A 72,089-nucleotide genomic window follows, 5' to 3' on the forward strand; every position below is an offset into this window, starting at 1 on the left:
AAACTAGCCTTTTTCCCTGAAAGCTGTCTTCGCAGTTCCTCTCGACTACGTTCAGCTTTGCTTCTTGAAGAGGGAAGAGCTCATGGGAGCACTAGGACATAGCAGCTGGCATTTGCTGGGTACCCAGGAATTCAGAGTTTTTGCTTATTCCTATCCAGACAGAAATCATCAAGCAGGTCACAAAACTGGGAACTTCGTGTCATGTCAGTGTTTCCTACCCCACCGAAAGTGTCTGCTAAATCGCCAGCTCCTGTTGTAGGGCCTGTCATAGAAGCTGATCTCCAGCTAGAGGTATGCCATGAAGACACAGCACTAGTATTTAGCGATTTCAGTGCTATCTCTAATGTCCCCTGGCAGGCACGTGCAGCCTGTGGTGTCCCAGGGCAGAGCCTACAGATGTCTTCTCACAGTAGGTATCAGATAAACAAAATGTGACTGATTATGAGTCCTTACTGCCGGTGGGATCCACCAGTAAAAGTTGTTTGCAAGGTAGTAGCTAGTATTATAGCTACCAAATTTATTATATAAATTTATATATATAATTTTGCTCTGTATTTGTTTGTGATGATAGGAAATAGGTGTGCAAGGCTGTCACCGTCATCTCTCAAACTCTGAGCACAGCCAGGGAAATGTAAAGACAGAGTGGTTTGATGATAAAATCGATCATAATGCTTTTCACTTTAATTGCAATTAGTGCATCAGACTCACTACACCACATCATCCCACGGGCTCTTCTAGGCCAGGATCTAGACCACCACCTGTTAAAATGTGTGGCTCTAACTGTGCGGTGCTGTAGCGTGTTATTGCAACAGCAAATGTGTTTGGCACTAAAGTTTTCACACTACAAAACTCTGTTGGCTGCATTAGGACAAAAGGGAGATAAAGCCTCCCTTTCAGGATGGAAGCAGAGCTGGAAACAGAAGACAGCTGTGCTGGCGTCCTGACCAGCGATACCCCTGGCAGATTGTCCCCTCTTCCAGACAGCATGGTCCTGGAGGAAGCATTCCTCTCCCCCAGAGAACAGCTTGCCCTGGTATATCTTGAAAACCATTACAAAGCTTTGTAAAATCACACGAGCGCAGAAGGCAGCCAGCAAGAAACACAGGAGCCTGCAGAGCTTTTCCCTGGATACTCTTGTTGCACAGTTTGAATCTTCCAAGTTTCCTTTCTGTTGCATGGATTCTGCTTTTCCAAGGTAGGATGAGAAATAACGTCTTGTCCTAGCGCTGGGTTTGCATTCAGGGCAAGCATCGCATTTTATCAGCTCACAGCAAGGCCAAACACGCTGCATTGCTGGAAACCGGAGTCACAGCCGGAGGGACCGAAGCAGGCTGCAGGGCTGCCCTCTCCCCTCCTAGCCACGCCACGTCTTCGAACCCTCGCAGCCTGAGTGGGAATGGGCAGATGCCGACAACACCACATGTGCTGGGATGATTGGGAAGCAGAAAGTCGGAATGAGTTTCCAGGAACACATGGACGCTCCCTTCCAGCACTCTGCTTTTCACAGGTGCCTCTGGAAGTGGCCCCATCCGTCACCCAGCAGAAGCAGTGGGACTTGTGCCAGTCAGGCCGTGCCGTAAATAAAGGGGAAAAGACAAAAATCTGAGATATGCTACTTTGTGCCATTCGCTGAGGAGGCTCAGACAGTTTTTTTAAAACAGTGAGTGCAGTTTGTTGTCTAGAAGTGAGTATTTTAAGAGCGAGAGCTAACTGCATTTGAAAGGGGAGCCCTCCTGTTCATCTCACGTTGCTGTTCAGGGTATGTCATGTCCAGAAGCACTTGGATTTTAATTCAGACTGTGGCAATTTTGCTCTCAGCAGTGCAATTGTGCAGCTGAACTGAATGCCTGGAAGGGACAGGCTGGCCTATTTTCCAGCCTGTGCTACAGCATACCCTTTAAAAACATGCACCGGGTCTGCCCTGCTCATAGAACATTTACACAGCAAGTCTGCCGGGAGGGCTCCTGGCCAGGGTGTCCCCCGGGCAGCCCCACCACTGGCCTCAGCTCCCCTCTGCCCTTTCCCCGGCGGAAAGCAGCAGGCGAGGGCTGAAAAGTCACCGTAGCCGTTCTTCTGAGCTCCCCGACCGGCGCCTGGGACACCAGGACATGAAGAGGTTTGCACCGGTCGGATGGGCTGGTGCTAAGCCCGTGAGTAGACGCTTGGGCAAAAATCCACAGAGAATTTGGACCTGAAACACCCTTGTGGCTCTGGCTCCTTTTTCTCTGTATTCCCCAGCAAACAGTTATTTTCTCTCTCCAGCTCACTGCGTTGCCTCTTAACTTAGGAGGCCATCTAGGGCTGGCCCTGGGCTTAGCAACGAGCTTTTCCCGCCCTCATCCCTGACTGCGCCATGAGCACAGCCCAGTGAGGACCCTGGCTGGTTTGCCACTCTCCGTGCCGGGGCTATTTCGCTTTGCTGGCAATGTGAATGCTGTCGTAGCTCAGGGATCACATCGGAGTTTATATCGCATTGCTCCAGTTCACCCTGCCGGGGTGAGAAATTACCGGCAGAAGTGGTTTGTGTTCAGTAGTCCAGTTTGTGTCTGAGACGAAGTAGTACCCAGCCACATCTCCCGCTCACCAGGATCGGGGGGGTCTGGAGAGCTGGCTGCTGGCTTAGCCTCCCTCCGGTAACGTCCCTGGCCATCCCCTGCTATTTAAAATCAGCCGCTCTGTAGCTGATGCCAGAGGGATGAGTAACGCACAGGAACGCTGCAGGGTGGGGTGACGGGTGTGAAATGTGGGTGATGCCGAGCCTTACTTCCCCTTGGTGAGAGGGTTTTTTTTCTGGAAGGCTTTCCTGTTTTTCATTAGGCAGCTGTATGACGGTCTCTGGGCAAGGAGTCCCAGTCCCTTACACCGCCAAGAAAAATACTGCAAGTTCTTGGCCTCTGAATGCCCATGTTGTGAGTAAACTGGCAGGGATTAGATGTCCAGCGCTGCCTGTGCATGCACGGATGGGAACGGAGGGGAAGGGGTATAGTCCAACCCGGTAAATGGTTTAAGGGAAAGAATAAACCTAACGGAAAAATGTTGGAGAGCTCGAGGTCATCTTGGCACAGCTGCTTCCCCAGCGCAAATCAAAGAGCGGGGAGAAAGCGGGACGTTTCAGAGTCGCGATGCTAATAGGCTTCACGCCTTTGCGCTTCCTTCCCCGCTGCCCCCAGCCTCTTCTGAACATGACCTGCCAGAGCAGCATACACGAAGCAGCTCCTCACTTCCACATGGACTGGCTGTAGTCAGGTAACAAGGCACTCTTTAAGATGCCTTCATCAAAATCTGTACCATCATCCTCATAAAAACCTGCTTTCTTTTGATCTAATTTTATTTAATAGGGGCTTGGACTTTCTCCAGGGTAAGAACAGTTGTTGTGGCTTAAATATTTTATAAACTAGCATTTTTCCATCTACTCACAAACTCTTGGAAGTCAATGATGAGGAGCCATCATGCACCAACACCTTCATTTGTGATTTTTTGAGCACAACATGTCTCCGGGTATTACCCTCACTTTGTTTCACTGGGGTCATTTTTACCTTCTCCCTGCCAGTGTGATTACCTTTCCCTTTAGGTAATGTAACAGGGGTCGTTTTCAGAATATCTTTGAGATACATAACTAAATTCAGGGGCTAAATTAACAGTTAGACAGACTGTTTTCTAAGTTAGACTTAGAAAAGACTATCTATCCCAGAGAAGTTGTCGATGCCCCCTCCCTGGAAGTGTTCAATGCCAGGTTGGATGGGGCTTTGAGCAACCTGGTCTAGTGGAAGATGTCCCTGCCCATGGCAGGGGGGTTAGACTAGATGATCTTTGAAGGTTCCTTCCAACCCAAACCATTCTGTGTTTCTATGATGATTCTATGATAATTCTATGATTTCTTGTTTCACCTAAGCCGTAGGATTTCACCCCGTTGTTCAACCAGCATTTATGGACAGTTACACTTTTCTTCTGGAAAGACATTGTGTTGTTTAAAGGTTTTGGGACAGGAGATGCTGTCACTCCCATCTCTAAGCCCTTGCAGCGGGGACGGCAGGGCGAGCGGTGCAGGCAGCAGGAACCCCCCCTCTGCTGCGGGGTGCTCGGTGGGGCTGCTGCCAACGCTTGTAACCTGCCAGCAGCTCCGGCAAAGTACGGTGCTAGTGGATACCATGTTATTTCTGCCCGTGATGGTGGTATCTCAGTGAGGAGGACCCAGAAACACTCAAAAGTGGAGTGTAGCTCAGCAGTGCTGCCTGCAGCAAGGTTCACCTTTAGGACCACCCACCTTACAGTCTTTACACTCCCCAAGCTGATTTGGGAGGGTATAAATAAAATAAATCAGGGACATTTTCAGGAAACAATTTCCATTACAATTTGCCAATATGGTTGGAATAAATATCGCGTCTGTCAACTTTGATAAAGTCCTACCAGACACCAGGTGAGCTTCTGCCTGGAAACGTGCTCACCGACGGGGCACTCCTGCCTGAGCAGCACTGTTAGCTGCACTGCAGACGTCTTTTTAATTTGGGCTGTGGGAAAAGCGGCGGGAGGAGAGCATGTCTTGGGCCTACAGCTGGGCAAGCTGTAGAAACTTGCATTTTCTTCTCCCGTTGCTTTACAGAGTGAATCCTCCTACCTGGGAGGGAATGGACAGAGAGCCCCGAAGCCTGCAAAGCCTTCCTGACTTCAGCTTTCTAGGAGAATCTTATAAGAAGGAGATTCTCCTTTCTAGGATTCTCCTTTCTAGGAGAATCTTATTCCAGAGAACAGTTATTATATCTGGTGTTCCCACTTTAAATACTGGCTTCAAATGTCTTTTTACAAGGCTCTGCGGAGTGCTGCTTGCTACAAAACTGCGGGTTGGGGGGTCACTGGCTTCCACAGAAGTTTATTAGAGCTCTACTGGCATACCTGCTGCTGTTCTTCTCAAGCTCAGAAGGACCCCAGGGATAAACACTAAATATAGTGGCAACCTTAAAGAAACCCAGAAATCGCCTCTGGGACGAGAGGAGGTAAGTTCACTAAGGCACAGCAGTGCAAACATTGTATTGCATGCAAATATATGTAGCAGAAAAGGAGGAAATTTGCATTAGCTTCAGTAGATTTTCTAATAAATAATATGAACAAATTGCAGATTTCTAAATTAAACATATTTTTCCTGTGCACTTTCAATGTTTGTTTATTAGGGAAACCATGTGGGAAGCCAGCTCTCTGGAGCTGGCTGGGAAACGTTGCTAACTGCATATGGAAAAGCTGGGCTGTGCTGCCACCAAATCATAGTGGTATCTGGAAAAGGAGGAGGGTTTGTAAAGTACAGGGAGCAGCGTCTCAGCTGTGGCTGGTGACACCGCGGCCCTGAGAGAATCACAGCCAAAATGATGCATGGGCAGCTGCAGAAGGAGCCCACGGCGGTGCTCAGCCTGACCCTCTCTGCACAAACAGACCTGGGCTGGGACCAGGGCCTTGGGGCGTTGCAGCTTGATGACAACCATCACAAGTCACATTAAACTTCCAGACTCTGAGGAAGAGCACAGTAGAGCAGAGCTCCGTGGGTTTTAGCAGCAGCGGCAGGGAGAGCTACAAGCTCTGCTGCTGCCATCTCCAGGGCTTTGCTCAACGGCCGCAGGAACCGCTGCCGAGAGGCACCAAGGGCGAGCACCCGCCCGCCGAAACCCAGGGAGGTCTTGATACCTGCCCGCAGCAGTCAGCAAAAGTAACGCTGTGGCAATCACAAGGATTTGACATTCACTTGTTTTATCCAGGGCACACAGGAATTGTTGTGGCCTTCAAAAGAAAATACAGTTAACACTTCAAATTTTTCCTAAATGAAGTGATGGAAAAAAGCAATGGAAATTCCCTTTGCAGTTATAGCTACATACGTGGAGCACTGCACAGAGAGGGAGAAAAGGCTGGATCAAAACCAGAGCAGTCCTTAGGTCAGGTGCTCTTCTTGGAGACAAGTGCTCTAAATTTGCCATCCACAGCCCTGGAGCTCCAGCTCTGCCTAGGCTTTAAGCAGCCCTGGGTCTCCTTGCGGCCCTCCGAAGCTGGTCCCATCCAGCGCCAAATCCTTGCACCACCTCTGCCAGTGTCAGCCCGTGGTTCCAGTACGTTTCCGGAAAGGACAAGATTTTCAGGAGGGTTCGCAGAGGGATTTTCACTTCTTTGGTACTGTGTAACCTTAAACGAGCCGTTTTATTTCCCTTTGTTTCATTGCCCCTTCCTCCTTCCTGACTTCTTCTGTAGAATTCCGAAAGCACTTTGCTATCTCATGGTGCTGTGGGGTGTTTCACTTATTTGGTGTCAGTACAATATTTTGATTATACGATGTTTTACATAAGAAAAGGCTAAGTGCCACGTTCCCCTCACCTGAGGAGCGGGGGATGCGGGAGGCGGCCATCCCGGGGGACTACACCCAGGGCTGCCAGCACCCGCGCCCACCTGATCTTCTGTATGCCGACGACACCGCGATTCAACTCTGGATTTGCAGCTCACTGAATCCTGATAGAGAAAATGTTAAGCACACATAGTCAGAGGGGGGAAACCCAATACCCCATCTTCTTGCTCACTGTGACGCTGTGCAGGCTGCAGGAGGGCAGAGGAGAGAACTGCTGCTGGCTGGGGCGGCCTTCCCTTTCCTCGCAGCAGCCTGCGCGGTCCTGTGCTTCCAACTTGTGGCTAAAATAGCGTCAATAACCCACCGGGGCTGGGGCTGTTGCTGGCAGGGCTTGCACGGTGTCGAGGCCATCGCTGTTTCCCACTCTGTCCCCCAGCGAGGAGGCTGGGGCGGGCAAGAGGTCGGGAGGGGACACAGCTGGGACAGCTGACCCCAGCTGGCCCAAGGGATGCCCCATACCATATGGCGTTGTGCTCTTGCTATAAAACTGGGGTAGCAGAAGAAGGGGTTTTGTCTTCCAGGGTGGCTGTTGCTCAGAGATGGGCTGGGCATCGGGCTGCTTGTGGGTGGCGAGTGGCTGCCTTTGCATCGCTTGTTCTTTTCCTCTTTCCTTCCCTTATTAAAGTGTCCTTATCCCAACCCACGCGTTTTCTTGCTTCTGCTCTTCCTACTCGCCCCTGTCCTGCTGGGAGGGAGCAAGCGAGCGGGTGCTGTGGGTGCTCAGCTGCTGGCTGGGGTCAACCCGCCACACAGAGGAAGAGAGGAATCCAACCTAGTTTATTAATCCCTTCACATCTTTCTTTTTTTTTGGCAAGGACTTGAAACAGGGCCCTTGACTCCTTTCGGTGTTAGTGGTTCAGAGTTACAGGTAAGAGACATTGCGGATCAGCTCTCCTTTAATTTAAACTAGATCTCATTCCTGTAAAACACTCTCGACTGCATGCACTCTGGTGCCCTTCGGTTCAGGGGCACAACAAAGAGGTTACAGCAAGGCTGACAATGCTGCGTGGACAGGTTTGGTTCAGCTCAGACGATGAGAACCACAAAACTTGCTACTCTGCTACTTGCCCACCTCAGGAGCCACACTGTCCCCCTCCTCCATCAGGGTACGAGTACGCTCATCGCAAAGGTCACCGTTTACAAGGGTCGTTTCTGTTTCTCCCTAAAGTGGCTTCAAGAATATTCCAATGAAGCATCAGGCCTTTCAGACCTTGAGAGACCCAGGGTTTCTGCTATAATGCTTAAATTGCATTCTTGCTTCTATTCTCTTGTCAATTACAGGTTCTTGCACCGCTCAGCATTACAGCCAACGGCCATCTTCTGATACGCACTGCAGCAACGGGAACTATTGCATTTCTCTCCCCTCATCTGCTCTCCTGGAGTAGAGAACATCCTTACTAGTGTATTTTTGCATGCATGTGTTGCTGTTTATCCTTAAGAGGCAGTTAGAAGGAAGGGCCTGGCTCTTGGGAAGGGATTGCAGCAATCCTTTCCTGCCGAAACCCAGCTCACACCATCCAGACAGCTGCTGGAATAACCTCAGCTGTCACCACTCCTGTGACCAGCTTCCCATGTAGCAGGAGGTCTCTCAAATTTGCTGCAAAATTGTATCAGCACACCAAATATAATCCACTTAAAAACATTAAACAAAATGACTGCAAACAAAAGATGAGGTCTTTTTTCAAGAAACCTCAGTGCAGCTCCGACAAGCTGCACAATGCTTGTTTCACAGAGGTCAGGTTGCTTTTACAGGACCAGTGTCATACAAAGCTCTTGATGCACCACTCCCAGAAAGGCAAACTGCTTGCAAAGCTCTGTGCACGCACAAAAGAAGCCACATTTTGAAGATTTAGGCCACATTAAAAACATAGCTTAAATAATCCAGAAATAAAGACACTTGTACTCAGGCAGTTTGACTCTCAAGACAAAACTGGGCATCAGAGTATTGTTTATAGCATCGAGACCTCTGGAAATCACAACAGGATCTTCTAGCTGAAAACTGAGTGGAAGGCATTGAAGCAAATTACTGGGGTTGAACTGGGGCCAACACATCAGCGATCACGGGAAGCACCATGACTGATGCACTACTACGCTCTTTGGGCAAGGAATCAATCCCATTTCACCTCCGGTGCTTGGTGCTTCTTCCCCTCCCTTTGCTCAGGTGGCTGTTGGAACAGTTGTTATTTCCATGAAAGCACTTAGTGACCGCAGGACCAAAAATCCTGAATTCATAGCCCAAGGGAGCTTCTCATGCTCTCTGCAAAAGGTCAGCCAGAGCTTCAGGCTTGGCCCGGGGCTTGCTTCTCCACCTCAGAGTGGGTGCAGATACCACACAGCCACCTCTGAGGTGTATTCAAACCTAGTGGCAAAGCTTGCCCCTCCCTGTAGCAACTCTGGCTTACCCTGTGAGAGCCTTCACCATGCCACACCATCAAGAACAGGCTGGAGCACATACCTGAACTCCTCATCTAGGGAACGTAAGCTGCTTAGACACCATAACCTTGGACAGCTCAACAAACAAGCAGCAGCTTTGCCTTTGGTCTTTCTCATTCTTTCTGAAAACATGCATACAAGAACTCATGAGGGAAACTTCCAGCCACAGCTTTTAGGCATTGTGACAAAATTTGCTTCTCTTACAGGACAGCAGCTACCTGCTAGGCCAGAAGAGTGATTTAATGTCAGCTGAAAGGGAAAAAGGACACCTGTTGATGCAGTACCAGCAGGAAAGCATTCTAACTTTTTTGGGGGTCTTCCAAGCGTAGCACCTGATGCTGCGCGATCAGACAGATGCCACCACAACTATGGCAAGGACTTCTCTGTCGCAGGGGTGGTACACCATTTGCCATTAGTCCTGAGAAGTTTCACTGCAAACAAAGTGAGTCTGGACAAGATGAGCTGTACGTGCCAGGTATGCAACTCCTTTTTTGAATCTGAAAACGTGGGTTCAAGTCATGCAAGTGACCAACATGTACTGCAAATTTTATTTTTATTTCCTTATTACAGAAACTAAATTAGCATATGCCTACATCTTGATTAAAACAAGTTCACCACCACAGAAAAAAAGCATTCTTTTTATTCTCTAAAGCACACCTGTGAACACAGAACAAAGTCTAATGTCAGTACAGAAAAGCTGCTTCTTAGTGCACCTCTTCATTGCAGTTTCTCCATTAGTTCTTTTTAAAAAAATCATTACACCTTAGGTATTTATATATGCTTGCATTAAGCTTTGCATAATCTACCCATAACGCAATTCACTTCTAGAAGTCAGTTAAGAAGCTAAATCAAAAAGGCCCCTTAAGTTTGCTTTATTTACAGTTGCAATGGCTAAACTTTAAATACTTTACAGTCACTCCCAGCACTAGCTCCCAGCTCAAAGGATTAGTGCATTCCACGATTTCTTTGTAACTATTTTCTGGAAGGAATTAAGTTGTCCATACCTACAGCTATGTAGGTACCTCAGCTATCTACATAAAGTACCTTATAGGAAATAAACATGCTGACAAAAATATGTCTAATAGTGAATGACAAATGAGAAACTCAACTTTTAGGAAGGATAGACAGGTGTTTGGTTTTGTGCTGCAGTCATTGTCGACTGCGGGAACAGCAGCAATGTGGGAGAAAGAGCAGTCAAGGAGTGCTGAAGTCCAGAGCAGGTCTCTCTGGTTCCTTTGTAAAGACAGCTTTATGTTCAGCTCTCATTTCCTCCTCTCTTTCACCACGTCCACCCCGTTACTGCTTTTTTGTTAAATCATCGGGCAAATTTCTGAACTGCAATAGCATAAAAATTTACTGGGGGGGATGCATCTGCAGACAGGCAGACTTGCATTATCTGAATAAAGACAGATCTGTTCCTCCAAGCTTTACAGTTTATGAGTGGATGCAGGTCTTGTGGCAACTGAGAAACTGCTGTAAAGATTAACAAATGGGATGCACATGCATTTATCTGTTCTTGCATACTTTCAAAACGCAAATGGAAGGAAGAAGTAGCCATGACTCAGGTAGGTCCAGAAGATTTTTTTTTTCTTCTTCTTACACGATAAGGTAGATTACTTAGCACATTCCAGGTTAAAAAATTACAGTAAACATTCAGTAACTGGAATGCATATAATATACATGTACCATTACATTTACAAAGCTGTTCAGGACTATTTTTCTTTCTAGAATAAGCATAAAAAAGTTACAAGCTAATTCACAATAATTTTAGATACAATGTTATTAAAATACATTGATGTTAATCAAAAATATTTTACTATTTACATGTACATTGTATAAACCTTAACAATAAGAATATGCCCATTTTAGGATGCCTTAAACGAATATTTAGGCAAATTGGCCCATTTTATAGTGCAGTATCCCTGTTTTGGTCTTCACACCATGAAACTGTACCAGATTCACAGTATCTTTGCTAGTGCTTTGCTAAAAGGCTTGAACTTTCTATTATTTAATAAACATTCATTCATTACAAAGAGCCAGTTTTGTTTCCACTTTGTTTCTTATTAAATCCTACCCCCAATAGTTCAGGACACTCTGCCTGGCCTTGTGCGATTTGGTTGCATTTCCAAATGAGGCTGTAATTCATTTCATCAGTTATCACGCTATCTTGCTTGTAGTCTGGATGCTGTGCAATAAATTCCCTCATCCATCGAGCAACTGTCATTAATTCTCCTGTGGGCAAGGGGAAGTCAAATTTCACAGTTTATACATCTAATTTAATAGTAAGACACCTAAAGTTCTGTGCATTATATACACAATTAATGAATAGTCCATGCTTTCAGAGAAACACATTCCTATACATACATTTTTTTTAAATATGGCTAAACTGCAGGCATAATTAAGCTGACATATTGCTGATAGTCAAAAACCCACTCATCTGGTGCGATCTTCAAACTTTCGGATGTTGTAAGGAGACAGTGCAGAGAGAAGCAGCTACTAGAACAGGTGTTACCAACAGATTGCATAGCAAGAGGTCTTAAACATGTCATTTAACAGAGAATCTTGCTGAGACAAACCAACAGACACCTCTGCAACAACTACATATTTTATAAAATAATTTTGTAGTTGATCCATCCAACCCAGCTGCTAGCTTTGCTCTGTCTACCTTCACTTACTACTCTTTCTCCCTCTGGCAGCTCCCGTAGCAAAAAACAGGCAGGTTTCCGATTATACCAACGCCTGGTTTGTACACTATGCAGTCCACATGGCAGTCAGCAGGTGCCTAAGAGTCCCCAACATTTCAATATAGAGTCATCAAATGGCACACACCACTTGCAGGAGACCTGCATCCCTATGAAGTAGCAGCTGGAGGCCAGCTGGACACCAGTGTTTAGGCTAATAAATCTCGTTCTTGAATGCAGCATATGCAAGCAAACCTTAACTAGTACAAGTTTAAGGAAACTCTGACACTAGGACATTAAGGTAGGCTCCTGCGATGCTCGAAGAGCCTAGCAAAACTTTCATTGCTAGCTACTGGAACCTCAGCTTCCCTGTCAGAGTGGAAAGAGTCAAGGGCTTCCACTACAGAAATCTTTGGTTTAAACATATTATAAAAAGCAAGAGGAATCAAGTTAGGGAAAGCAAGGAGGAACACAAGTAAAAAGCATCCAAGACTGTTTAAAGATATCGTATCAGTGGTTTTGAACAGAGGTACACAAACATAAATCAGAAAAACTGTGAAAAGTACAGGAAAGAAAAGCAGAATAAAAAAGGTTATTAAAAATAAAAATGTCCCTCAAAAAGCAGAAGTCATGTTTTAGAGAAATGAGGCCAGAGTTTACACTTCTATATAAAAAGAGGGCAGAAAAAAAATACTCAAGAAGCATTTTGTTGAAGGCGCTAAAAACTCACATGAAAACTCTCTCAAACCAATGAGAAGCAGGGAGCGTGCAAGAAAATTGGTCGGGCCAGGAGACGAGCAGGGTGGAGCATAAGGAGAGACACATTTTTGGACTAAGAGCTGCTGCAGGCTGTCAGTGCAGGAGGAGACAGGAGAGCAGTCTGGCTCACACCTAGAGGTCAGGCAGCCCAATTGCTCCCCGTCCTTTGTACCGGTGTAAATCTGCAGCACCTTCATCGTGAACACAGCGTGCAGGTCTCAAAGAACATATGAGTATCAGGAAAAGGCACCACAGACTGACAAAAGGTGTGAGACAACTTCCAAGCGAGGAGAGACAAGACAAAGGGAATCGCAAGTTCAGAAGCAAAAATATACTTGAGGAGTTTGCAAAATTATGAATGTTGATGAGAAGTGAGTACAGAAACATTATCCTACAACGCAGGAACTAGAAGGCATGTCATGAAATAACTGGGAAGAATATTTAAACAGGCAAAACTACAGGAATGACATTTTTCAAAGAACATAATAAAATTGTGGCATTTCTTATTGTATGACTTTGAGGACCAAAAATGTAACTGCTTCAAGGGTAAGGCAACAATCATGGAAATCAAGTTTGCAAACAGTCATCAAGCACCATGATTACTGCACCACCTTCGGCCAAGAAAGCGCCTACGCTGCAGACAGCCAGGAACCGGGAGAGCACACCAAGACAAGGATCACTTGATGCTGCTACCGTGACATTGCTTTCATTAATATTTGGTGGTGGGTGGTCAGCAGCTGCTGCCTGCCTAGCAAACCTGTAGTCTGAGTCACACACCAGCTAGACAGAGACCAGGAGGGCAATACCTAGGTGTGCTGCAAGAGAAGATGCGACAAGCACAGATGAATTATGTCAGGGCAAAGTTAAAGCCACAGCAGCTAAGGTGCCAGAGTTTAACTCTCAGTGTTCACTATTTGAGGAGGGAAATCTGAAAAATGGACACTCTTTGTGGACATGTCTGATGCTAGACAGGCTGCAGTTCAGGAACATTTAAGATTGAGAGTAAACTGGAATAATCCAAAGATCGCAATTGAGAAACATCATGGCACAGATACAATGCCTAAATTGAGAAACATCATGGCACAGTAATACAATGCCTAATGCTTTTTATTCTGTGAATTCTGGTTTTTAAGAAGCATCATTTAAAAATCATTTCAGTTCAGAGTTAAGATACAAATCCTGGACTCTATCTACCTCACTCTCACACCTTTTAGGTCTGTGTAAATACACAAGCTGACTTTTGCAATGCCTGCAGCTTCGTACCCGGTAGAAAAGTTGTTCTTTGGAAGGGGAACACCTGCCACAGGGGGTTGAGCCCAGGTCATTAGCTCTTGGGAAAGAAGCCTCTAAGACTTATGCATTCCTTGTTTTTTCAACACCATTTTTCTGAAAGGAAAAAACCCAACAACAAACAATGGAATATTTTGAAAGCATTGTTATTTTGCAGGCTGATGTGCCTCAGACATTTTCTTCCTTCCAGTTTCTCTTCTCTCCCTCAGTTAAGCCAAGCATCACATCCCCGTCTATGTTACCTGAGGGACAGAAGCCTCCTACAAACAAGCAGCCTTAGGAAAGAACATTTACAGTGAAAGCTGTAATTAATTAAAACCTGTTACCATTCTAAAGTACTGCTAAAGTACTGAATTACCAGGCAAGGGAAAGTCCTGATTTCTACCCTCAGCTTTAAAAAGGTCTTTACCTAGAAACTTCTACAGCAATTTTCAAGAATTAAAAAGGAATGCAACACACTTCAGTTTAAAATTGGGGAGGAAAAAAAAAAAGATGTCTTGACTTATGAGACTAAAATTAACTGTCTAGCTAAATTTACAACAAGGCGGGCATACAAGGGATTTGCACATAGAAAGGTATAAAGCTGCTGCAGACTCTGCTACGTGCCCAGTTCTGAATTAAAGTTTAGCCTGCATCTTTTACTCATTATACTACTGCATTTTAAAAAGGAGCATAAAGAGTCATTATACCGCCTGTCTTCGAAAACACTGCAACATGGGGAAGATGGGAAGAGCCTGGTTTGCTCTGCCTTGGAGGAATTTTGCTACTTACAGAAGGGCTTTCTTATCAGGGAGCTAAAGACTAGGTCCCATGCTCTAGCATACCAGAATTTAGACTTATGAATGCTTTGGAGCAGCACGCTTTGGAGCAGCACGCTTTGGAGTCACACCAATGACACCGGGCTATCAGACCCAGCCTCACATACTCTTACAACACTCAAGTGACAGGCAAAGGGGATTAGTGCATGTGCAAACTACTACAAAGTGGACAATACACTGGCAAAAGCAGCAGTAAGTGGTGCTGAAAAGAGAAATCTTGGATTAGAGATATACTACCCTCTAAGCTGTAACTGTACCAATCACTCCTTATTAAAGTTCTAAAATGGATCACGAAACATTTATAATCAGAATGAGACAGGACCATCAGAGAACACACTCCAGTCCTTTGCTCCTATGATTCAGCACTTGGCCAGCCAGCCACAGCTGCCACCAGTTTTACCCAACTGAAAACCAGAGAACAGCCCAATTACTAAGTAGAAAAATGCCAGGAAAATCAATGTCCAAAAGTGTCAAACATACCAGATGCTCTCTTTTTTATTAGCTTCAGGTAGTTTAGGATGGTGCACCTTGTGTCCACATCCACTTCCATGTTTTCAAGATAGGAATTCAAAATTGGGATCAAACCAGGAAAGACTCCTTCCTGTATAAGAGAACAGAGTCAGCATAAGACACGCTCGATCTGGTTTCTGAGAGGGCAGAATGGAGGGGAAAGTTGTGTGTTCCAGGTAGAAGAGGCTATGACCTTCCCATTGATAATTGTATCGATGCTCATTAAGGTGTACTCTTCCACATCAGTGCCTGTGCCATTCTGTGCAGAGCCACATCCATCCACAACAGCGTTTCCACCTTCATGGGTGACAAAGGGAAAGGAAGAAATGGTTAGAAGGCAAGAGATGCACTAAACATCCACAACAGTGTTAACCAGATTGCTTGTTGTGATACCTTTGCAAATATCTTTTCTGAAGTAAAACATTCCCTGCCGGACAGCATCTCTTTTCTGGGCCATCTTCATGTTTTCATCCACCTGGCAAAAGAAGTTATTTCAGAGATTTGTGGCATTTTAGAAAATAAGGATTCTCCCAAACCCTCACATTTTGGTCTCATTAGTTGAAATATCTGCTATGTTTCTTATTATTTCATCACACAAGGCCAAGCTGTGGAGATAAGTTTTATTTCATTCTTCAGGGTTCCCGGGCAAAACTACAAAGAGATGAAGTTCTATGAAATTAGGTCTCCAGCAGAAAAGGTAATGGTATTATGTTAGAACAGGCTATGCTAATCTTTTAAGTTTGGATGAAAACACAGGAACAGCTGCAATTAAGAGGTTGCATCCCATCTGGCAGACTTCTTTGCATATTTAGATGCAATTTAAATGAGTATAGAAGCAGAAAGTTACCACTTCCCTAGCCATAGTTTGCTGCTTTTATTAAAATCATTGAAGTCTTTAGAAGAGTTATCACTGTGTTAAACTTTCAGAAACAGAATTCCAGTAACTTTGTATGGGAATTGTATCTATTCCATACCCAAACTTTAGTTAGATAGTTAGATAAACTTAGACTGCCAGTAAAGAAGTTCTAAATTGCAGGCTTCTCAAAGTCTACAATGCAAAGCACTGCTCACATGCTCTGCAAATGACCTACGGCATTGCTCTGTCTTTCTGGACGGAAGATTTTGTCCAAGTTCTTTGGTCGGTATGTTCTCAGGGAATCAACACCACATAGCTTTCGGACATTAGCTTTACTATATTGTCTTTGGAAGAAAGGATATGATTTCCTGAATTCTTTGTTTGACCTTTAATTAAGGGCAATGCAAAATCTTCACTTACTTCTTACCTTTCAAAGCTTTGTTTGCAAAAGTGTGTTTTCATTCATTTTATATTATGAAACCTATTTACACAACAGGCTTTTTTGAAAGTTTGAAAGAACTCCAGTCCTAGCTGACGGGAGTACAACCCCAGTGAGACAGCAAAGATTAGTGTGAGATTAGCCGCATAAACCCGCATTATTTTACTTGAAAGGGGCAGGCTTACCAATGGTTGTACAATTCTGTGTTGCATTACCTGCCAAATTGCTTGGCAAACTCAAGCAATTTTATGCCCCCCCTTCCCAATTCTGTTCAGGTTCTTTCGGCACCTGATCTCTTTTTTAGTCTTAACTGGTATTGATTAGTTGAAAATTTTGTGCTTTTGAGACATTCCAAATAACAACGTAATTACGCACTGTAAGTGCTAAATTGCTGCATTATGTATGAAGTCTGAACTTCCTGACATCAGGAAGAGAATTTCTTCTTTTAGAAGTCATACCAACTGTATGGTATGATTACTGTTAATTTACAACTTCAGTATTTTTCTCCATTTTAATTAAAAACACTAAGAAAAGCCGCAGGATACTACTGCTATGCTGCAGCCAGCGCTGGCAGTATTTTCTAGTATAGTCTGCCAAAAGTCTTCTGCACTACAAGACCTTTTTTAAAGTTACCTATACCATTGCAGGACTATCCATTTAAAAAGACATTTTCTGGTCAGGTGCCTCAGAAAGAAGACATGCAAGGACAGTTTCACCCAAAACAGTTAAACAATTGCCAGGACAAGATTAAGGAAAAAGCACGTTTTGCATGGCTGGTCTGTCTAAACACAAGTCACAGTCGTGACCAGAATCAGTAGTATTTGTTTTCACTCAAATACTGTGTAACACTAAGCATGCTGAACTTCTCCTTTCCCTCTCTACCAGATACAAACAAAATAGAGAGTAAGAGCACAAGACACAGGCAACAGCCAGGTTAAAATAAATACCTAAAGTTTTTATTTTGACCTCCACAGGTTATTTTCCGCACATGTAAAATGGTGGAAACATGCCCTTTCCCAATTTCAAAAGTCTTGTGACAATGGTATTTCTCAGCATTTCTGCAGTAGTCAGACACTGTTAGGCACCACAGAAATTCCCACAGTATTTTTCTATAAACTTAATTCCATGAGACAGGAGTAAAATATTTGTTTAATACTGTAGAGTTGAAATGGATTCAAAGTACTGGTACAGATGAAAACTGACTGAAAGATAAAAATGACTGTTCTGTAAGTGCACAAATATTAGTTCCTAGCTTGCAGAGGATAAAAATCAGACTTGATGCAAATATGTTGTATTTAGCTCTAATAGATCTGATCTTTCACACGTACCTTGGACAAAGGAATGAGAAAATCCAGTTTATATGACAGAATCACTCTGGTTAGCAATACCACGAACACAACATACGCAGAGTTTTCAAAGTCTGTTAATTGGACCTAGACATGAAAGGAGTAGAGATTAAATTACTTTAGTGGGAACACACTCATAGAAGTAGATAAATATCTGGGAGAATTTAAAACAGTTTGACTTGAACATTCACGTTGGTACTTGTATTCATACACTCTACTAGCAGAGATGGTGATGCACGAGCTGGAATCATCAGCAGTGACTTCAAATGCACAATGTAGGCACACACTTCAACAAACTCAACCCTTTAATCCAATGCCAAAACACACTTGTGTTTCAAAAGACTATCTAATAACCTGCACCTTCAGGCTCTCCGTGTAATTACAAATGTATAATAGCTTTTAAATTTCCACTTTAAAGGGATTAAATTCAGAGCGCTCAGAAATAGACAGCTATAAAATAAAAGCACTTGTGAAAAACAAAACAATGACAGTGGAATTGTTCAGTACCAGGAAAAGCACTGGAGAAATACAGTGCCTAGAAGCTAAATGGGGCTTTGTTTACTGCTGCTTTAATACAAGCCTAATTCCTCTCCCCATCAACTCAGATCCATTAGCATGCTTTGCAGTGCTGCAGTGGATTCTCCTGTCAGTTACATTCCCACAGTTCATGTCTGATTAAATACTGCTGTCCACTTCACTTGCGTCTAGCAATTCAGATGGGAGAAAACACAGCACAAGTAACAAGGGTTTGATACTGGATGGCAGAATGCCTGGTACTTTTCCACTTAAAAGGAAATGTGCTTTTGTGCATACCAACGCCTTCCTTACCTCCATAGGTCTGAATTCCACTCTCCATCCAATATCTGAATTTGGAGGAGGTGGCTTAAACCTCATTGTCTGCCAATTTGTAGACTGGATATTCTGCAAAGCACATGAAATAATCTGTCACAATCAAGATACGCATCATTCTATAACATAATCAAAGAAAAATAAGCAGATAACTAGAGTCCTAATATTTTCCCTGGAATAGCCCATCAAGTTAGAGAAGCGCTTCCAAACTAAGCAGCATGACTTCCTAAAAAACACAGTTTAACTACCCATCCTAGGAGCAAATATGTTACACTTTCTCAGGCTATTTTCTTTGAGGATCACATATAAGAGACTAGGGGGCTGAGATTTAGCTGACTTACTTTTTTTTATGAGGAGTTGATGCATCCCAAACTAACATACCTAATATTACCATGGCTATTATTTCATAAAGCTGTATAAGAGAGACATTTATACGTAAGTGTCATGCAAAACAGTTTTTAGGAAGCCATAAAAATAGACAGTTCCCCATTAACACTTATATACATAGCTATAGTTTGGGCTCTTTGTATTTTATTGGGTTTAAAGTATAAGCCACCACCTTCTCCTAAATAAATGATAAAACAAAGAAATAGATGTGCTTATAACTGCAAAGGCATATGCTAAAGAATTAGTTGAAGTGGAAAAACTCAGGAAAAAAATTCTTAGCTAATACAGCCATCCTCCAATTAAGCAGTACTATAAAGAATACGCAATTTTATGTATATATTTATTAAATTCCTCTAAATCAGACACAACCTCAAAATGGTCGGATTCATTTGCATCATCTAGATGTATTTTCTCCTCAAACAAAGTCAATGGGTCTCGAATGAACAAGTGTGCAATATGCTGTGCCAAAAGGTGGTCAATACCTACAAAATGAAAATTCAAACAAACAATTCACACATAGCAAAGCAGGCTCTAGGAAATGATTTGTTTTATAAGACTGAAAACATCCAACTCTGCAATGCTACCTCAACCCACCACACATCCTGTTAAAGTTTAAATGATGACTTCAGGAAGGAAGGAAGTTATTAAAGAGAAGAAAAAAGAAAAAAACCAACAAAAAACAACAGGTTCTTGTTTGGAAATGGCAGCTGAATATTGGTGGGGCTGCCATTCTTCCTGTTTTCTGATGCACCTCTGTGCCATGTTTCCTAAAGCAGTTCTGCTCTCTCCACAAAGATAAAACATTAATGCGTCAAACACTGAGCTTCTCAAGCCGGAGTTAGGAACAGTTTCCATTACAAACAAATACTTTTCAAAAAACTCTCAAGACCACGCTACACAGATACTTCCTGAGTAGGAGTCACTCTGAGGGATGCACAAGGATTGAAACAAACAAGAACAAAAACATAAAATATCCCCACACACTGCAAGCATAATTCTTAACCTGCTCATAATGAAGCAAACACTTACCTTCCTTTATTAGGTGCTCGTAGATATCTTTGTCTATTGTCAAATCAATGTCATTGTATTTCTCACCACATTCAGATAGATAACTGTCTATGGAATCATATCTGGATTTACTGATTCTATAATGGCTGTTCTTCAGTGGCTATATAATTTAAGAATACAATATTTTAACAGCTTGTTAACAATGTTACCTAAGTTTTGCTCACTAATGACACTTATGTGAGAATTATTATCCTGTTTAAAAAACCCTACAGCCTCAATTAAAATTATTCAAAGCACGAGTCTTAAATAGGCTTAATAGAAAGCGATCCTGGAATTATGGCTATGTTGTTTCCAGATGTATGTATCTGAGCAAAAAAACGGTCATCACACATTGACTAGAATTCTCTAGAAGTGGAAACATTTTCCTGATGTCATATACCATTACCCCATGTACCTGGAAAGCATTATTATACCTATTGCAACACATACCAATACAGTTTCACTACGCGCACATTGTTAGAGATGCTCTTAAAATGGGTGGTTCAATAAATATTTCAAGTAGATTTTTTTAAATTATTTTTTTATTTTCTATGATTTTGTAAGTGCCTTAAACGCCAATTCCTGCTTAGAGAAACTCCTTAAGTTCTGACAACTGGCTCTTTTCACACAGTTCTAGTTTATACTACTGGATTACTCAGCAGCACCTGCTAATTCAATCCGAAGCAATTTTTGCTTTTTGGGCTCAAGCACAGAATGGAAAGTTTCATCACAAAGGGACCTTTTCAGCAAGCTGTGGAGGAGTGCGTGGAGCTCTACTGGGATTCCACACCTAACTAAAAATATGTATTTTCTAACATAAACTGTACAACCAAGGTGAATGTTTACACCATTTCTCCTATATTTACCACAAAGACTGCCATGTTCCCTCGTTAGGGATTCTGATGAGCACAAGCAGAATTTGATACTAAAGGCGATTTAACTTTTTTGCCTGAAAAAAACAGACATCTACTACCTAACATTACTCACCTCTAGCCCCCTCTCTTCTCGCGTTCGATCATCTACAGATGCAGAGATTACTCCCCAGCGACAGTCAATATCGGACACATAGCCTCTGTAGAATGGAGATGCAGCACTCAATGCCATCTAAAATAAAACAGCCTGATATGAAAACAAAGGACAAGCCAAGGAACCAAAAGCAAAATACAACCCCACTGGAAAGGGAAACTTGCTGGTCCAGAAGTAACTGGAGTATATACTTCAGTTTAACATACAGCCAAAGCCCACACAACCACAAATCTCTCAACTGCTATCTCCAGAAAAATACCTAGATGAAGGGATAGTATTACTGAAGTGGCATCTGACGCTCTCCAAATTTATTACCTCTACAGATCAGCATTTAAGGAACACAAAGATGATACAGGCAGAAGCAATTTTGTGACAAAGCAGCAAGTATTCTGCTTGCATGCTTCCAAACTCCAAAAGTTCACCTGGCAATTGTTTTATTTTGTTTATTTTTGTTTGACCGAGCACCTTAGCAACACAGCTGGAACATACCTCACTTGGAGCAGGATCTGCTCACCACCTAGATCGGACCAATATATTATTTTTATAAAACCTGTTATAAACACCTGTTTATGACCACATGCTTACGAAAGGGACAGACTCAAACAACTTACACTGAAACCCTCTGTAACATCGGACCAGAGTTGAAAAATTAAAAATTGTTTTAAGGACTGAGCTTGTCTTGTTTTCGTGAAAAACATGTATTTCTAGAACTATTCAGCAAGAGTCTCGTGCATGTGGAAGAGAAGAAACAGATATCTGTTTTGTGGTGTCATCTGAACGTTAAATACATCACACTGTTCATGTGACAACCTAGCAAGAGACTGACACACTTCTCCCAGAGTACCAAATTTGTGAGTGGCATTCAATTTACATTTTATTTTTCTACAGGTAGTGGCTTTTGCACAATGAAGAGCTGATGTGATAGAAGTCCATTACTTACCACAATGGGACAGATCGTGGCTAGCTGATCATAGAGATACCTTGCTTCAGAAATGCTGCAAGCCTGGAATGTTACCTGTTGGAAGAAGTACAATTGCTATCACAATTTCTATAATCATAGCGCAAGCACAGCCTTCCTAGATTTAGAATCAATGATATAATAAAACTATTTAAATACCAAGAACTTTAAGGGGTTTTTTTTTTTTGTTTGGTTGGGATTGGGTGGGGTTTTTTGTATGGGTTGTCCCCCCCAGTTCTTGGACAAACTTTTGCCCCATTTATCAGCAGCATTTCTATCACAAGCTTCTTTCCACACCATTTCCATCTTCATTAAAAGATTTCAGACCACAACACTTCAGCTGTGAGGCTAAATATACAAACACTTGCCAGAACCAAAGAAAACTGAGTTAACATCTACAATACACATGGGTTGGTAATACACCTTCAGGAAATAAGCCAGGAACCTACCTACTTAGAACAACAGTCAGAAACTATTGTAGATGTAACATTTGTTTTATGTGACAGCTAATCCTCTTTTAAAGAACATTTCAAGACGCCTTTGTTTGATCCTGCAAAACTGCAAAAAATAAGCATCTTCATGTCTACTGTAACTTCTATTTAAAAAAAGATGTCCAGTTTTGCCTGTATTAGAGACCAGGACACAGCAAAAGATGGAAAAGAAATCTTATTTGCAGAAGCCATTAATGATGTGGAAGCCCTACCACACACAGGCCACTGGAAAATATAACTTCTTTGCAACTTTTGGTGAAATTTGCTCTGAGCAGCATCAAACACAAGACGCATTTCTAGTAGCAGGCCTTACCCTCCAGACTTCCCAAACCAACAGTTTATACATTTTAAAAACGCAGAGGAGGATCAATCATCTCAAAGCTGTTAGAAGATGCTAAACAGATTAAAAGCCTCTCTCTCCTTCTTTGCAGTTTACATATTCATAGATCAGAAGATAACTTGGATAGGAGCGTACCCCTGTACCACTATCATAGTACTGCAGAACAGGCTTCACCTCTAAGTCACCATCGCTGCTTTTTGTCCTGAAGAATGCCAGCCGAACACAGGTTTTCCTCGTCCACGGGTTACAATTAGAGAGTCCCACAAATCATACAGGTTCTTCTCAGTCTGCCACTGAAGCCCAACCCAACCCCAAGTAAGCCTTAAAAAAAACCCAACCAAGCAAAAAAAAAAAACCACCCAACAATTCCAAGTTCACTGGTGGGCTCAGTGGTGGATTTTCTTTGGGGGTGGGGTGGGGTGAGGTGGGTGAGTGGTGTAGGAGGAATATAGGATTTGTTTGTGCTTGTTTTGTTTGTCTTTTTAAATCTGCAGCCAACATTCATTAAAACATCACAAGTTAGAAAAAGAGTGTGAGGTAGAGAAAATATTTATTCTGCCTCTATCCTTCAAGTGGCTATCAGGAAAAACAAAACAAAATGCACTCTGAAAAGACAAGATTATTTAATTCTCTTGCAAAGAAGCAGTTAATTATGATTTCTCATCACTAATTTTGGACTTCCAGCACTAGGGAGCCTGTCTTGGGGCGGGCAGGGGGGACAGGACACCTACACTCTTTCCCCTGACACAGTGATATCCACCTCCCCTTCCCTTTTATGTTTATTCCAAATCACATTAAATCTGGGATTTGACCCGGTTTCTAGCCAAGCATCCCATTACAGAGGAAAAGGGCATGGCAGTCTTCTCCAGAGGAGGGCTGTAGGCACCGTGAGGACTGTGGAAAGCAGCCATCAGGAGCACAAGGCTCAGCGGGCACAGGGACGTGAAACCCCAAAAGGGGCAGGAGCGCAATGGCTTGCCTTGCCGCTCGCAGGGGCAGTGCCCCCCACCCCACCGTCGCTGCGGGCTGTCCCAGCCAAGCTCATCAAGACATTATTTTTAACCTTGGAAATATATCAAACCAAGTTGTAGCTTGGTACATAGTGAGAAAAAAACAGAAGGAAGTACGCATACTGCAAACTACCTTAGAGAAAACCGATGGGAAATACATGTTTTCTTCTAGTCAGTTATCAAGAATTATCAGTTGACACACAAGCAGCTGCTTGTAGCACCTGCTAGCCTTGTTTTCATTCTCCCTTTGATGATGACTACCAAATTTGACCACTGATTACAAGAATGGGGAATAGTAAAATGGTATTCCTTAAAAAGGAATTTAATATATTTTTAAACAAGTTCATACAATGACTGAACAGTAAGGCTGCATTTCTTTTATGGGTCTTAAATAAGGAAGAGATGGTACAAAATAGACCATATCAAACTTAACACCTTGTAAAACCACGCAGTATTATGTACGCTTTACTATTTCATCAGATTCTCCCTAGTTTACCCTTAGTGACAAGAAATCATACTTAGCTGCTGTCAAGAACATTTTATTTATTCAGCTTTTGTAGTTTCTCAAAGGGAAGTGCTTTGAATGGGGTTATTTCTGCCACTGCTGTGAAACAAGAAGAGCTTGGAGAATTTCCTTTAATCCCCTAAAGACTTAACACTAGCCTCCTAGCTCTGCTTCCAAGACAGCGGTGGCAACAGGCAGACTTTATCAACAAACACATCACTACTACCTAAGGCATCAGTCCCTAGCATCAGGTTACTATGATAGAGAAACATCTAAAACAAACAGATATTGAAAGGATTAAAGCACTCCCAAGATATAGCACCTGGATTTAAATGGAGGATACTGTAAAATACTGTAGTAACTAAGGCAAATTAATTATAACAATAAAAAGTGGGCAGGTGTCAATGGGAGAAAACAGAACCAAGAATGTCTCCCAGCACGTAGTAACAGAAGACAGCTACCCATGTGGATGTGGTAGGTTCATGGTACAAGCAGCGAGAAGATGACTTCTTAGCAGAGAGATAAAAAAATTTAAGAATGAGAAATTTTATACAGGAGTTCATGCTGTTTGGAAACAAAATAAAATTATACAGAAGCAGAAAGCTACTTATTTTTAAAGGTATTCCAATGACTTCTTGTCACTCCCTGCTTTTGCAGTTCTAAGAATGGGGAAGATGGGAAAAAAAACCAAAATGAATAACCAGAAATCCCCACACATTCCTACAAGACAGCTCAGTTTCCATTCCCACAGTGTCCTTTGGTCATGCCTGAAAGAAGACCACAGCAGAAGATGATCTTTCATACTTGAAAAGTGCTGGAATTCCAGGAGCAGGTGCTTGATCAAATGGGGTTTGACCAGTTCAAGAAACCCTTTCAGCAAGGCATCCAACTACATTTGAATATTAGCAGAAAATAAACATAATGCAACCAAACCAACCTGAATTTTGAGACTAGATTACCAGGTATAAGATTAAATTTGTTGTTTTATTCCCCCTGTTGCCGCTCTGAAAATGCATCAGTTGAATTAAGCTAGAGAAATTAGACATAAGGCAAGTCTTAAAAAGGGAAGTGTTTAGGGAAGATAACATTCAGTAACATCTTGAAAGCAGACGCATTTTACCTGAAGACAACAGTTTCCCATTCCAAAACCCATAGCATCCATGTATATATAGTCTGGCTTGGCCGCCTTTGCTGCTTCTCCATCATCATTAGGAAATGTTTCGATAAATGGTGATGGCGTGTTCTTATCTTTAAATACTGTGTGGAAAATGCAGGTACTCAGTAACCCAGAGCATTAGATTGAACAATTATTTTCAAAGAAGAAAAAAGATAGATTGAATTTACTTACTTGGTACATTTATGACAACCTTCTCTCCTCTTCGGTGCCGAATGTTTCTGGTCAGTGTACTACAACAAAAAAAAGTTTGCTGAAATATCTGAAAGTTTCTCTTTATGCAAATGTTTTTGCAGTTAGTTTCTCAGCAATTTTCAGGGTTTCAGAATGTCAACTTTCTATTTATTTTGAGTATTTTCCTTCAGGACACTTATTTTCCAAGTTTAAGATAGACCATAACAGATAGGACACTGAATTTCTCTTCAGTAAAGTCAGTCTTATTTTGATGGACTTCACAGTACTACGCTGATAGAATAGGCAGAAGTAAAAGGCTACTGACCTGAAGAATACAAGGGCAAGTGAAAGTGTATGCTTAGTTTTTAAGTAGAATGATTTTCATTCTCCAAAGTCTCACCTTACAGTGAAAACCCCTCTCAGACTATACAAGCAGTTTGACACCATGCTCCGTTTCAGATTAACTAGGGCAAGTTACTGAGTACACTGAGATGTTGCTGTGACATACCTGAGTGAGAGCTGGATTAACTGTGATGGAAGCAGTCAGCCATGGGATTTCAAACTGGAAACAATTTTGTAGTAGCATACTCAACACCTTTTGCCCCATAATGGCGTGAACTACTACATAAAGTTACTTGAACTTAACAGTTTACTTTAAGTCACTGTGACAGAAAATACATGTCATCACAACCATCTCTGTCCAAGTCCTTGTGATATGTGCAGCAACTAGCCACATAGCCCTCTATTCCAGTAATGTAAAGAAGCTGCAGGTATGCCTATGATATTTACGCACAGAAAAATATTCAGCTTTTCATTCACACTCCCCAAATACTCTTACCTAAATCTAGGATGTTTATTGATGGCTTCATCTGGAAAAAACAGGGATTTTGAAGCTCCTCCTTCTACTGGCGTTGGCTTATATTCCGGCACTGTAAACCCAGGACACCCTAACCTATGTAACAAAACAATCAGATCCAAGCTGTAATGAAAACAGACTGTGATTTTTAAAGTGGTCAGATGATTGGCAATTAGGATTCTAGTTGACAAAGGAATAAAAAGACATTTTTTTAAAAAACTTGCATCTATCATGAGTATTTCTGAAGCACTTTTCAGGACTGCTACCTGTGCATGTGGAATTGCCAGAAAGACGTCTTAAAATAGTTGCCGTTAAAAGGTGAGCGCTTGCCACCAACCAGCTCCTGTGGTGGTTAAAACAGAACCCCCCCTTCTCTTTTTTTTTAAACCACTACTCTATCATTAGACAGTAAACATGGACCTTTTCAGTGGCTGAAGCAGAAAAATTCACAGTATTATGCAGAGTACGCACACATTTTAGTGTGTTAGCACCTGTCATTAATACTGACATGCAGCTGCATCCTGTGCCTTAAACAATTTCTCTAGAGGGTACAGGTTAATGCTGACTGCTGAAGTAATTTATCCACCTCTCCTCCCAACAATCTCCCCCTCTTAAAAAGATGTACCTAACCAACTCTGTAAGAATTAGAGGTAGTTTCAAGTGATACACACATCTGAAGTCTCACAGCAGTTTGTGATTTTAGAACTCTGAAAAACCCCATAAGAGAAGTGTAATAAGAAAAGAAATACTACAGCTATTATGTGTAAAATGCTGAGAGATATGCAAGTAAATCAGAATACAACACTCCCCTTTGGAACCTCCATTGTAAGTTTAAGAGTCGTCTGAAACAAGAATAAGTAGCTTTTCAGTACAACTGAGACAAAGGAGCATTTGAGAAGTTGGAGGTAGAATTGCAGAAGATTAATTTCTCCATGCTGCACAGTATAAAGGACAAAGATTGTGCTATCTTGAGAGGCTCTAGTATTTGGATGTATTAAAAAAAAAGGGTTAGCTGATACAACTACAAGCAAACTACTCAAAATACCAGGAAACACTCGCATTTCTTGAAATATTATTTATGCTCAACATGTATTTCACTATTGGTTTCTTTTTCCTGGTTTAAGCATACAAGTTGTCCTACAACATCTAAACCTAACTTCATCACTGACATAAGTGTGACATTGTAAACTGCATCACTTTGGTCCTCAAGAAGGAAAGCAGCTTTCTGGTCCAGTAGTGAGGGCTCATAAATTTAAGAACTACAGATACTCATTTAGCTTCTAAGATAGTATTTTTTAATATTTAAGCATTTTCAGGTTTGTTCATTTTTAACTGAGTTATTTTAATTTGAATAAGTCTACTTCTTTACCTTTCTTCTGTCAGCACTCTAACAAGTTTGTCTTTTCAGATGCACAGATTTTTATTTTTATTATACACACATGTATATGCACAGATGCACACAGGTATATATACATGCTATTGGAGACAGAACGTAGCAAAAAACCCCAAAACCACAAAACCTCAGAAATATACGTTAGCAAGACTCCAGTCAAACCAACAGGGACTTGAATGGCAAGATAGCAAAAGGCAAAAATAAGAAACTGAATAGCCTAGCAAGAGCAATCTCTGAACAATGAAACTATGTTTGGAATAATCCATAAGTAATAAACTACAATTAATTATTTACTGGCTTTCACTGAAGTCCAATGTATTGCTCCTACAGTGATGTAAAAAGTATTTCTCTGTATCCACAAAGCAATGAAGAACTCCTCTCCCTTTATTCCTTGCATGACTGGGTCTGAAATGTTTGTATACAAAATTTATTAAATGACATAATCTATTTGTAAGGTTGCAAAGCAAAAAATACTCCAATTCTGTAACACAGAGAACTACTTAACCATTGGACTTTAAATAAGCTCTTATTACTTTAAAGGTATCTAGTACAGCTCCCATAAAGAGGAAGCATATTTTGTCAAAAGAGTGTTCTTAAAATAGCATTCATGAAGCATAACGCAGGCATTTTGGTACCTGAACTTCGCTACTAAGTCACATTTTGTACCATTCCTGCTCTCAGCAAGAATTTAGGGCCATTGCATTCTGTACTATACAACAAACCAGCCAGTAAGGGCAGCTGCTTCTCTTCTACTGCAGAGCAATTTTTTTTACTATTTTAAGCATAACTATCATCATTCATTTGACTGACCAGACTAGTCAGAATGATCATCATAAATCCCTGCCTAGAATTGTTTGAAAGGAAGGTCACAAAGTACAGTTTCTCCTAGATAACGGAGTACATCCTGAATTTCATTTCTTCAAGTGTCTCTTTACAACAATAAAAGGAAGAAATCTAGCCTTTGTAAGGGTGTTATGAACTCAGGAGAGGTACACTCCTTTCCAGATTCAGTAAGTACGGTATTACAGAAGTTTAAGTCTTCATTTTGTAAGGATAATCACATTTCCATTCTACTGTGTGCTCCAAGCCACCAAAAGAAGCTTGCACATGCTTTAGTGAAAAAGCAGTGTTAAAAAATAGATCAGGTTAGCCATGTCTTACAAAACTGCCATTTATAAAGATCAAAGGTTGCAAAATAGGTAAAGAGAAACCTTTTATATATGATTTGCCATATCAATTCAAGATGGCAGTCTACTCCACATACAATACTTTGTTATGAATATTCAGGTATTCTCTCCTAATACAAAATCATCACAGATTACAAGTAACCTAAAAATATAAAAATATGCTTATTTGTCTCACGGCAATAAAAATTTTAGGAAATGACAGGAACATTAAGTCAAAGTACTTCAACTGAATCGTATTTTGCTCGGTTTCATTGTACAGTTTAGCTATATGCAATAAGGAGAAAAACTGTATAAGGAGAATAGCAAACACAGCATTACACTTCAGCAACCACCTCACCTTGGAAATGATGTCACAGTGCAAACAGCCTCATTTTCTTTGAGCACAGAAGCGGCCTCTTGCCGTCTTTTCCTCATGTTGTCTTGCACAGTGTTGAATTCAGACATGGTTCCCCCATACGGCTGCCCAGGCGTCCCTTCAATCATATAGCTTCCATACTCTGGTCGCCAGAGTGTTGGGTGGCTATAATAAAAGAATAGCCTTGTTTAAATATTTCTACAACTTCAAAAAAAGATGGATTATTTGCGAGAATTTCAGAAATGAACACAACTTGCATGAAAAATCTCTTAAAGTTGATTATTTGGTAGAGTAACACGATGTACCTTCCAATGTATCTCACTGCTGGGAGGCAGTGAAAAGAAATTAAGGCACAGTTTGGCAGCAGGAAGCATTGCTGTATAGTGCAATAAGTAGGATTTGCCTATGTCAAATTGCAATCACCTCCTCTAGTGTCTGTCTCAAGCTTTGTTTCTTGGGGTTTTAACTGAAATTGGAAAATACAGAACATTCAACTGCTTCCACAGTACAAGGCAAAAGTTATGCTCAATTTCTTCTTTCTACTGCCTCTGAATACCTGGTCCTGTTTCACAAATTTATCAGGTTAAGAAATGAAGCGACGTTTGAGTGCACCTAGTCACCCCTGAAAAGTAATACCTTCCCATACCCTTGCGAAGCCACGCCATCTCTGTGGAGCACACTCTACCAGAGGCAGAGCCACATCCCCCCTACTGTTCTTCCAGCAGTAGCAGCTTTGAGTCTAAAAGCAAAGGGATTCCTTCTTGCAGGCTTTCAATAGTCCCTCTACTGAGGAACACAGACAGGGAAGCCTTACTAGAAGATGAGGTTAAGGTACCCAGAAAGAAGCGGAGAGGCCCAGGGCACAAAACCTTTCATCGTGACAGCAGAGTCTCTCCACCTTCCTGTAAGCTGTGACCTGCTTTTGGCTCTCTTCAGCCAAAGCACTTCCCTGTCTCTGGTCTCATTTCTCTGCTGCCATCAATTAAAAAGAGATTCACACTTCTCTGGCTATTTGAAGTAGGGATATGATCCAGTTATTCCTGAAACTCCATGGGAGAGGATGAGGAAGAACTGCCCTGCCTTCCTTACACCTACCTTCCTAATTCTACCAAAAATGGGAGAGTGCTGCTACAGACAAACAGGCTTTCCTATACAGCCCTCAGTCACTCCTGTAGTCAGGGATACAGGGGCGAGTGCACACACACATATGCTTTATGGGGCAGGCGAGGCGTGTCTGTGTGTACACAGTAATGGCATACTACAAAAACAGAGCAAGACAAAACAAACATCCAAACTGCAACTTCCGTGGGCTCACTGTTACATCCTTTTTTTCAAGTCATAACACAAAAGGTGCATGGACTGCCTGCAAGTGTGCTCAAAATCTTTCACTTCCTGTACCCCAGCTTTATCTGAAAATATCGGTATCTGTGGCTTACAGTTTTACCAACAGCAGACTTGAAAGTTAAGGCAGGTCTACAAACTCTGTACAGTACCATAACAGGAGGAAAAAAAAAAAAAGAATCAGGAAACAGCTACTCACTTGGGGTTTACCTTCTCCCCCTTGTCTTGCAGTGTTCGAAGAACTTCTTCACCGCAGAGCACCAAGCGCACTTTCTTATTCTCATGGTCAAATTTTACTAACATGTATTCCACCTTGTAAATAATAATAAAAAATAAACAATTAAACGGTAATATTTTGTTCACATGCAAACACAGTAGCACATAGTTTTAAGCATCAAGTGAAAAAAAAAGGGATGCCAGACTGAACTTTATCTCTACAGAAGCTTAAAAACCATCGCTAACTATGAATGCAGTAAACAATATTGCAGAAGATGGCTGCATACTCATTTCATCTTGAATAAAGAACTGAAATTCCTTGAAATTGGCCTGGAGAATTTCTTCCCTCCTTTTCTAATCGTGGATATTTCACAAAAAGATTCCTGAATTTGTATTTGCCTCCACATTATTTTTCAGACAAAAAAAAATTAAAACCCTATGCAAGCTATTAACCACAAACAAATCTCTGTCATTGCATGAGTTACAGTCTCTGCTGCTGACAAAAACCAGAGTCATTTTACAAACAAGACACCCATTTACACCCATCACTTGTTGGAGCTATTTAAGACTGACACGACAGAGCCTCATTTACACCACGGAAAGCCCACGGTTGTTACAGACAGCATCAGTCCTGCTATTAAAGCACTCCAGCTCTTGGCACAGCACGGGGGTTTCCACCCCTTCTCGACTCAGCTTTGCGGCCACCGTTTCTTCCCCCCCTGCCCAGCAGTGTACCTTGCCCCCAGGATCCCTGCCTCCTCGCCCCTGTCCCTACCCCAGGGTGCGACCCACACTCGCTCCAACAAGCCACTAACGACAGCAGCGCTGCGTCCCAGCACTGGAGGATACTGTTTCCCTAAGAGAGTTATCCAAAAGCAGCCAAACCTGCAGCACCCTCATGTCAAACTTTCTAATCTCCACGCATACTTGCTATCAAACCTCCCGTAAGGACTTTCAGAGTGCCACCAAGTATAGAAACCTAACAGCTCCTGGACCCTATAGCCCTTCAATACTTACTGATACAATCTATTTTCTGACGCCTACTTGGCAGGGGATGCTTTGTGCTGTTTTAGGAAGTGTGAAAGACAAACCAGCCCCCAAGTGCGACATGTTGCCTGCCACGTAAAAGCGGAAGTTGTACGTGGAAATGCATCACCAGGGCATCGGCTTTGAAAGCTCCCGGCTGGACCGGCAGTGATGTGCAGAGCCTTTTGTTGGAGGCTTTCAAACCGCTGCCCCCGAGATTTTCACAACTCCATCAACCTGTAGTTAAACATTCAGACTGCACTTCCACAGCTAGAACTTGTCAGAGGTTTTGCACCATGCTCCTCAGTTTTGTTTTCTGACATTGCCTAGAGCCACGTCCACTGGTACTTACCAAAGACCACTGCTCCAGCCCCAGGAGTTCAGATTCACACAACATGCTAATGTTAAAGTTGCAGCATACCAAATCATGGAAACTTCTATTTTGTACAGAAGTCTGATGTGTATAGGAAAACAGCTTGCCAAAACACAGGGAACTTGCGAAGCGTTTTCCAGCACACTAAGTGGATTTGTGGGCTTCATGTTCTTTGGCTGCTTCAGTGTTCATGGAAGAGTTATTGCTAGCTACCGTGACAACAAATATAATCCTCTGTTGGGATTTGCAATTAAATCACAAGCAGCATTATCCAAGAGTGTTTGTAATTCTACAGAATCTGATTAGACACAAACTCTAGAGGGACTCATTCAGCAATTATACATGTTCTCTATATTTTTTAAGATCAAATTTTAATCCCCTAAAGAAAAATAATGATTTCCAGTTTCTGTGCAAGACAGCATTTCTTTACGTGGTATATTTTGTGGTTTGTGTGTATTATGCCACAATAATCTACTTGAGATAACTACAGACTATAGTCAACCAGAATGCACTCCAGCACTGACTTAGTTATTATCTAGTACCAGTCTCTCCAGTGACACTTGACCCATGATTATTGGCAATAAAAAGGGACTTCTCTCACACTTTCCAGTTTCCTACCATGTTCAACATCATCTCCTCCTGCTTTGGAAAAGCATCATCCTCACATCATCCTAGTTTAGGACCCAGGCTAAACTAGAGGAGGTACGCAAGCGCACAGTTCTCCGAGTCATACAGACGGAGGCGTGAGTGGGCACCGAGCCCGCCGCACGCCTGGCCTCCCACCACACCGCCTGCATGGGCTGGGAGCAGAAGGGAGGGCAAAGGAACTCCAGCTGCCTTCGAGAGACCCCAAGGCTGAACACTTGTTCACCGTTACATGAATATGTTAACTATGATTAGCCTCCCATCTTAAAAATCCCTTTCCAAATGTAAATGCAATGAGGTGGTAGTGCGAACACTGTACTTCTCTATAAACCGTATTACAAGTTTCACGAAAGAAAAGAAGCCAAAAGTGTAAAGAAACATTAAGCCAAGAAGGCAAAACCAAAATGTTTCATAATCCAAATGCAGCACTGAATGTATTACATTTATGCATCTAGCTTTAGAAACAACTACTACTCTTGCCTCCAGAAACATTGACTAAAGCTTCAAAGCTGTCTTAACACACAGAAGATCTGCCATTAATTTTAATGAGAAAAAAAAAAAACTTCAGATGGCTGCCAACAATTCCAAGTAACCCACAGAGTATCTTGCCAACAGAGGGACTGACTGAATGGGCATCCGTAAAGAATTTAATTTAAGCTCATCAAAAGATTTAGCCTACAGCTAGCAAAGAGGAACAAATTCAGAGTTCACACATTTTTACATTTAACTTCAGCTCATCATTCACAGACTTCTCACATGTTTTCTATCCAATAAAATTCAGAGAATTGCAGCCAAGCTGAAAGCATCAGCACGCCTGGCAGAGAGCTTCAAGAGTCCGAAAGCCAAATGTCTGGGGTTTCACCCAACGTTCGTAAGTCATCATTTTGCCGAACTCTTTAGAGTTCACTTTTCTCTCTAATTTTAACTAGTCTCCCTAGAAAGCAACAAAACACACCTCAGGTCAAATTACTGATGCAGATGGCTGACAAGCAACCTTGGTAAGAAACGGCCAGGAAAGTGTACCCTGCCATGGTAAGAAAGGCGGCCACTTTGGACCTGCACGCCCAGCCGGTGCTCTCACCCTGCAGCAAACCCTACGCATCTCTATCCTCCGTCCGGCACGTGCTGCAAGGCTGCCAAGGGCAAGAGGTGGCCTCCCAGCTTCTCCCTGCAGACAGACACGCACAGCACTGCTTCAGTGGATGAAGCTCTCCGACCAGCCCAGGTCTGTCCGGCTTGCAGAAGTGCTGTGGCACCTTACCAGGAGAAAGGCCAACAGTTGGGCCACCAAGGTTGCAAAGCGAAAGCTGTAAATACACACACACACACAAAAAAAATTGTTCAAAGTTAAATGCATTAAAAAAAGCAAATAAATTATCAGTTAAAGTAAATAACCCGAGTACAAGAGATCTACCCATGAGCCAACACAAAGAAAAACTATTCTTTACAGGCTTCCTTCCTCTCAACTACCAACTTGCAACATACTACATCTACAGAGTACTTCCACGCCAGCTCCACTCCACCACCGTCCTTCTAGGGAAGGAGTACGCACCATTAGTTCGCCGGCAGGACAGCACCCAGAATGGCGTTACTTCACTTGTCACAATTATTTCTCACAGTCAGCTACCAAGGCAATTTCAGCCTTTGAAAATTCTTTGATGTTGCCTCTGTAAATACAACCACAAAGTGAGACCTTGAAGCCCCTCAACTGGGAAAGAGCCAAACCACTCCCCATACATTAAGCCAAGCAGCTGTGCTGGACTTGCCCCGTGGCAAAGTGAAAGATGATTGTTCTCTGGAAATGGTTAAGCATGTCTGAAATTCTGTTTGAATGCCTGAGTTATTTGACCGTAATTACAAATATCATTTCTGCATAAAGCACACTACTTAAAATGAAGAAGTATCAGTCAAGTGACTCCTTAGTAGCAATTCTAAGGAACAAGGTGAACCCAAGTCGACGCACATCCCACATAGTATCACTGTCCAAATGCTTGCCTTAGCAGTGGTCTGCTTTCCAATATCAAAACCCCTCCTCACACACTCAATTTAACACCATCATGCTAAGTACACTGGGAACAAAACCTATCTAATAGTTAAGAGTAAAGCCTCTGCTCCAGAGTTAATGTTAGAATCCTTTTAACATTCAAAGTATTTGCCACAACGTATTTCTGCATATGAAAAACACAGGTAAGCATACAGTCTGGACTTTGGTAAGCTCAGAAGTAAGATGCTGAGAAGATTACATAATACAGGGAAATAGTTTAAGAATAATGATCTGAAGAGAAGCTTTTCTGAGAGGAAAGCAGTGCAAGTCTGTACACTCTCCACCTGTGAAAAGCAGTTCCCTGCATTTACCTTTCACCACACTCCTGATCATCCATCTCAGCTGTGGATGCCCCATCATAGGAAGCGTTCAACGTCAGGTTGGATGGGGCTTTGAGCAACCTGATCTAGTGGAAGATGTCCTTGCCCACGGCAGGGGGGTTAGACTAGATGATCTTTGAAGGTCCCTTCCAACCCAAACCATTCTGTGATTCTAAAAAAAAACCTAAAAAAAGTCACTGATCACAGGTGACTCACAGACCACCGCTGTTCCTCAAGGACAATCTTATTGATGGTTTCTTTCTCCTTCCACTGGACAACTATTGCCACATATACTTGGAGCAACTGTTAGCGATCTCCTCATACGTACCTTCCCTCAGGCCTCAAGCTTTAAGAGAAATTGGAAATTTTTCCTAAACACCTAGTGAGGTCTCATGGTTTTTGTTTACTATTACCAAAAGCCACTACAACACTTAATATAAATATTTTCATGCAGTATGCCTCATATATTTATGTATACAGTAAAAATAAAACCAAGGTAAACTTTCTTCTCAAGAGCATCAAAGAAACAAACCCCATTTCATTAGTTATTAAGCCCCATTATGAAAAAATAATAAAAAGTCATTCCCCCATACATTTATTGGTCAGTTAATGCATCACTAAAATACCATGTGTCATTAAAATGACAGCCTACAGGAGAACAAAGTTTCAATCATCTGACTGTTCATTAAAGAACCTCTGCCACAAGTTTTCAGTGTTAAGATGGAAAAAGCAGATTGTTTCCCGTAGGTACACATCATTCTGATGCATGTAGAGCATAATACTCAAGAATTTTTTTTTAATGCAGTTATTTTCTGACCACTGCTGTGATAAAACACGGAGCCACAGTAATAACAAGCTGGTAACATACCTTTAATGAAAGGTTTACTGGCACACAAAGGCGAGTCTAAGTCCTGAGGGAGAAAGTTTCGGAGAAAAACAAGTCTGGAGGTGCCACAGAGGCTGGTTACCCTGTTTCTAGCCAGCAAGCCCCCAAACTGCACACTGGCACGAGGCAGAGCACACCCATGCTCATGAGATTACCATGGGGTTCTCTGCCACAGAAATAATTTCAAAAATCTGCCACAAACAGCAAAACCAAGATACAATTGTATTTCCCAAAATGCTTAATTTTGGTCAGGCAGATTGGAGGTGGCCAATCCAACGAACAAAGCACTGTCTCCAACTCTGCACGAAACCGACTCACAGAAACCATGCCCTAAAAACAAACCAATCTGATGTTTTATATTACATTGACAATCAGCAAAAAATGAAAAACTTCTACGCCACATTAAAGACGACCATAGATAAAGAAAACAAAGAGGATGCAGGGGCTCTCATCCCAGTCAACACAGCCAGCCCCAGCTAAGTGCTCCTGCCTGTTCCCCCTCCTGCTTGCCAACATCAGGGCTGCAGATTTTCTTCTTCTTCTGCACGTGATGCAACGTGACTAGAGGATGTCCTGTGCTGCACATACCACAAACCAGGAAGCTAGGTTATTGAAAAATAAAATCTAGAGGTTATAACTATTTGCGTGCTTCTAAAGAACAAGATGGGGCACATTAGAGAACAAAGTGTCTCTTCTTTGACTGCTGTACTATGTAACACCTGAGGTTAATGCTATTAAAAAAAAAGACTAGGATAGTATTAATTTTAGATTTCTGCAGCAAAGATAGCTTTAAGACATTCACTTACTAATTTTTAGATTTAAAACAGAAAAGAACAAGGCTTTCTTGGCACAGCTATATTTTCTATTCCACACAGGCTACATGTTTTTACGGACTAGTAAAAGACCATTTATTCAACTGTGAAACAAGATGCTGCAAGCTTCTAAGTTGCCTCTTGCATCAGAAAGGAAGAAGAAAAAAACCCAAACAAGCAACCATCAACAAAATCTTTCCTGTACTCATCCTTCCGACTCACCCTTTCTCATACTGTTAACTAAAATAAGGCGTCTGCACAGCAAGAAGAGGAAGCCCTGTGGCAAAAGAGGAATTACAATAGACAACAATCCCATGACAAGACCATAGCAATTCACTTGACATCACTGTGAACAGAGTATTTCTTTATCAGAAATATACAAACAGCAGATAATTTAAGCTTCTCTGACTAAGATCTGAAACTGGGAAGGAGGAAATCAATGCATACCACGGGAGCTGGTCACTATTTATAACAAATTGCAGCCTGTTTAGGGAAAAAAAAACCAGCAACCCCCCCCTCCAAACTGGTTTCCATGAATTGCAAAATTAGCTTTTGAAAAAGCATCTCACTATAACCTACAGCGGGTCCTGCACTGTCACATGCACAACGCATCCAGCGGCAAAGCTCACAGGTAGGTCAGTACTGCTGCCCTACAACCTATGGGTATCTTATCACCCGGCCACAGAAGAACCAAGCCAGAGAGAGCTGAAGCAAAATAATCAGTCATCAGGGAAGTTAACACATCATGCACGTTTTGAGAGCTAGAGGGTTTAGAGGTAATACAGTTTAGGCTTTCCCTGACACAAGGATTAAAGCCAGGCAGAAAAAGTAGTTTCATGACTACCAGCCAAAGCATGCAGGGAAGGAATGAACATGGAGACTCTTCAAGGGCACCTATCTTGTTCAAGTCAAGATTTAAGGAGTTGTATTTGCATGCATTAGCGTACTCATTTTAGAGGTTGCATATATACACTCCCAGGCTGCCAAGCAGTGTGAGCTGATGCATTAACATCATACCTTCAGACCCTGCCCCAGAAACACCACTATAAATAGCAGGTGCAGCTACAAAGCATATTAAGGAAGCACTAAATCTATTTGTAAACAAATAATGACACTGTCTCTTTATTTAGCCAAATAAAGCTCAGAGAGAAAGGATGAACAAGCAGACACGTGACAAATAACTAAATCATTCACGAGTGCTGCCTCCCCCCATGCGGCAAGCAGGCGAGTACATCGATTAAGACAGCTCCCATTCAGATGCATCCACACATGCTGTGTTTGGCAGGGGGCATCACGAGGAATTTCTGCATGGGAGAAATTAAAAAATGCATTCTGTTCAGGGAATTGTGCTGGGGGAGGGGGAGACTAAAAGTGATTGTCTTAAAATGACAAGAGCTCAAATGTAAAAAACAATTTTGTAAGACTTCAGGCTATGTTAGCTTTATTATAAGCATGAGATTCTCAGGAAAAGCTTTAAAACAAAGCAATTTCTGCACACCAGTATATTGCAGCAGTTTGTACAAAGTGAGAATGTGAGATCATGATAATATTGATGATGAGTCTGTATGACTTGGCTGAATTTTTTTTAAAGATCTATTACTAACAGCCAACAAAATACAACAACTATTTTCTGTGATTCTGTTTTGTTTATAACATATAAAGTAAAAAGCTAGTTAGAAAGTTTCAATGAACATTAAAGAAACCCCATGAGTCACTCGACAATTATCTAAGTGGTTTGGATAGAGGGACATACATCTTGCAGCACATGGAGTTTAAACAAACCATGATAAACTGTCTATTCTTGTCATCCATGCAAGTGTCTATCTTGGCTTCAAAGCTACCATGTGGCATCTTGTCTCACAGGACATCTAGGCTTTGTAAAGTAAGTAATCGTCCTAAAAGGACATCTGCTGCTTTTCTGTTCCATCAGGTAGCCAAATTTCTTGTAAAATGAGAAAAGAACACCACCCTTCCTGTACACCATGATGCTCTCTGAACCTACTGCTTCTTTTATCAGTCACAGTCCTTTCTTATCTCTATTTGAACATTTCCACGTGCACGTCTCTCATCAAGCCTCACTGCTGTCTTTTAGTGAAGAGATGATCAAAACTTCATCTGTGTATTTTAGGGATAGCAGCTGTATTTATTTTATGCAGCTGGTGAGCTAGATTCACCATTGTTAAAAAATGCCCTAGACTCTCTTCCTGGTTTTAAATGGGTCACAGACAAACAGGAGCCTCATACTGTGCGCATCTGAACCCAAATCCATTTCCTTAAGATGTTGCAATTATTTTACCAGTCTGAAGTTCTGCAAACTGTAATGCAACATCACTAATCATATCATTTACACATTGCTACTACTCTGAAAAAAACCCAAAGCGTACAGGCTGTAAACTGCAGCAAGACATTAATGCAATAGCTAGGTCCCTGGGAAGAATCATTCAAAATGAAAAGCAGCTCTTTTCACAGCCCAGCCTTTCATTAGGAAAAACGAGAAAGTTTTAAAGAGAGTCATGCATGTTCTTTCTAATCAGAAGCAACACCTTTGGGACATTCTGGTAAGAAACCTCTGGCCTCTCTTCTTGCAGCATCTGAGAAGGGCTGCTTCGCTTCTTGCACGAGGAAGTGTTGAGCAGCAAATGTTCATTTTAGTTCTCATTTAACTTATTTACAAGGTATAATTAAAAAACCTAATAGATAAGGAGGGGAATTAATCAAAAGTACAGAAGAAAGACCAAAAGAAGGTTAAAAAAGACTGAGAAAGAGATAACATGCAGAAAAAAGCGCCCAGAATTAAGTCAGGAAAACTTCAACTTGCGAGCAGTGCGGTGGCACATTTTTCACGCTACCTCATACAATTCATTATCAAACCTATTTCAAAGGCCTCCAGATTTCACTCCAAGTTTCCATGAAGAAAACAACTTCCCAAAAGCTGAAGATGCTTATCGTGTTCTACGTCTCAACACTGACAGGAACAAGACTCATACACAACAAAAGGGTCGTTATGTCCAATTTCAGTAAACAAGGCTGGGCAAGTCAGATTGCAATTTCACTCACATATACTTTCAAATAAAACGGTCACGTTTTGCCCATGCTCGCTTTCTACACCCCCCCTTCTGAGTGGATCTCCCTCCAGCACGCCTTTCTCAACATTTTCATATGCTGAAGCAGCTCCTCCTTACTCTTTATTGTTTCTTTGTCCCCATCAATTTTCCTTTTCCAACTCCTCTTGCTTATATCATTTCTTCCCAGTCCAGATACATGTGCAGCCTGGAGAACAACCAACCTGTCCCATGTAGCAGCAAAACAGACCACGGAAGTATTACATGCATGTATGAATACATACATATATGTAGTTATGCACGAAGTGCTGTGATTCATACACTCATGTGCATGTTCAGCACAAAGCAATGGCAGCGAGCTTAGCCAAGGACCAGCCATTCCACTTATCTGACCTGAGTGTCCACATTAAGCTGCAAAGTGAAATTTAAGCAACATCCATCAGCTAGAGGAATGCAATCAGCAGATGAGAGGCACTGAACAGCACAGGAGACTGCTAATGTGCTGGCACAGAAGAGAGCTTTTTGCGACAAAAGCTGGGAAGCAGCAGAATAGGCTTTGCATTACTCTCAAAAACCCTTTAAACTCTTTTGGTACCACTAAACCACTAACATCTGCCAAGCTGCACAAACTAATTGTTTCACATGGTACCTACTAACTCTACTGGACTTTTAAAACACAGTGCTGAAAAGTTGCAGGTTTTTGCATCTGCTGCACAAAAAAAAAAATAAACTTAATGACCACTACTCTGCAAACCCAAAGATAAGCATACATTGTTGGATGGGAGAGGAAGACGAAAACACAAGGAGACCGTGAGACCATACTAGTTAGTGCAACGGGTCAGTAGATCTAATTGTTGCCCAACTTTTGTGGGCATTAAGGCAAGGATAATAAGGAGGGGTTTGATGAGGGATAATGAGATAGTTCAGTGTTTTGTATTTTCCACAGCCAGGAGAAGCCAAGCATAAACAGGGAGGCTAACTGTCAGTTTTAAATGAGGCAGAAGGATGATTAAGAGGCAAAGGACCTTTACCTACAAATGCAGGTTCAAAGAGACTTAGAAAGTTTTTTTAAGCAAGTCTAATTCTCTGTTACACTCACATTTGTGGCCCCCCCCCCCTTTTTTTTTTTTACCATTGTAAAGACAATGGTTGTGAAAAACAGAGGAAAAAGATAACTGCCCCCAAAAGAGACAACAGCTGTTTGGTAAACCCCTTGGTTCTACTAACCCTGCAAGCAAGAAGATAGCTGACTTTTCAAGAGGTAGCAGCACCAGTATTTTGACCTTTCCAGCTCTTTACTCGGGGGAGGATGGGAGCACTAGGGAATGCTACCCTGCAACACAAGTTGTGATGCTGCCTCGCTTCCCTCAAAACAAACGCCACCATCCTGCTCCCTTAGCACTTAGCCTCAACACTTTCGTCTGGCACCCAAGAAACAGAAAGTGTATGACAATTCCCCACAGTTTCATTCCCTGAGACTACAGTAAATGGAGTCCCTAGGAGGTTACAAGCACCCAAAGGACCACCACAGCTCTATAATGAGTCTGACAACACACACTGCGAAGGCGAATCCTGTTGAAAAGAGATCCAAAGCAAAGGCTGGTTCTATACGCACAAGCAAACATAGGATTTCTTTTTCACAACGGCATCAGGTAGACTGGGACAATCTTTATTCACATGTCTGCCCTGAAAAACAAACTCAGTATATGCTAAGAAAGTTGTTTTTTCCTCATAAGCGTTCCTTAAAAATGAAGTAAAAAAAAAAAATACATCTTTCACCAAACACAGTCTTAGAAACATCTCTCGAACACAAAAGTAATTTTGTTTATTCTGATTTCACCTCTACCATTATGTGAGGGCTGTCATCTTCATTCTTGATTTCTATCTCCAAGAGGCTTCTAAAACAATAAAACACCCTCAGGCTATGACTTTATACATGAAGGTCAAAGTGCACAAAAGGCTTTTTATGAAAATTATTCAATTAGTCAGTTGATTCATCTAAGCCGCATGTAAACGTGGCGCCACCTTCTAATAACGACATATTTGAGAGGAAAAACAGAAAACAAACCTACTGCTTTCCCCACTAGTCTATCTACAGCACAGCTGAAATAAATTATGGAGACAGGTATGTTTTTGTGTTTGCACAACAAGGGCAGACTGGCAACAAGTATCTGCAACATTAACACACTCCTAAATGCTGTGTTATGTAAAAAAAATTGCACAATACAGTACAATAAAGATAATACAGTACAATAAAGATAAGTTGCCTCACCTGAGTTTATTATCATTTGCTAAAATCAGGGTTATCTGACCTTCTCTGAATGTTCGCAGGCATTTCAAATACGGCTCTCACCTCCTTATCAGAGTCACGGCTGTCATCATACTGCTCTTAAGATTCTGCCTCTTGCCACCCTGGGCATGACAGAAGAAAATTGTGAATTTCCTTAAACATAACACACCACCATTTACCAAGCATAAATACTTTCTTCAGTAGGGTCCCCCCACCAAAGGAAGAACGAGGCTCCTGGGGTGCAGTCTCACCGTACAGCTTAAGCTTCCTAAGTGACCAGCTGCGGGTGCTGCAGGGGCCGGTTCTGCTTGCCCCTTTCCTCCACACGCTCCTGCTACTTTCCTCACATTAAGCAGAACTTGTTGGATCTTGCAGTGAAACAGCAGAAGCTCTGCTGAGAAAATGAACCACCCTAGAAAACCGAATGGGAGAAGAATTTTCTGCTGGGTTTACTTCTTGAACTTGCATAGCCAGTAACAACACAAGGAAGGCAGAAGAAACACAAGCATGGAGCGAGGGGAGGGAAGCTGAACCAGCTGGCTAGCAGATCAACCTTAGCTATCTTGTGAAATCTCACCCTCAGAAAGCAAGGACAACTAAAACGTAACACCCATTGAAAAATGAGTCTTAAAGATTAATGAGAAAACCCTCAAGCTAAGTCTCAGAGCAATAGGGAGACTCTGCTCTGCCTATATTCCTGAACGTAAGACTGTTTGTGAGGCTCTTCTGTCAGCATAACTTCAGTCATACAAGAGGTGTAGGAACACAGAGACATCAGACAGGGATAGATATAAGTATATTTAAATTTCCTGAGTCCACACCACTCCGGCTGCAAAACCCTGCGGTGTAGACTAGACATGCTGGCAGCATCATTCCCTTCACTGGACAGATTTTAGTAGCCAAGCCCCTGCTCACTCCTCTTGAAAGCAGCTCCTGTGCTCTGATGCTTGTTTGCCTTGCTCAGTTATGTGAAGTATGACAGCAATTCCTTAAAAGAACAGACTTTAAGAGACAAGGTGACTTTAAGAGACAAGGTCTCTCAAGGTGCACAAGTGGAACAGCATTTTCATCTGGCAAAGAGCATCTGTGAACAGCTACTGTTACCACCTGGATAAAGTTTTCTCACAAATGACTTCGCCGTTCAGAAACGAAACGGAGCGTGAGATGGTGATGTGATGGCCAAGCCCCCACATGGCTCGCTTCCTACTCTGCTCTTCCAGCTTCCCTGCACTCACATCACAGACACCTCCAAGTGACAAACGCTGTACCACACCAACACCACGATCAAGGACAGCTTCCAGCGCAGCACATGCAAAGCGGCTCCCTGTCTCCAGGGAAAGCCGGGATCCTCAGGAAATCCTACTGATCAATACAGGAGGGAGACTCTGCTCCTCGCAGAGTGCTACCATGCTGGGGCACAATTCAGCACAGGTTTGCACAGCAACATGCGTAACGCCTGCAGATAACATTACGGTCCTCAGCCACAAAGCACCTGTAACAAAGTTCAAGGCATGATCCAAGCAATCATCCTCATCCTTGTTCGAAAGGCAGGCTGACTCGTGCCAGACGCCTGGAAGCCTCTGGGGTAAAGGAAGGCTTGGTGGGTCCCCTTCCACAGGGCAAGCCAGGCCCACGAAGGGTCCTGGTGCGCGGTGAGAGGGCTGCCACTGCCGAGCCCACCCGCCCACCTCCAGTCCCTGCTTCCCTCGCTCCCCTCCCAAAAACAGATCCTGAGGCCGCCGTGGCACTGCCTTGGAGTTCAGACATACACACGCTTTAATCAGACCTCACTCCAGAGAAAATAAACAAACTCACGGGAACGAGCAAGTGCTGCCAGGCACCACCGCTCCCGGGAACGCACCTCCCGAGGGGCTGCTCTGCCGGATCTACAGATGCCTGACGGAAGCACTGAAAGTTCTTTTAGCGTTTAAAAATCACAAGGTAACACCAGGGCAACCGTGCTGCGCAACCGGAGGCGGCGGGTGAGCGGGAGCGTGTGCGTGGGAAACAAAGCCCCGCCGGGCAGCCTGAACTTTCCCCTCTCGCCGAGCAACCGCGGCCGGACCCGCTCCCGGGCACCGCGGCGGGCAGGGCCCGGGCCGCACCGGGGCGGCGCGGCGCAGCGCCCACCCCGCCGCCGCAGCACCTGCGCCCGCGTCGCGGAGGCCGCGGCAGGCCGTGCCGGTCCGGGCCGCGCCGGGGTCTCACCTCGTCGCCCCACTTGAGGACGTCCTTGTGGCGGTCGCGCAGGGCGCGGTAGATGTGGAGGAACTGGATGATGCCGTGCTTCCGCACGTGCTCCGCGTGCCGCCGCGTCTCCTCCCAGCTCAGCGGCGAGCCCTGCGACAGCAGCCCCATGCCGGCCCGCGGCGCGACGGCGGCGGGAAAGGGAAGGGGAAGACGGCGGAGCCTGCGCGGCGCAGGGTGCGCTCTGCGCCGCGGCGGCGGCGGGAGCCGAGCCCGGCGCCGCACGTGACGGCGGCAGCGCGTCAGGCCGTGACTCAGCACTTTCCGCCGGCGGCCCCGCCCCCGCTGGGGCGCGCTGCGCGCGGACTGAGGCGCTGCCGGGCGGCCCGGCGGCAGCCGGGCTCGGGGGGCGGGGCGAGGCGGGGCGGGGCGGGGCTCCCGGCGGCTGGGCGGCCTGCGGCGGCGGCGGCTTCCCCTCGGCGGCCCCGGCAGCTGGCGGGGAGTGAAGCGCTTCGGGACGGCGAGCGCTGGGGAGGCCGCTGCTACGGCAGCGCCTGTGTGCGTCAGCGCCGCTGCCCCGTTACCTTCCCGGAGCACGCCCCACGGACGGGGCAGGAGGCGTCCCTTTCCTGCGGAAGGCCCGCTGAAATGGCGGCGGGAAAATGTCCTCCTCGGTCCCGAGGCCAGCCCGCACCGCGCCCCGGATGTGGGAGCAGAGGGGCGGCCGCCGGCGTCGCGCTGGGTGGTCTGGCCAGGCCGGTGTTGGTGGTGGAGAGGGACCCTTGCGTGACAAAGGTGTGACTGAAAGTGCCTAAATAAAGGTCCTAACTGAAAGGGCCTGACGCGTGGACAGTGGACTGAAAGTTGTGTATTTTATTACAGATCAGCGCACACATCTCAAAAAAAGGAGGTGCCTGTAGATGCTTTGAGTGGGTGGAGTGAGACTCGGGAGAGAGAAGCCTCATGTCCCCGGGACGTGTCTGCTCGGGCTGTGGAGCCCTCATCCTGCTGTGCCCAGAGAAGGCCCAACTAATGAAGGTGTTAAATAGGAGCTGGTTATCTGGGAATTGTCCTGGACGGAATCGGAACAGCGTTCCTCTCAGGAAAGAGGAAGCAGGGCCATGTCATGGTGTGTGTTTTACATTTGATACAAAATAGAAGGAAGGCCTATCGGTGCTACCTGAAGTGTTTTCTAAATGAAGAGACAAAAATAAGGAACCGAGCACTAACATGAAGAGAAAGGCTCTCACTTCTGAGAAGCTGAAATTCATTATGCCTGGACCCTCTTTTTTGTTACATTCACAGAGCTTTGTCTTCGTAGGCCTCGGGGACAAGCACGGCTGGTATGCAGAAGGACTGCATAGCAAAGGGTTTGAGAATTAGTAGAATATTTAAATTGTGGTATAGCCCACTAATGGATGAACTGTATTATTAGGTATTTCATTAACTGAATGACTATACTGAGAAGAACTGCTTAATTGTCTTTCTTCCAGGATATGAGGTGCCTCAAGGATAGGACAAGCTCCCAACACATTAGAATAAAAAATCCAAAATGCATTAGTGGAAAATATCAAAAAACCCACTCAAAAGTAAAATGTTTTATGTCTTGGTTATTTTTTAGTGACCTAAGTTTGTACAGAAAGGGCAGCATTGACAGAACAAGAACAAGCAGTGACCATTATAATTAAAATTACAAACATTTAATTTATAATGTGCTGTTTTAAGGGGCTCATGACTTTTTTAAAACTCATGGTTTTGGCTGAAATTGTAATGGCTGATCTAATTGAAAGCAATGCTGTTGTTGGTACTGTTGTAGATCCGGAGAAGGCCTGTTGGGTTAGTTTGAGGGAGAAGAAAACAATGTTTTCTTTTAGTTAAAAAAATCCCACAGCCTTTTTCATTTTTGAAAAATCAGGAGGTCAAAAAATCTCACTCTTGGCAACAGGAGCCTGATGAGGCGTATCCCTCATGCAAAAGCCGAGTTGTACTTTATTTTAGATCTGAGAGGACAAAGAGACTTCGTGTACTGCTCTGCATATTTGAGGACAGCTGCACCAAAAGATCAAGATTCCGCCTTGGTGCCACTGCGCTGCCACCCAGCCTCAGGTTTTCCACAGCTTTAAGTTTGAGCTGGAGCACCTGAGGAACCCCAGCAGTGACAAAGGTGGTCAAGTAGTGCCTAATGGCTTTTCTGCCAGCTGTGTTAGCCCTCTTCCTTCTCTTGGGGCAGTTGAGCCTGGTTTTGGAGCAAACATTATTACATCCGAGCAAACTTAACATTGCCGTCTTATGAATCTGGGCAAACCTGCCCGGGTTATTTAGGATCCGTGCTCCCAGTTCACTTGGCTGATAGTGAGAACGCTGTGTTGCTGAGAGACGTTTTTGAAAGAATTGGGTGTTTGGTATGATCCCAGCTGCTTTGAGTGTGCTGCTGTGTATAATTGACTGCAAACATTTCCAGCAACATACACAAAATTTGCAAACTAAGATCAGCTTTATTATAACACAGGCTGCTATTACGCAGTCTGTACTCTTCAGCTGACCACTAATGCTACTCTTTGACCTGAAACTGAAGAGCACATTTGCAGTGTCTGTCTTTCTCCATGTTTAAACTCAGCTCGGTTTTGTGTTATTTCAGTGCCATTATCTGCTCTATTTCCAGTCCTGCATGCTTAGTCTTATCAACTATAGAGCTAGTACACTGTTTATAACAGAAATCCAAGATATTTTCCTTCTGCACCAGTAAAACTGATAAAAATGTAAACTCTGTTTTCTCACATTGTAAGGTTTAGCATACCAGCATGACAAATGAGCTCTGTTTATGAGGTGTTTACTGTCTTCAGCTGAAACCTTTTTCCCTTCAGTTCTAATATGCGTGTTCTGGCAGTGCAGGCTATCTATAGTCTTTTTCCTTTGCAGGAGACTGTGGCACGGAGGAGGAGTATAAGCCATTCTAAGGCTGACAGCATCACATGCAGAAGCATTCATTTGCGCATCACATAAAATATGACTTCAAGACAAACCACCATTGTATAATATCTGCCTACATGCATAATGTTGTATAATTATTTCCAGTACACTTGGTATCATGTATAATTACTTCCAGTACACTTAATATGAAAAAAAGCTTCTCTAAACATACAGGCAGTACTTTGGATGATGTTGCTAGTTTAGCTCCGTACCAATATCCCCAGCCCCAAGATTTGACTAGTTTCTCTGGACAGCCCAAAGGAAAATCTTCTGGATTCAAGTTGGAAAAAAAAATATGTTTGCTGGAAAAGCATTTTGTGGAGAAGAAATATCTCCTCCTGAAAAACATCCTTTGCCAGACTTAGCAACATGGAACTTCTGTAGAGTAGACACAGCCCAAATTCCCCTTAAACCCTCCCTTTGCTCCAACAAGATCTGTTTTTGTAACTAGGCCACTTTGTTATTTCCTTATCTCTTGAGTAGCTGCTTTTCAGTCCCAGGGAGAGACTGTTCCCCATTCCTGAAGCAGTATCCACTGATCACAGAGCAAATTAGCATTTATTTGGGAAATGTGACCAGGGAGTGTGACTTTTAGTACATTTTCAATCTTTTGGGGTTTTGTTTTGGTTTGTTTTTTTTTAACTTCGTGTTCAGTTGAAGCAAGTAGAATAATTGCTCTAATTAAATTGTATGTCCAGTTAACCAAATACCAGCTTTTCTTTTTTGTTCTCCTTCCTGCTCTGTTTTAGAACAGAAACTTAATGGAGAAGCCTTGCCTTGTATGAAAAGGAACACAAATTGTCTGCATCAAGTTGTAAAAAGGAAACATTATTTATTTTTTACAGAGATGGAAAAATTGTTTCCAGGTGAGATTCAGCTATTTGTTTACGATAGTGTTGATGCAGCATGACAACACCCAGAAATGTCTGTGCTAGGAAACAAAAATATTTTAAGAAATAAAGATGTACTGAAGTTACAAAATCATAGGAGATCTTACTGATCCTTGCCTTGCAAACCATTAGATAGCTATCAGCTGTTAGAATTTAGATGAAGATCAGTAGGGATCTGGACATGCTTTGCAGCTGGAATAGTCGAGGAACAAGGCCCATGTACTTTTAAGTTGGAGACAGTAAGTTGGTTGGAGGAGAATATATGACATGGCACCTGCAACCATGGGGAGCTGCCCTTAAGGTTCACATGTTCCTGTCTTCCTAGAAATTCCATAGAAGACAACCTACTTAATCTTTTGTGTATCTGCAAAGCTGTTCAAATCAGCTGCCACTAAATCTAAACAGAGTAGCTTGGCACTTTGAGAATATATCTGCTGGGAGAGATGAAAGATCTGTAGACTCATGGGTGAGACCACTCCTACAGAATCCTTTCTTTTACGGGCTGTCACTAGAAGTAATAAGTAAAAAGTAGATGTCTTGTGATTAGGCTTTTATTACAGGGAAGAAAGAAAGGTTTGGTTTTCTTCATGAATCATCTGCAAAAATTTTTAAAGCAGCATTGTTTGAGGTGATTGTCGAGTTGACATTGCTGAATATTGTGTTATTCTCTGAATAAAATGGAAAGACTTCAGATGGAACAATCTACTTTCAAAGTTTTGGAATGGTATGTGTGGTAGAAAAAAAGATCATTGTCTTCTTTTGATCGAATTTTTATGCTTCCAGGTCTATAATTTATGATGTGCACCTGTGTCCAGTATAATTGACTCAGGTGAGCAGCAGATGTGATAACTGCCTCCTTTTGAGCAAGGAGGCCTCCAGGAATTTTCTGAGACACTGGAGAGATCTGTGCTCAGGCAATTATTTATTGATGCAGAAAGTCTTGCCAGCTAGAAACTTGGATTAAATAATCTATTTGGGGGGAGAGAGGAGCCACGACACTGAAAAGATTCAAGTGAAGGATCTTGTGAAGGATTTTCCAGTGAAGGTCTTCCTGCGCTGCAGTGAGGAAGATGACTAACAGACTTATTCCAGTTATAATGCTGATTCCTCTCCAAGCGAACTTCTCAGTGTTGTGGTTTAACCCCAGTTGGCAACTAAGCACCACACAGCCACTCGCTCCTCCTTCCCCCCTGATGGGATGGGGGAGAGAATTGGGGAAAAAAAAGTAAAACCTGTGGGTTGAGATAAAGACGGTTTAATAGGACAGCAGAGGAAAAGAAAATAATAATAGTAATAATGATAAAAGAATGTATGAAACAAGTGATGCACAATGCAATTGCTTGCTACCCGCTGACCGATGCCCAGCCAGTCCCCGAGCAACGATCGCTGCCCCCCAGCCAACTCCCCCCAGTTTATATACTGAGCATGACGCCATATGGTATGGAATACCCTTTGGCCAGTTTGGATCAGCTGTGCTGGCTGTGCCCCCTCCCAGCTTCTTGTGCGCCTGGCAGAGCATGGGAAGCTGAAAAGTCCTTGACTAGTGCAAACATTACTTAGCGACAACTAAAACATCAGTGTGTTATCAACATTATTCTCATCCTAAATCCAAACCACGACACTGTACCAGCTACTGGGAAGAAAATTAACTCTATCCCAGCCGAAACCAGGACATCAATTAGTGTATGAAAGACACTGTTGTGGCTTCTCAGTATTGCTTTAAAACTTCTTTTTCTTGCTGTCACCTGACGTGTGGAAACAACTGCAGTAGGATTAAACTCTGTCGTGAGTCTGAGTGGTGCATTTCTAGTTTTTTTTGTGGGATTTCTCATTCATACAGTTGGTTTTGAGGGTTGGAGTTTTTTACTTACAAGAATGAATTGTGCATTTCAGTCCATAAAGTTTCATACGTTTATGTCAAAAGTGAAAATCATCACAATTTTTCATCACTTTGGTCTGTATCGGCATGTTCTTTTTGCAAATAACTTGAATTTCTAGTTTCTTAGTAGCCCACATATTCTTTTGCTGTGCACAATACATGATTACAGTGCCTTGATTGAGTCTGGTGTATCTAATCATGTCATGAATGCTGCTAGGGATAATAACAGAGGTTGTAGTGTGTGAGTTACTCTACGTGCAAAATGCTGAGCTGCTAACCTCTCAGAGTAGTCCAGCGTGGTGACTGATGCCCGTTGGCATCTTGTTCACCTTTTCTCCTGCCATGACCTGTTCCCTTGGAGATGTCCTCTCTTACCAATTTAGCTGTCACTGTGTCCTAATCTCTCCTAAAGAGGCTCTTCTTTGGTGATGCCTGCAAGACACAAAATACTTTGAAAGAAAATAAGAACTTCCAAATTATTTCCCAGTTTATCTTCTTTCCAGCATCTTCTAAGCTGGAGAGCCTACACTAGAGGACTATCTTCATATTGTTTTCCACAGACATGACCTCATTGTTTTTTTCTTAGTAAATAATAACTGTGTAAGATAAGATAAAAGAATGCCAGGTGCTCAGTAACAAAGCAGAAGACTGACTATCTTCTCATCCTCTGCATGCAAAGTTGTTTTCTTTAACATGTCATTTAATTAATCATCAATATCAGAAACAGTAAAATTTCTTTTCAGGCATAAGATAGGAGAAACAATAGAGGCACGACCTGAAATGGGCTGTGTGCAAAGTCCTTCCAAAGGCTTTGTTGACAGCTAAGCTTTACAAAGGACTGAATTTGGACGTGTGTGCAGTATATCAAAGAGACTGAATCCCTGGATTATTTGGATTCCCACCACAGGCAGGAGTGTAGGTCTGTGCACTTTTCTTGCACTGAAAGAGGATATACCAAGAAGTCCTAACTCCATAATTAACTTCTCCTAAAAACAACCCACAAACCCCCAAGTACTTGTTGAATATTGGAGCATTTGCAAGTTAGTTGAAAAGTAGAATAAATAAATCATATTTTTCTCTTTAGCAATGGCCTTGTCTTTCCTGCCATACTCAAACTGTAGCATATTTATTTTATACAGAGAAGTTTAGCAGCTAAGACTAAAATACTGATCCATAATGTAAAAAAGCAGCATTCCTAAGTAAGATGCAGTAGTAGCAGCGCTTATGTTGGTTTTAACACCAGTTTTCAGCCTTAAGTGTTTTCCAGACCGGGAAATAAAAGCAGAGCCTGTGAGCTGCTGTGCCAGGTACACCCCAGGCTGCCGAGGGGCAAAGTGTCCGTAGCACCGTGCTGCGCTCCTGCCTTGGGGTGGGCCATGGCAGGTGGCCTGGGCTCAGTGGTCCCACTTGGAGGCATGTTCCTCAGCCAGGCAGCAACCTAGAGCCACAAGCTTTTCCCATCCTGGGAGCAGTTTGATGCGGCCTCATGTAGTGAAGTCTCCCTGCCAGAGAAAGTAGATGTCTGGTATGTATGTAGATACCTAATACGAATCTCCAATTCTTCTGTACCCACATGCATTCAGCTCAGGTCCAGCTCAGATACTGAACTGCCATAGTATTAGATCTGCAAAGCTGGAAATACCACAAATTTCCCAAGACAGGATCTGCTTTTTCCCCTCTTTGTGTATTTTTTCATTGCCTGGCAGCTTTTTGTGTGTTGCAGTTCTGTCTCCTTTCATCATTCAATATTGTTACTGCGGTGTAAGTTATGGTGGATTGATTCCTGGTGTGAGTAGTCAATATTTACAAGATCACTCATTCTATAGGCTTTTGGTTGTGTAACGATGAACCATATGGGAATAATCCTCTTGTGTTTTAAATGGCCATACATACGGATGTTCATACCTTAGATAAAACAGCAGCAGGAAACAACCTAACGTTCAGGAAGAAAATGAGATAGCAGAGTAGGATTTGATAAGAGTTTTTCAAAAACTATAGTGAAAGCTTTCCAAGCCGCTAAGTAAGTCCAGAGTCTCAAAAAATGATCTGATTTGAACAATTAATCTTTTTGTCAATTTGAACCAGGAATGGTCACAAAAAGGTTACATATAAGGTTTTTTCTATTGATTTTTGTCCAAAATACTAAGTCCCAGACAGTAGCTTAGTCTCAAGAACTGCATCTAGTTAGAAAGACTGAGGCAGTCAGCAAATACCCTTTGGTATTTTTCTAATAACCAGGACATCATTTTCCTTAAAGACTAACCCACTTTTCACATGGCAAGAAAAATAATAACTTAGAGGCTTTTATATAATAGTACTACTTAGCTGTGGCCATTATAAAGCTCTTGAAAAGCAATCTCAAATTTCTATTGAGTGCCATACCTTAGTTCCTCTGGCTTTTGATAGCTAGTGGAGAGTAATCTATTTTCAGACATAATATTACACCACAGTATTTTTTTCAGTAATATAGTGAAGAAACAGGTAATGTTAAGTAGCAGGAGTGGAAAAAATTGTCCACTAGTAATCACACACAGAATAGTCTCCAGAGATCAATTACGCCTTCCTCAGTTGCAAGTTTATCTCCAAATCTTTCATTACAAAGTATTTTAATCTCATCTACTTCATATTGTATATTGTGTATAATCTACTTCATATGGAGCATAAAGTTCTACTGAAAAGTTTTAAAATATGGGAAATGCATTCTCCTTGTCTCTTTGATGAAATGAGTTGTTTGGTGTTTTTCTAAAGGTTTTAGAGAGAGACCAGTGCAAAATCAAAATAGTAAGAAGAAACCTTGAAAAAGGAGGACATTGAGAGAGAAACTCAGTATTTGTTATAACATATTCTTTGTAGGTAACTGTTATCACCATTCATACCTCCAAGGTGTTTCCACCAGACAAGTACCTCTCAGGGTCTCTCTTCCAGAGGGAAATTAGAAATGTTTTGGAAACCCCATTTCAAAGAGAAGGTATTGAAAATGCCTTTTGTGAAATTTCTCGAAGCGGACTAACTGATACAATTTTAAAAGTTGGCCTAATACTTAGAGTTATAGCACTTTTTAATATGTTGTCATTATTTACAGCACCTCTGAGGAACTGGCAAGTGGTCTAGCGGTAGACGAGCTGAGGAGCAGAGATGTCAAGCTGCTTTGAGTGGGATCCAGGATGCTTAATTAAGTACCCAGAGTAATCATTGCTTACCTTAATGTACGCCCCCAGCTCCAGTTATCTTAGAGTAAAAGCCTCAGTTTCCCAAAAGGTCTGCCACGAAATTACTGCGTAAGAAGGAGCAGTGACCGTGCCCGGTGGGCGCCGGCAGCGGAGGGTGACAAGCCTGCCCGCGAGGAGTGGCAGCCCATGGATGCAGAGGGCTCGGAGGCAGGGCACGCAGCTTCCCTCCCCGCCGTGCCCCCACCACCGTGACCCCCTTGGGGCAGGGCCCCCAGGCAGCGAAGCGGGCAGACACGGTTTCTCGTCCCGTCCCCTCTGCTTGCATCTGCGTAGCTAATGGGAGCCAGGAACTGGTTAGTGGCATCCCTGCCCTGCGCCAGCCTTTAAGCACTCGTGAAACTGCATCCTTGGTGGGCTGTAACTCAGAAAGGAGTTCAAGACAGAAGCACCAGTGACTGGGAAGTGCAGGGGAGAGCACCGGGTCAAAGAGGACTGTTGGAAAGGTCAGGACTACTGAGGGACCTGTTCATCTGAGCTGTATATTCCCTGGCAAACTCCTGATGTGGGACTCGGAGAGGGCTGTGACCTACTGATCTCCCCGTGCAGAAGGTCGGAGGAGCAGATAGATGAAGTGTGTACTGTGCCCTCGCCCCTTCTCAGGCTCGGTCCCTTGGGAGGGTTGACAAATCATGTTCTCCTGGCCATTAAAGCTATGATCATAAAATAATAAAGATACGCAAAAAGCTTTTAAAATAGTGCTACACCTTTATATAATTGAGTCTGTGTTTATAACCTTGCTTTGCACAAGGTTCGCATTCCAGTTGTTTATATTCCCTGTTTCAGCTCAGGGTCTGTAATACAGATATGCCTTTCAGGTGGCATTCAGGAAGATTTTTACTTGAAGTATGAAAAAATAGTTAAAGCTGAGCAGGTGAGGTAAGAGTTGGAACCCAAACCGTGCTTCGCATTACTAAATCCCCCAAGGCTCTATTGTTCTAGTACTTGAGGTTTATAGAAAATAACTGCCTGGTTTCTCTCCTATGCCTGTAAATGATTATATGCCTCACATGTCTAATCCTGGCTAATACTGCCAGCAACAGTAATACAGCCTCCATGTGGTAACCCAGTTCACATCCGTATGTTCTTTAATCTTTGTCCAAATCCCCATTTCTGCCAAAGAATACATCAGGCACTAAGATAAGACTAGGAGAAATGTAAACCTTGCCCCAAATAACTTGTAATGTACTGTAATGTTTTATCACAAGAACTGTAGTTTGCACAGTTGTGTAAAAAAGCAACCATCTGCCCGCCAAACCCACAGCACTCCCACGCTCCATGGCGCTGACACCAGGATTCCTGGGTGTTGCCTGTGGGATTAGCTGCTGTCAGCTGGTTCTTTCCAAAACTAGGGTCGTAGAGTAGCAGCACCAGGTGGGGTTTGTACCCCGCGCAGATCCGTGCATGGTGCAAAGGGGCAGAGGACGCTGCGAGGTTTGCTTAGCGCAGGCTGTTCTAGTCATATAGCAGCAGAGCTAGAAGGAAGAACAGCAGAACAGCCAAAAGACTCCATGCTCAAAATAATTCAGTCTAATGCTAGTTATTTTCTTCTTGGGCTTTGATATGGGAATTATGGTACCTTATAACCTCCCTTTTAGCGTATGCATGTGTGCAGTTGTTGGTCATATGGATCATCCCATGAGGAACCTTTGGTATTCTCGAATTTCTCATTACTCCAGTTCCACCAGTCTGTTCTAATCTTCCTTTTCATAAGAGCTGTGTAATTCTGTGGTGCTCCACCAGGGAAAAGGCTTTAACTAAATAATGAAATAGTTGTTCAAAATCCCAAGTAGAAACCTGTTTATTACTATATGCAACAGAAGATTAAATTTATTAATAAGCCTAAACATGTTCCAGGCATCTCCAGAGTAAAACACAGTTAGCTAGCTCAGCAAATACTAATGAAGCTGAAATGCCAATTTGCAAATAGACCAACTATATCAAAAAAGGAAATGATGGCCTTCCATTGAGTAGTTCAGGTATTCAAATAATTTTACGTCCCACTTGTATCTTTCTTTGGCAGCTTGTATTCCTGGATAGAGCTTCAGGTCCTGAAGAAAGGGTGGAATATGAGCTCAATAGCTCTGCTTTCTCCCTGTGAGAAACCATGTTGTGTGAGGGAACAGCTCTGCCAGCTGCTGTCTCACCACTGCTCCCACACACTGCGTGAACACCGCTGTTGGAAGAAGTAGCCATGGACCATGGGCTGCAGGGTCTTTGGTGGTGGTACCACACTTGTTTCTCAGACTGTGCTGTAGAAAGCCAGACATGGTCCTAAATGACCAAGGAGGTTGTGTGGAGGTGAGGGCCAGGTTCCCAAAGACAAAGATACTACAACTAGAAAGACATGCACAGCTCTCAAGGGATAGCTAAGTGCTTTGGAAACACCTCAGTAGATGCTACTCTACATTTTAGGCCTCTAAACACATTTAGTATCTGGTCTCCAAGATAGTTTTCTCTTGGAGTTCTTTATGTTCACCATATATCACACTGTTGCTCAATCCTCTGAGCCAGGCAATATAATTACTGGCAGGCTGCAGATGGCTGTTAAGGCAAGTCTACAGGGCACATAACAAAGAATTAAAGTGTCTGCAGCAAAGCTGCTACAGGTGGAGTTACACGTTTGGGCTTGACATGGTCTAACAGCTCATTTCCACATAAAGGAAGAGGCTCTGTGCCCTTCTCCCTGCTCTCCTCTTGCCTTGGCCCTCCTCCCCTCACGTGCACTGGCTTGTGTTTTCTGACCCTGCACCAAGCCAATTCAGTTTACTGGACTCAAGAAGAATATTAAACTGGAAAAAAGGTGAATTGTTTGTGATGGCATATGGAGTTGACTCAAAGCGTGAAGGTACTGAAGAGCACCAAAGCTAATGCAAAGGACGGGATAGGGTTGTGTGACTGGGTTCGGGTCTAGGAAAAGGAAGAGGAGGAAAAGGAAACAAGGTCTTTATAGCAGTGGCAAGCTGGTTAATCTGCTTTGTGGTAAAGTGCTACTACACCTGAATAAGAAATGACCAGGTTCTGTTCATGCACAGTCCGCCTTCAGCATCATCCTGCATATACATGTTATTTTTACTTGTCATTATGGATTTGTCTTTCACAGAGTAGGTATAAGTGGATAAAGCTGGGACTGCAATATGACAGATTAGCCAGTGAGACAACAGCAACGAGCCATTGCTCTAAGGGAGGATGGTCAATAAAATCTGCATATTTTGTAAGATTGTCTCTCAGCTCTCTCCAAGAGATAACAGCAATCTGTCTTGCCATCTCCATAGGACCTAGGTAAGCTTTCTTTCTCAATTTTTTGTTTATTTGTTTGTTTAGTTGGGGTTTTTCCTATAATAGATTCTGGAAACAGATCAGCTTTTCATCTTTGTCTCAAAAATCTGTAGAGAAACTATGAAGCTAGACAGCAAATAAATAAATGGTAATGAAATGTACTGCCCATGAAAGATTTGACAACATTCAGTTGGAGGAAAAGGAGGAAAGCTAATGATTGGCAGCAACTAGTAATCACTCCAGTGTTTCAAAGTTTTTGCAGATTAACTCAAGATATTTTCTGTTTCTACTGAAGTCAAAGAAAATATTTCCACTGGCTGCAGTTGGAGCAGTTTTAATCTCTTAAGTTTTCAACAGTCCTGTTTTTCAATCTAAAATAATAAAGTACGGTATTATTTCAAAACTGGGTCAGTTATCTAATGTGTGGATTCATCATTCATTTTAACACTTATCTGACTGTTTCCTCATTCTTCTGTTGAGGTTAGTTTAAAAGAAAAGGCACCTACCAAGCTTCCTCCCTTGGAAGGTCATCTAAGGCTTTTGTCATGGTTTAACACCAGCTGGCAACTAAGCCCCACCCAGCCGCTCGCTCACTCCCCTCCAGTGGGATGGGGGAGAGAATCAGAAGGGTAGAAGTGAGAAAACTCGTGGGCTGAGATAAAGACAGTTTAATAGGGAAAGCAAAAGCTGTGCACGCAAGCAAAGCAAAACAAGGAATTCATTCACTCCTTCCCATGGGCAGGCAGGTGTTCAGCCATCTCCAGGAAAGCAGGGCTCCATCACGTGTAATGGTTACTTGGGAAGACAAACGCCATCACTCTGAACGTCCCCCCTTCCTTCTTCTTCCCCAGCTTTATATACTGAGCATGACATCATATGGTATGGAATGTCCCTTTGGCCAGTTGGGGTCAGCTGTCCCAGCCGTGTCCCCTCCCAGCTTCTTGTGTATCTCCAGCCTTCTCAGTCAGTAGAGCATGAGAAGCTGAAAAGGCCTTGACTTAGTGTAAGCACTACTTAGCAGCAACTAAATCATCAGTGTGTTATCAGCATTATTCATACTAAATCCAAAGCATAGCCTCATACTAGCTTCTATGAAGAAAAATAACTCTATCCCAGCCAAAAGCACCACAGCTTTCTTTTCCACTTTTTAAGCTCTGTGGGAAGTACAGCTTCAGCCCTATTAAAAACAAAACACAGCAAGAACAACCCATGTTCCTCACGCAACAGTGTCTTGCGGTGAACACTGCAATGACTCACTGTTGCCTTTGGCACCCGGCTTTGGCCAGGCAGGTGCAGCTGGCAGGTATGTGGGAGCATTGGGTGTATGGCAGCAAATGGGCTATGCATGCCAAAACACTGACAACCTCAGTTGTTGGGGAGCAAGGCAGATGCCTGGACATAAGCTACTGAGGGTAGCCAAGACATCCACACAGTGCTGCAGACACAACATAGGACCTATTGGACCCCCATGCCCTCTGCATTGGTGGCTGGAGGCTGGGCAGGATATCCTAGAGTACTCAAGAGGGCATCCACATATGAAAACTTGCATCTTTGTTGAAGATCCCCTAGAGCTGGTATGTTAAGAAGTCATGGGTGAAAGAGCTAACCCACACAGAGAGCATACTTGCTGGTTTTCCTGAACAGATTCTCCTCTGAAACCTTTACATGGATTATGGGTTTCTACTTTAGCTTCTTTTTAAGAAACAGGCTATTTGTGTTGCTTTTTTCTTTGACATAGCATATTGGACCTCTCGGCAGTCTGAAGGTGGAGGCTCCCATGTTGCAGTTGCCACTGCTGTACAGGCAGCTCTCAGCCCAGCGCTCCTGGTGCTGAGAGCTGCCACAAATGCATCACTCATGTTGCCTCCTGGGAAATGGGAGGAATGGATGCTTTGCCTTATTCTGTGAGTTTTGGTCAATCTGTCCACCTTCAGGATCCTTTGAAGAGAGGAGTCTGTTCTTCTGTGTGCGTGCATATAGGCATTGGATATAGTGCTCAATTCTGGGATAGATCAGAGGGAATTTCAGGTTTTCAACTTCACATTTCCCTATGATACCTTCAGGTATTGTGTATTCTGTAGGATTCTGTACTGTGCAAACATATCCTACAGTCAGTCAGTCAGCCTGAGGACATTGGTGTAACTGTGCCCAGTGAGAATAAAGATGTATATTTTCTGGGGTTGGGCCGAAACCTGCTGCTCTCTGAAAGGCGTGCTGTGTTTGCTGCAGAATGTGGTCAGCTTTTAGGGTTGAGTGGGAAACTTTCAAGGAGTAGTGCCACAGTGAATGCAGCTGGACGTGGCTGTGTCACACAACCTGGGGGACACAAGACCTGAAACCTACATTTTCACAGCTTGCTTAGTATCCATTTTTTGGTTTCCTATCTTGGACTACTGAGTCTTAGCGCTCAGCTAAGTTGAACTGAACACAGAACCGTCCAGTTATTTGCTTTTCATAATTTCTTTGTGATAGGTGTGTATCTTGTGCCCGTCCATTGGCTCCTTGTGCTGATCCTTGCCTTGGAGCCTTCACAAGAGCATGAGGCTGGCCCAGCTGGAGCAGGTGCCGCGGTGCTGCGTGGGGACGGCACATCCGTCAGACCCTGCTGGGTTCAGAAACATTCTCCACAGACTGGAGTAGCAGGGTCTCCTGAGCACTTCCAACCTACATTTGTTGCATGCTTGGAATTTGAGGAGTTTCTCATCTAGTGCAACCCCCACCTCTCCAAATGGGAAATTCCCCATCAAATTCGTAGCTACTGAAGAGCTTCCCAAAGGATCAACCGTAGTTTTGTTAACCTAGGAAACATGGCATGTTTCCCACCTGGTCATGTTCTCAACAGTGACTGAACCAAAAAAAAAGAAGGCATATTTCACATCTTGTCTTATTCTCAGCAATGACAACCATTTTTGTCAACATTTTCTAATGGTGGGTACTCTTAGTGATACCAAGGGTGAAAACGTTCAGCTGTATTGCAAAGTCAAATGAGGATCTTCAGATGTGAACTGCTGGACACTCTTTCCTGTAAATACTGTTGCCAGTTCTGTGTATGGTACCAGACAGAAAACACTAAACAGAACTCGGTCAGAAATTGTTGATTTCTGTCCTGATTTTATCATTGAAATGTTCTTTTTCCGTAAGGCATATCACTTCATTTGCCTCACTGTAAAGTAAAGATAATAGCTGCTATTCAATAGCATATTACACTTGTATTTGTGAAGGAAGCAAGTTTCTGCATCTCAGATTTCTGCATTTGATAACTTGTCCCACTTGCACACCAACTCCTCCAAGACCCACAGAGCCAATCAGTAGCAGAATCCAAAACAGAATTAAAACTGAGAGAGGAATCAGAAGACAGAAACTGTCCTAGTTGATGGGGAAATGTTTGCTTGACTGCACTAAGGATGTAGTCTATTTTAAATGTTCTCATCCTTTTGAAATACTAAGAGATCTACAAGTAGAAACTGCAACTTGGAAATGGAACATTGTTATTTGTGGGGATGGTACCAAAAGTAACTGTAATTGCCAAAAATCCACAGAAATATTTAGTTGTTTTCCAGCAAGCGCTGACCAAATAGAAGAGCTCTCCTGAATCAAGCTGTGCTTTAATTACTGACCCATCAGTAGGATCTTTGCTTCTGAAAGTTTAACACCGCTACTTCATAGCAATCCCATAAGCTGCTGTCTTTTAGCGAATACTGACCATGTTCCCTGTTACTTCTGGCAACCTGACTGACTCCATCTGAACAAAATAACTGTTCTTGTGCTCCCCTAAAATCTCAGCTTTCTGCTTCCATCTTGGACCACTTGGAGTTGAAAACAATTAAAATTTGTGAATGCATTTTTTGTAGTTGTTTGGCCATACTATGGTTATATATAATCAATATGGCATGTTTATCATGGTAAGCTACATCACTATGTGGCAGCAGTGCTATGAACATCAGGTGTCCAGTTCCTTGGTAGTTAGAGACCCAATATGATGCTCTTTGGAATCATCTAAAAGGATCAAATCTTCTTTAAGAAAGCAAACAAGCAGATCCTTTTTATCAGTTCATTTTGTTTTTCTGCTGATGTATCACCAAATGAAGCCAGAAAGATAGGAACTTCTTTTGGGAGTAAATTCATCCATTTCTTATCTTTGTAAAACTTAGGCTGGTCTCCATCATTGAGCAATGTCATGTTATTTCTCTGAGCTAATAAAAAAGATCAGTGACTCAGTATCTGTAACTTGTAATTCCATATCAGGTGAAAAGTTTGGACAGCATGCCAACATTTCATCCTAATGCTAATGTATTATCTTCAGAGGAGTCCAAAGGGCAGCCTTCTGGAATATGAATAAATGAATACCTTTAGCCTTAATTATTTTTAAGCTCTCCGCTTGTTTTCCACGTGGCACCTGTTCTTCCTAAATGACTTTAATTCCTCATTTGGATCGATAGATCATACTTCCCACCGACTTTGCCACTTTCCTACCTAGAGTGGTAGGAAACAATCTAAAACAGAAAAGGGGGTAATTGTCACAACCGATATTTTTTCCTCTGGCTAGCAAGTTGGTTTATTTTAATCCTCTGCACTGTAAATTATTTCCAAAAGCTTCAGGTGGAAAACGCAGATGTAAACAGAATTTTGGTACTTCCAGGGAGCACAGCTTGCACAATAGTTTCAGGAGAAAAAATAGTTTTAGGAATTAAACTCGGGTGACTTTCTTTTCGAAGTGCATTTCTGTTTGTGGGGAGAAGGGGGTGTACAGCTAGAGGAAGTACACTTCAGAGTATTCGCAGGGAGGTCATAGTGTAGCAGCATCATTTCCCATGAGTTCACCAGCACAGGGCCAGGCTGCCCGGGGGCCCTCCCAGGGGGAGAGCAGCTTGTCTGGGTCTCTCCTGCCCATGGCAATGAGCAGCACACACGGAGGTGCCTTTTACATGTGTCATGGTCTGATACAGATCTGCTAATTCATTTTGCAGAGGGGGAATGGGAATTTGTCAAGTTGCTTGGTCGCTACCACCTTGAAGTGTATTTAAAATAAGGGAGCAAAAAGCTCTATATGCTGTTATCCATGTAATACCAGTCCTCTCCAAAAAACAAAAATTCAGGGTAATTTAATTTAAGTTTGAAAACATAATTTCTTTGTAAGATGATTCTGGATTTGCTGAACGTCCCTGGTCTCAGGCTATGGTGCATCTCATGTGCCATGTGCCTTCTATAATGTGAAAGGTCCCTATAATTTCTGTCCAGTCATCCTCTGTTGGCCCTGCTTCCCACGAGCAAACTTGCTAGCAAACCAGTAACTTTGTATTTGCACGATATACTGAGCATGAAACGCCGGGAGCCACGTGGCGCTGGGACAGACCGTGACTGCACAACTCTGCTGTGCTATCAGCAGAAGAAAGCTGACGCTCCTTCAGCAGGCTAATAAGAAACGGTACCGAAGACACTGAAGAAAGCCTTCATTTTATTAAACTGCATGTCTTTCTAACACAATATAAGGAATGCACTCATTTTTTCTATTTTTTTTCTGTTTAAACTTCTCAAAATCCTTAATCTTAACTGCCACAAAATGGCAGTTTTCTGCAACTCTCAGTGGACACAGCAACTTGAACTGGATTTCTGTGGGCCAGTTCCCCGGGATTTAGAAGATGCCCCTTTGGCAGTGTGGCCCTGTGAGCTGGAGACTCGCTGAAGCTTTCCGTCTCCCATTCATCCCTCCATGAACAGAAGCCCTGGCCACTGGGCTGGGGCTCTGGGGGATGCAGCCGGGGCAATTTGCTGAAAGACTGATCTTTCACAGGGAACTGCAGATTCATTGGAAATGTTTCATAGGCACACATCAGTTTTGACCAATGCTTCAAACCAGAGGGGTCCCCCAGAAATGTGGCAGGTCGCTTGGCTGCTGGGCCGGGGTGGTGGGCAGGACACAGCCCTGCCGCGCTGGCTGCCCGTGAGCTGGCAGCTCGGGCTTTCCGCAGCAGAGCTGGAAGAGTGGAAAGATCCCCAGCTTTGCGAGACGCTTCGGCAGGTCTGCGCTTGGATCCAGAGGGGCCAGCCCGCGAGCCCGGCTGCTTGGGCTCACCCTCTCCTGCCCGTCCCACCAAAGAACAGCCCGTGTGCCCTGGGGGCTGCCAGGAGGAGTCCCGTGCAATGCGGGCAGCTGACTGCTTCGCTCAGCTTTTCAGAAACCTGGTGACTTTTCTGAAGTGAATACTTTCAGAGTCTCCTCTCCTGGCATTTTCAGTTTGCATTCCAGTTCAAAACAACCGCTGCTATTTGCAAACCGTATGACTTGCACGGCCCCGTTACATCAGCAGTCATGTGCCCTCCGCATTCATGGAGAAAAAGCTGAAAAGGACTGCTCTGCTAGGGCTGAGAAGTTGGTTCGGGGGTAGGAATTTTTAAGCTGACATTAGCCAGAATGGGTGCTAAAAGATGCAGTGCTGCCTCCCTCACCTGCTCATTCCTATCCTCTCCCTTGAGTTTGCACAAGCCTGGTCTGAATGACAGATCAGGCTGAAATCTCAGCCAACAGGAAAAAAACCACAAGCTATAATCTGGCTCAGGGTCGTGATGTGGTTTTCCACCCAGCCGCATGGACTCGTGCCCACGGGAGGCAGAGCTGGAGGGGATGGAGAGAGCTGCCTCTGCGGGGGGTTGGGGAGGAGGATGCAAGGTGGTCCTTTCTGCTGGCTCTGGGGGCTTGCGCTTCCTCACAGGGTGAGGTTACGTGAGATGGCCTCCACCAGGAATTTGTGACTCTTGGTGAAATCTTTCTGATCCTCACTTCCCCCTTGCAGGGAAGGTGCACACATGAGTGCCAAGCAAAATTGCTACACAACTTTGTTGTGGAGATGGGCATGTGGCAACACGGGTTGCACATGAGAAGTGGTTTGTAGGAGACGCTGGGAGGTACCCCCATCCCAGCTGTCCTGGAATTTCACTTGCGAGGTAAGTGGTGAGCATTTATTGTACAACTGTGTGTTTCAGGGTGCCTTTTCACAATGACGTTGCACAAAACAGACTTTTTTTGTGTTGAGAAACCAATTCAGAGTTGTGCATCTGCACGGTAGCCCTTAGTGGGGATTTTGCAGGCTAGCTCGAGGCTTGGAGAAACAGAGGCATGTGGAAACTTGGGCTGTCCTCAAAAGGGGGCATGCAAGAGAAAGTTTCAAGGTCCTTTACAAGTTAATGACTGTTTTTTCTGTTTTCCAACACAGAACAACTAAATATTCTCATCTTGTTGGAACCTATATGTCTTGTGTGACTTCTCTTTCATCTTCTTTCTTTCATCACCTTGTTTCTTTATCTATGACTGGAAAAATATACGTTAACTCCTGGAAAGCTTGCAAAAGACAAAAAGATAAATGAACTAGCTTCACCTTTGTAGAACAGGTCAACTTGTTGGTACTTGCTGTTAAACAATGTGCGGTGGTTTTAACTGCTGGGAAGATGGTGGTGACACCAGCACCGGGGTGCCTTGCTCTAACCACTCGCATACAGGGGCTGTTGAGCAGATGGAGAGAGCTCAAAAAGTGGCAGAGGATGGCTTGAAGATTGAAAAACCTGCTGTATAGAAGTTCAATTTTTTTTAAGCTATTAAAGATATAAATGTAATTTTCTGAACTTATTTTTTCAAAGAAATTGAAGATTGAGATTGAGAAATTGAGAGAAATTGAGATTTGCTATCTTTTTCCATATATTCTCTACTTTAATGAGCTGTTAATTTTATGCAGGAACTATTGAGTGCAGCTTTATGCAGTTAATTAGGTGGGAGATCAGACCTTAAATATGGAAACCTGATGTACAGGCATGGAATCTAGAACAGACTGAGTGACACAACAAATAATTTATTCATTGAATGTAGCATCTTCCTCTGTGGAAATATGCACAAATATATTTTTATTTTCTCACTCCTCCCCAATACTTTTTGATTTTTCAGCCTAGCATCCAGCTGAAGGAAGGCTTTGGTGATCACAATGTCCATCCATCTGTCCCACTCTAATAACTTTTAAACCAACTGCCACACTTTAACATTGTGCAGTAGTGTGACACACAGCTCAAAGGCATTAGGGTAGGATTCATTTCACCTAAGTTTAGACTTCTATAGTATCAATGTCTTCATGTGAGATAGTCACCTTAGGTTGTCCTTACAGTTAGTGGAGACCAGTTGTCACTTTTAACCATGATTCAAGTGACCTGATTTAGATGTCTATTTTGGGATGGGATGAATCATGGACTAAGAGTGCCTTTCTCTCTTTACTGCTTAGGATGAACGGTTGAGATGAAGAATAGTGGAATAGTGGAATTTTCTACATGACTTCTGAAGACTGGCTCTGGATAAGAAAAGAAATTTAGTGAGACAAAAGCTGAAGTGTGTGCTCACCAGCAGTGGTGGGGCCAGTCACTGTGGGTATTGGGGTGCCAGCCAGCACGTGCCCCTTGTCGGGAAGCGGAGGGAGCTCACGCTGCCCTTCACCTAGCTGGTATCTAGAGGACGTGAGAAAAAGATGAGTGTACTGCTGAGGTGAGGAGAAAGTCATACAGAGCTTTAGGGTCAGGTGAGCTGTCAGGGTCATTGTGTTGGGTGGGTAAGAAAATAAGACACTAGTTCAAAATAAACAAGGCTTCACCGGATTTACTGCTCACAGAATTAATTGCTTATTCCCATGAACTCATCGCAACTCTGCATGCTGTGACTGCTCAGACGAAACAACTTCTAAAATAACCCTTTCAGCATTTAGAGGTCAAGCCCTACCTCTGATCAGCTTATGATGCAAATTTCCATTTCCACCTCGATAATTTTCAAACAAGCACTTTTGGTGTCTTTCCCCACAGCTACTCTCTCTTTTTGAAAAGGTCGTTATAAATGGCTCAAAACCACCTCATTCTTTTTTCTGAAAGTCCTCAGGCCTGCTAAAGTCCTGATGATGGTTGAGCAGTTGCTTTGCTGAGACTGATGCCTTGGATTGATTGTCTCTGTTTCCTGTTGCCTTCCTCCTGATGGCTCCCAGTCCAAGTTATTCGGGTCAGAGCATTTCTTTGTTGTGCACAGTAAAAGTCTTAGTCAACAAACCTGAGTCTGTAAAATTCATGCTAATGCAAGTACATAAATGAGAATACATTGTCATACTGGTTCTGTCCTGAATGTGTGAATGCTGGCGGTATTCCTTCTAAAATGAAGAGTCTGGGAGTTGTTATGACAATGTCTCTAAAATATACTCCCCACTAAAAAGTTGCCTGGTTAAGCTCAGTCACTCAGTTGCTTGTGGAAGGAGATAGAGAAGCAGGATCAAGCCGTACCTGCAGGAGGGGCAGCCACGGACAACAGGAGGAAATAAAAACCCAGAAAGGGCCATATCTTCTGCTAATCCCTGCAATATCATTGAATGGAAAGAGTCACCATCACCTTAATAACCCTGGAAACAATTTGTGCTTTGTCATGGTGACTCTCAGCGTTTCATAAGTGTCATGGTTTAACCCCAGGCAGCAACTAAGCTCCACCCAGCCGCTCGCTCACTCCCCCCCGGTGGGATGCGGGAGAGAATCAGAAGGGTAGAAGTGAGAAAACTCATGGGTTGAGATAAAGACAGTTTAATAGGTAAAGCAGAAGCCACACACTCAAGCAAAACAAAACAAGGAATTCCTTCACTCCTTCCCATGGGCAGGCAGGTGTTCAGCCATCTCCAGGAAAGCAGGGCTCCGTCACGCGTAACGGTTACTTGGGAAGACAAATGCCATCACTCTGAATGTCCCTCCCTTCCTTCTTCTTCCCCCAGCTTTATATGCTGAGCATGACACCATATGGTATGAAATGTCCCCTTGGTCAGTTGGGGTCAGCTGTCCCAGCTGTGTCCCCTCCCAGCTTCTTGTGCACCCCCAGCCTACTCGCTGGTGGGGTGGGTGAGCAGCAGAAAAGGCCTTGACTCTGTGCAAGCACTGCTCAGCAGTAGCTAAAACATCCCTGTATTATCAACACTGTTTTCAGCACAAATCCAAAACATAGCCCCATACCAGCTACTATGGATAAAATTAACTCTATCCCAGCGAAAACCAGCACAGTAAGGCAGGGCATTATTCAAGACTGGCCTTAGTGAAAATGCAGTTGCTCCCACAAGCATGTTCTCATCTTAGGATCACTTGTTAATTAATATTTATTTAGTCATTTACTTTCTGGGAACAATTCAATTCATGTTCACTTTCTCATTATCAGCAAAGCGTAACTCATTACTCTGTTTTTCAGAAGGCACAACTGAGACAGCAAGTGAGCTAGTTGCTTGCCCACAGCCATGGAGCGGGCCAGTGACTCATCAGCAGAGCAGTTCGAATGGCAGACAAGTTTTGTTTGTGTTTCATTCCAGGAAAAACAAAACAAGTAATGCAGGCTGGGAGAAAAGCTTCAAAACAAATGAACTGGAACAATCACTCCCAAGCTGATGGTGTCCAGACGTTGGTTCTGAGTCCTACACTGAATGATGGACAGTGAATGCCAGATCCTCATTTCATCCTTCAAAGCTTCAGTCTCCATAAATCTCCAGCAAGGTTGCTGTCTGTTTTCCATGATTCCTCTCTTTGGGTATCTTCATCTTCCTGGTGGGACAGCAGGAGGAAACATGGCACATGTGACATCCTTGTTGCCATCCTCTTGCTGAGGGAGCACAGGCCTTCTGGTCATGATGTAAATGACAACTCATTCCTCAGCGTTTCCAGTCTGTGACGGGTGCGCTCAACCCCTTGACCAGACTGGCGGTGGTTTGGTGCAGGCTCTGGAAGAGGTAAAGGTCTGAGCCATAGCAGGGCCGTGACCTCTCATTTCAATCTGTTCTCTGAAAACCCACAAAGGAGCAGAGTGGCACAGTGAGCATCGATGCATATGAGCTTGGAACACAGATCATGAGATTAACATATGAATAGCAGGTGGCTTTTCCAAGACTCGTTTATCAAGGAACAAAGAAAGTTGTGGGTACAAGGAGCCTCACGCATACCTTTTCCATCGCATGTAATTTGACTATGAGCCAACCACTTTATCACATAAATATGACAGCCAAAGTGAGCCTTCTTTGAGCTCTCCCTGCTAGGCAGTGTGGCTGCATGGCAGTGATCTCCCCTTGAGCTGGGACACCTCTCAAGGTTGCTCCTCGAGGCAGAGAGGCCTTTTACCAACGGCAGATCTTTGGTAAGTGACCGATATAGCACATAACCTTGTAGTATGGTAACTTTGATTGCATGCTGAATTGATGCTAATGAAACATTACATAAATTGTGCATATATAATCCCTTAGACATAAATCGTTGACCAAATCTGAGACTAGGTTTGGACCTAGCCGCACCTAGACTCCTCTCTGAGGAAGGAGTTTAGAAAGCAAGGGGGTCCACTCTGAACCTCGTGACTCAACGGGAGGATCCTCCGTACCCTTTTGCATCCCCAGTCTCTCTGTGAATCATTCTAACTCGAGTGTAACCCCATTTTCCTTTGTATGTTTCTTCCATGTGATAATTAATAGAGTGAACCTTACCATCAAACTTTGTTAAGTCGCACTTTTACACATCATATTAAAACCACTTTTGCCAATACCTTTGATGGTGATTCTTTAAGCAATCTAAATCACTCAAGTCGCAACACAGTCTGACTGCTTCCATTCATGTCCTCGGTTATCAATACTGACCCTTTGTCCTCACTTTACTGCTTTTTCTGGTGCTCTCACATACATTCATTTCTGCTTCACCCACAACTACCCAACTATTTTTTGTCTCTATACTCTGAAGGAGGGCCATAGGGCTGCCTTCCAAGGACTTTCTTGCAAAACAGAAGTAAGCCAGAATTAGGAAGGTTCAAAAGCAGTCTCTAAACACTGAGCTACCTGCATGCATGTGCATTTGTTCTGCACCAGCCTGTTAAGGCTTAAGAACATGGACTGTTGCTGAACAGTATTTCAGGTGAGTGAAACAAAGCATGAGAGCTTCTACAATTAAAAGACACAACAGCCTCAAAACAAAACTTCAAGCCAACGAAATCTTCAAGTGCAGAGAAAGATAGGTAATATCTAGAGTGGAATTCAGTTCAAGGTGCAGGCCCTTAAATTAATGCGTCTATATGTAGGTATATATGAAAATATGCTTGCTGTCTGTGTTTTGACTATGGAGATCAATGGCTCAGTGGAGATCAGTAACTTGATTCAGTTGCCTAAATGCTGGTGCCATTTGAAGTATTTCAGAAGTCCGAGACATGTGGCTGGCACTTACAACACAAGGGAAACCCATGTCCTTTTGGGATGGCTGGATGCCAGGCAGGACACCCTCCCAGCGCTCAGACGGTGCTGGACATTTATGTGTGAATCTTGTCTCCAGCCAATACAGTCAGTAAAGCCTAAGGAGCTACTCAGGTCATCCTAAAGTCAGACCTTGTGGGTGACTGAATAAATCACTTTATATGCCTGTATTGGCTGATATTGTACCTTTGGCTGTATTGCCTATAACTGGAGGTTTAACATCTAGTGCATATATGGATGCCTACATTTATGCTTCCTGACCTTGAGTTTCCCTTGATGTTTCAAAGGAGCAGTGGCAGATATGAAAACAATTAGGTTACCCAGCAGCTAATGCCTGTGACTACCGAGTTTCACGACTTGCATGACTGATCTGGCCTTTTTTAAGTGGTCTGCCCTTCCAGAGAGATATGATCATATGGGAATTCTTTGAACACTTATTTCTCATATGCACAGATCCAACTTCTGGTAGTATGACCCAAACTGACATATCTTCCTGCTCTGCTTCTGCTGGGTCAACCAGTCTCTTTTCTGTAACTCCCTGCAATAATTTCAGTCCAGGAGACGGGCGTATCTTTTGTTTCAAAGGGTGGTTTGATAAAGTATTCAAGCTGCTGCTAACAGCTTAGGGTGTTATTTATTACTCACATAACACCACAAGAGAGTTCTGCGTTGAGTTTTAATACATGATTTATGATCTCCGCTTTCATTTTTTTTCAGCTTTTGCTAAGATTCCTTTGGAGTCTAAGTGCTTTGCTGTTCACCTAGCCTGACACATCTGTTTCTCCTTCAGAAGAGCTGATCGGTTACTTCTGACAATGTGACCAAGGTGTCCTTTTGCCAGAACTTGTTTGACACTGGCAATGAAGCAAAGAGACCCTGAAATGTCACTGGTGGCTGCGTTGGCTGCTTCAGTGCATTTGCTATTGTTCCAGCGAGTGTGATCTAATGGAAAGCAGAACATTCTTATTATAGCAAGCTATAATTCATTGGCTGAACTCTCAAGTGTATGCAGCGACCAGCGTAACAGCTTCAGAGCAGCAGCTGAGCCAGGAATCTGTTGGCTGCACCGTTCTTCCAGCAACATGGGAAAAACTGTTTTTCCCGTCTGCTAAACTTTGGTAATTTCAGAAATGTATCCATGCTGCACTGGGATGAAAGCAAAAAATGTTCTTGCAAGAACTTGTCCTGAGCTTAGATACCAGCATTTAGGGCACTGATTGGGGAGGCAGAAAACAAATCTATTCATCCTCCCTCTCCAAGGGTGGTAAATATTATATTATTTATTCAAACTGGAACAGCTCTGACACAGGAGACTGAGAAGGATAAACTTTCAGATAGGTTGGTGGTGTCATCAGAGATCTGGAACATGCAAACAAAGTTCCTGGTGCGAGCCGAAAAGATGAAAGGCATACGTCCTCCCCAGTCAAGGCTGAGTGTCCTTTTCACTGTGACTGCAGGGATGATGCTCTCTTGTGGGGACTCATCCTGGGCCTGAGAAGCCTCAAGCCTCTTCCTGATGAAGATGTTGTCAAACCTCATGTACTGTCGTGCACTTTGATTTTAACAAATCGGAATTTTTCAGCTCATCCTCGTTGAATTAAACCCTGCATTTTACAGATCATTGCACCAGCCTGTTGGGATCAAATGGCCTCAGGTTGCGCCAGGGGAGGTTTAGACTGGATATTAGAAAAAATTTCTTCACCGAAAGGGTTCTCAAGCATTGTAACAGGCTGCCCAGGGAAGTGGTTGAGTCACCATCCCTGGAGGTATTTAAAAGCCGTGTAGATGTGGTGCTTAGGGACATGGTTTAGTGGTGGACTTGGCAGTGCTAGGTTACCAGTTGGACTTAATGCTCTTAGGGGTCTTTTCCAACCTAAACGGTTCTATGATTCTATGATCCTCCAGAGTTACAGTCTTCTCTCCCAAAACGTTTGCGGACAGTAGCTGGACATGAGACAAAGGAAGTGGGCAGGCCACTGTTGAAATATACTTTTTTACATGATATGACTATTGCCTTTGATGTTCTTCCTCTCTTTCTGCCCCTTCCCCTCTGCCACCAGCATTGCTGGCCGAAATGAGTGTTTCATGGCTTTCCCTCTGCCTTCCCCGCTTACTGCCGTGAGCTTTCCGCGGGGACACGCTTCCCCCCGCGGCCAGGGCAGCAGCAGGGTACCGTGAGAGGCGCTTCGACTCCGGCTGCTTCCCCAGGGCACCGACTCCGGCCGCCCGCCCCCGCCCCCGGCCCCGGCCCCCGCCGCAGCCCCGGCCCCGGCGGGGAGCGCGCCCCGGGGCCGCCAGCTCCGTCCTTCTGGTGCCCTCCAGCGTCTCCTTCCCGAAACAACTCAGCAGAGCAAAGCCCTTAAGAAGAGATCCTGCGTGAGTGATGCTCCGTGGGAATGCGTGAGGATCAGGCGCCGAAATGAAGTTCGAATTTAATTTACTGGGTCAGCAGTGTATCTTTGACTACAGGCAAGAAATGTAAGCGCTCTGCTGACATTAACCTAGGCTGAGAAAGGCAAGGTGTGCTACGTTCAGGAAAGCAACACAGCGTTCGTGGTATCTGAGTAGCCCTTCTGGAGTGCTGCCTTATTGAAGATGTTCCCCATCTAACCGTTGGCACTGTATGGCATTACCGTGCATGGAATGAGAGGTCGTGATTTGTTCTGTGGCCGGTTTAACTGATAAGAACACGCGTTACAGACTGCAAGACTTTTATTCTGAATTTTTCTCTTTGTTTAGATAAGTAACTTCAACAAATTCCCTGTTTGGCTCAGAATAACCCCATAAATAAATAACACAAAATAAAAGCAGTCTGTTCGATTTGGCTGGTTTTAATTAACTTCAGCAAAATTCTGACTCTGCTGATTGTAACAGCTGGTCTTGTGTCGCTACGTGGGGATTCTACTTAAGGAATACATGGTGTCCTTCAGATGAAACAAAATACGTTGCCATAAGCTTGGGTCCTATTTACCTTCTGAGCATTTCACAGAAAGAAGAAACATACCAATTTATAGGCCTCTGCATCTTGGGTTTAAATTGGTATAACGGACACCATAAATCTATGCAAGACCTACAGCTAAATCAGCTTAGGGAAAATCAGCTTTCGCTAAGTGAATTATTAT

The 72,089-nt window shown here is 43.3% G+C and overlaps 1 protein-coding gene and 1 long non-coding RNA gene across 7 annotated transcripts; both read right to left on the minus strand.

The window, feature by feature from the left end:
* Nucleotides 1–9,328: 9,328 nt before the first annotated feature.
* Nucleotides 9,329–44,828, minus strand: GCLC (glutamate-cysteine ligase catalytic subunit). 6 transcript variants are annotated; one of them, XR_012041350.1, is made up of 17 exons: nt 44,484–44,828; nt 30,801–30,913; nt 29,243–29,425; nt 26,308–26,448; nt 25,470–25,528; nt 25,242–25,378; nt 21,758–21,832; nt 20,779–20,895; nt 19,774–19,912; nt 19,114–19,226; nt 18,337–18,429; nt 17,491–17,595; nt 15,261–15,342; nt 15,061–15,164; nt 14,838–14,958; nt 13,513–13,635; nt 10,903–11,041 (listed from the first exon to the last, which is right to left on the minus strand). XR_012041350.1 is itself a non-coding variant. In XM_072855175.1 (16 exons), the coding sequence occupies exons 1-16, from the start codon at nt 44,631–44,633 to the stop codon at nt 10,836–10,838; spliced, it is 1,938 nt and encodes a 645-aa protein (XP_072711276.1). In that variant the 5' UTR covers nt 44,634–44,822; the 3' UTR covers nt 9,329–10,835. The 6 variants fall into 6 exon arrangements, 5 of the variants coding, with proteins under 5 accessions (XP_072711276.1, XP_072711277.1, XP_072711280.1 ...); XM_072855175.1 differs by lacking the exon at nt 13,513–13,635 and having other exon boundaries at nt 9,329–11,041; nt 44,484–44,822; XM_072855176.1 differs by lacking the exon at nt 13,513–13,635 and having other exon boundaries at nt 9,329–11,041; nt 26,308–26,421; nt 44,484–44,816.
* On the minus strand, nt 38,070–42,616 carry LOC140648833 (uncharacterized). Its single transcript, XR_012041351.1, has 3 exons — nt 42,527–42,616; nt 42,298–42,397; nt 38,070–38,227 (listed from the first exon to the last, which is right to left on the minus strand). It is a non-coding gene; the product is annotated as an uncharacterized lncRNA (long non-coding RNA).
* Nucleotides 44,829–72,089: the final 27,261 nt, after the last annotated feature.

This window comes from Ciconia boyciana, chromosome 3, assembly GCF_034638445.1.
Source record: "Ciconia boyciana chromosome 3, ASM3463844v1, whole genome shotgun sequence".
Lineage (NCBI taxonomy): Eukaryota > Metazoa > Chordata > Aves > Ciconiiformes > Ciconiidae > Ciconia > Ciconia boyciana.

What these genes read in the sequence shown, in the direction of transcription:
- GCLC (XM_072855175.1), bottom strand. Translation starts at nt 44,633, where the DNA reads ATGGGGCTGCTGTCGCAGGGCTCGCCGCTGAGCTGGGAGGAGACGCGG. An exon ending in GGGGAGAAGGTAAACCCCAA is followed by an intron (nt 29,426 to 30,800) that starts GTGAGTAGCTGT and finishes CTTTTATTATAG; the next exon opens with CCACCCAACACTCTGGCGAC. An exon ending in GGTTGTCATAAATGTACCAA is followed by an intron (nt 25,379 to 25,469) that starts GTAAGTAAATTC and finishes TTTTCCACACAG; the next exon opens with TATTTAAAGATAAGAACACG.